Consider the following 72,089-nt stretch of genomic DNA (forward strand, 5'->3'; position numbering starts at 1 on the left):
AAGTGGGGACCTTGTCCATGTCCCCACTTTTCAAAATGGTTATAAATCATACAGGATGTTTTTTAGAAAGTAAAAATGCTGAATGTTTCCTGTGATGGGTGGGTTTAGGGGATAGGGGAAGTGTAAGGGGATGGAAAATACGGTTTGTACAGTATAAAAACCATTACACCTATGGAATGTCCCCAAATGTCACAAAAATAAACATGTGTGTGGGTATATGTGTGGGCTGGTAGTCCCTACGTTATGGGGACAAAATGTCCCCACAAAGATGGCAATATCCAAAATCTTTGTCCTTGTGGAGACATTTTTTGGTCCCCATGAGGAAAACATATCTTATAAATCACACAGAAGGAGTTTTTCTGAGAAAGTAAAAATGCAGAATGTTTCCTGTGATGGATAGATTTAGGAGCAGAGGGCAGTGTAAGGGAATAGAACATACGGTTGGTACAGTATCAAATCCAATATGCCTATGGAAAGTCCTCATAAAACATGGAAACACTACGTGTGTGTGTGTGTGTGTGTGTGTGTGTGTGTGTGTGTGTGTGTGTGTGTGTGTGTGTGTGTGTGTGTGTGTGTGTGTGTGTGTGTGTGTGTGTGTGTGTGTGTGTGTGTGTGTGTGTGTGTGTGTGTGTGTGTGTGTGTGTGTGTCTGTGCATGAGCACATGTATTCACAGAATTTGATAAAGTCTGTATTCATGTAAACCAGCTGCAGATCTTGAGGAATTGATAACTGTTTAATTCCTGAACTATATCACCATAATGCCAAATCTACACTCTAAAGCATGCTGTGTTAAAAAAATAAAAAAATAAAAAGTTAGGTTTTAAATGGACAAACCGAGCAACTGGGTTGTTTTAACCCAGATTCAAACAACCCATTCACTAGGTTAAAACAACCCAATTGCTTGTCCATTTTCAACCCAGTTTGGGTTGGTTTTAACCCAGCATTTTTAAGACTGTATCTTTTAGTTTTTACTCTTTAGATTTGGCATTATGGTAGTTTGGTCTAAAGCCAATGTAAGCTAAATTGGGGATGAAATGAGGCCAAATTAGATGATTACATTATTTACATTTTGGGTAAGCATCTTTGTAAGTTTCAATTTCAAAGCCCAGTAACAAGAAAAGTGAAATCATAACATTTCCATGTTAGTTGATAGTGTATGTTTCTACATAAATGCTCTACCCAAATTCATTAGAATTTTTGACTGAACTCCAGATGTGAGAATCTCCGCATTTGTCGAATGCACTTACCAAACACCAGGATGTACAAACACATCATTCATACTGAGACAATAAGTAGGTTTCTGTGGTCTCTTTGTGAGAGAGATGTGCATATCAGCAGGGTCTTTCTGATGTTCTTTTATTTCACCTGTTAGAGCGTCGCTCCATGAGTTACAGGATATCAAGGTTGATGTTGGTATCTATTGATTTACTAACAAACGTGACCACACTGAAAGTACCTTGCGGGCTTGGTGTGGTAGTGTCAAATGATCCCACAGCACTGACAGGAAGTAAGTGTTTCTCATAGATGACGAAGCTCTTTATGCCGCTTACTGTAGGTGCTATGAGTTGGGAGATTCTGCAGCAAATTGGACCAGTAAAGCACTCTGCATATAGGTTTAGTATCATTACGATGATTGACAGGCAAGCATTCTGAGGAAAAGAAAATGAACATAATACATCAACATAATGATCATAATGAGGTACTCTAGAAGCAACCAAGCATTTTTCTTGCTACTATAGAAACAACATTTTGTGATTGAATGATTAGAGTTAGGGTTTAAGTTAAGTTTATCCAAGTTCAACCAAGCTGTGTTCCAGTTTTAACCATTTTATGCAGTTTGCTGCTAAATATTTAAAAAAGACTGCACAGTCAAAAAATAATATATTGTTTTCTACACATTTTGAAGCAGATTTGACTTGAGAAATAATGTTCTGAATGTCAGAAGAGCAGTTACTTGTCTATAAGCATGATTGTGAGTGCTGTGATACTGATTTCAATATATAAGTAATCTTAACAGTTTATGTTACTGTATTTTATGTTAGTTCAAAACACCAGTTTAATTAATTCCAAAACAAGTATAAAGCTTTCTATGTCACCAAGCAGTTTATGGAAAAAATATTGATGGACTTCAGAGAATGAGTTAGAGAAACTCATGGATTAGCATGGTCAGGTTCATGTATTAAAATTTACAAAATCCTCAAGTGCAACTGTATGTTTCATTTTATTATGAGATTTACCTCACTTCAATGGTGCGATTTACGTTCAAACAGCACAACTCTGATACGGAGAAAAAAACAAAAGGTTACTTACATTCTCTGCAGAACAGAAGGCTCAGCAATAATTTAAACAAGCTTTTACTATGTTGCAGAATAAACTACAATATCTGCTAGGTTTTATGTGCGACACTACGTCAGATTTATAGAGCAGATTGCAGTTCTGAATGATTTTATTAGTGACAAAATTACGGGGCTTGAAAACTTGACAAAGTAATAAAAAACATTCAGAGCTTAAGCCCACCCCTAGCGTCGCCCATTGTGCCACCCCTGCACTGTGAAGCATGCAGACTATATATTTATTCGTAATTTTGCATAAGCTTAATAACCACACATGGGCTATAGCAACATTTAGATTTTTTCCTAATTTTGTTCTGTAGGCCTGTACTGGAAAATTAGCTGTGACCAAAATCGTTTGCTTAGGAGTGTAACCTTTTGTGTCCCAACCTATATAGGACTAAATGAGTTAATTTAATGTCAAAGACCAGTGTACTTAACCTTCAAACACATACATGAAACTGTTTGGGGGTTGATGCTCAGTTTAGATGAGGAGAACAGGAAGCCAGAGATAAGTCCTGGCAGACGTTCACATTGACCTTGTTTGAGCGGGCGGCTGTAATTAAGACGCTAGCTGGAAACCTGACTCCAGTGTGACGCAGCCTGAGGCTGGCTGCAGAAGTGGAGGTCGGAAAAAGAAACGAGATCCTCGTCGGCTCAGTGGCTGCACTCGATAGTGCTGCCAAGGCCGAGGTTAGCCCACTAATTCGTCCAAATGAGCGCCCTTATTCATGGTATCTTTATACATGCAGACACACTCACATAAACACACATACCAACGTTCCCACAGACCAGAGAGGAGCGGAGAGTTATGAGGGCTTCGGTTTTCCTGGGACCGAGGAGAGTTGAGTATGATTTCGGCGATGATGTCTTGTGAGTTCTTGTGGCGGAATATTAAAGGTACAGCAATGCAGTTGAATTCAGTGCAGCTGTAACATAGCATTGAACCTCTCCTCTTTTGGATTATGAGTTTTTAAGCCTGCGAGAACGCAGAAAACTATAAAACAATGGTATCTGGCACATTCCTCTTGCGTGATTTGTGGTTTGTTTACACAGGAATAGGTAATTATGTACATCTCAGGATTAGCTCATTTAAATTATGTTCGGCTGAAGCTAGACATTCCCTAATACCTCCTTAAGTAAAGCATTATTATCTTTAGCTCTTTGCGAGGAATCTATGTCAACACCCCTGCTGGATTCATTTCTCTCTCTCATTTCAAAGACAAACGTACGGAGGAATTCAGACAAGGTGCCCCTTATCCTCTCCTACAATACAAAATGGAAACATATCTGTTAAAAAAACAGAATAATTAACCATAATGTATAAAATAAAATATTTGTCATTGCTCTCTTTCCAACAGAAACCATTTGGGTATGTCTGGACTGTGATGAATACAGGAGAGATTTTGAAGTTACATTATACTGTTGGTGGAAAGAGCCAGTTATATAATGCATTTCTTTTTAATTTTTACTGAAATTGTTTTAGAATGATCACTTTTTAAATGAAGCTATGACTTACTGATAGTATTCACATTTTTATTTTACAAAATGTAACTATAATTGATTACTTGTATAAATTAATGAACTACAGTTACCAGTTTAGGTTACACTTAATTTTAAGGTGATGTAGTTGTAAATGTAAATGTAAATAAATGTAAATGCAAACATAGTTACATTTTACTCAAATAAGTACTGAGTAATATTAATTAACCACATGTACTTACTATAGAGTTATGTTCATGGTTAGTTATTTGTAATTATACATAATTTACTGTTATTACTAGAGTAAGTACATGACGTAGCGTGTAACTCACACTTAAAAATAGTGTTACCCCAGTTCCCTTTCGAAAGGGAACTCGCGCTGCGTCAGCTGACGCTATGGGGAACGCCTTCAGCGTGACAGGTGTCTGAAATCGCTATCAAATCACAATCCTACTGACCGTCGGCAGCTGGTGATGTCATCACCGTGCGACCAGGAAGTATAAAAAGGCACCGTGCCAACATGACAACATCCTTTCGTCTTCAGGGACTGTTTTGTCTGGTTCGCTAGAAAGTCTTTCTAAAGTGGAATGAAGTGCACACGCAAAGTGAAGGGAGCGTACAGGAAGTGCGCTGATCCGTGTCTCAGGTTTCTCATGCCTGGGGACACGCACACCCTTTGTGTGCTCTGCCTGGGGGAAGAGCACGCGCGGGAGGTTCTCGAGGGGGCTTCCTGCGCAAACTGCGAGCGTTTTCCGACTGAGGACGCTCCGCTCTCGCTTGGCCTTCTTCTCGAGGGAGGAAGAGCCAGCATTTGGGAGCGGTCCCGCTCATGCCGAGGCTGAGCGGCGCCGTTTGTCCTGGGGCTCCCAGATGGATCTGGCTCATCGTCTGGGGAACACAGTGCTCGCGGACGATCAGCCAGGTCGCGAGAGCAGGCGGACGGAGGAGGAGTCGGATGGAGACTCCTCCTTTTCGTCAGCCCGTGCTTTTCCAGTTGGATGCGATGGCTGAGTGGCGCACCACGGATCTCTCTCTCCGGGCGGCCAAACAACATAGCAGTCGCCATCGGACGGTCGATGGCGGCTAGGGTCGCCACGGAGAGGCATCGGTGGATAAACTTGGTGGGCATCGGGGTGAAAGAAAAGGCTTTTCTCCTCGATGCCCCGGTCTCGCCCTCTGGGCTTTTCGGCACCTCCGTCGAGGCGGTGGTGGGAAAGTTCAGAGAGGCGAGGGCGCGCTCAGCGGCGTATAGAACGTGTATTCCGCTGACGGCGCCCAGGCAGGAGGGTGTCCCTGGCCCATCAAGATCCGAGGATCATCAAAAAAAAAAAAAAAAAATTTTATATATACAAATAAATGGGCCAACGCAGTAGCGTGGCCTCTCGTGCGCCCCCTCCGTGGAGGAGTAGGACGTGGAAGAGGCGGGACACCCGCAACAGGAGGAGGGACACTTTGGGGAGAAGATCCGCTTCCAGCGCCCAAAGCGAGGTGGTGAGTCTCCGCCCCCGAGGGCGCGGAAGTGATGTTGTGTCCCCTCCTTTGTTGTTCTGTTGTTTTCTTTTTTCTCCCCGGGCGCGCTTTACACCAGGCCGCGCGGGCTGATGATGAGCGGAGGTGAGACTCTGACGAAAGCCTGCCAGGCCGGTGTGTGCTCTGCCCGCACACAGTGCATCGTCTCTGGGAAAAGCGGGATTTCGCGGCCGCCTCCGATCGGCCTTACACGTGAGAATAAAGCGCCCCCGCCCTCAGGTTAGTGCGCCGAAGCATGCATGTTACATGAAGCGATGAGGCACTGAAAACAGCGGGTGAGTCCCCTTTTTAGGGCAAACATTCTTCTTTTTTGCCGTATGTTTGGACTCAATGCTTCCCTGAGGGATATTTTGTCTACAAAAGATGAAGAAAAGTGTAACAGTTGGAGAAGTGGGCCTGTAGTTCCCCAGTAAAGGTGGCTAGAACGATGTTTGTATAAACACAGTGTGTTTATGTAGGCTTATGTTTGCTAGTGTAGCAACAGTAGTTTATAAGGCTGTTTTCTCTTCTGGATATGTGTAATATGAGCAGTTGAGGCCACCGCACATGCCGCGGGCATGCAGCGGCGATATAAACTGACGTATGTTCTCCTGGCGAACTTTTTTAGCTGTAGCCACCTCTGGGTAGCGGTGGCACCTCTGCTAGTGAAATACCTAGATGAATTTGTGAGGTTAGGCTAGCGCATGAACTGCAGTAAGGTCTGTCCCAGTCCTTTTTAGGGCCGTTGTTGTGGGATTATCAGACCGATGCTAGTGCATCAAGTTGGCCTAGGCTGTTGATGGGATGACGGTGGCGTCTCGCGGTGGCATATCGCCCTGGCAGTTGCCCCGGGCTCCTGTCGGTTTCCCCGCAGGAGCTTTGTATCCCTACCCGGCCTCCCCGCAGTAGGGTCGTCCGGCCAATGCCCACCCCCCTTCTGCATTTGGGGGTTGTTATTAATGCAAAAAGGTGTATAGCAGAATGAATCGCGACTCAGCCAGTGGTCGTGGGGACGGGGTAGGCGTCTCTTCGCGGTGCGCAGTCAGACTGGTTTTGCTAGCCCCGCCCCCCAGAGCTAGTGCGGCCGCCACTTCTGGGCGGCCCCCCGGCTTGGTTCAGGAAATGGCCGGTTGTGTGTGTTCAATATCTTTCACTTTTGCTCTGTGTCTTCTGCTTCACCTTTTAGGCTCGGGTCGAGCTGTACTTCGCAACCATCTGAAAGCATCGGTTGGTAGGATGCTCCCCTGGAGTCGAAACACTGTCACGGCTGACGCCCTTGCGCGGACGGCGGACCGCTGGACGACCAGACGGCCGCCCTGGAGGCAGGTGGCGTAAGTTGTACTCCCCTCGCTTTAGAGGGTTCAAGGCGTTTTATGCTGAGTGCACTGCTGTGGGCATTGTGTTTTAGGTCCACGCTGGTAGGCGCTGCCTGAGAGACTGTGCCGTCGCAGAAGGCTGCTATGGGCCGCTGGGGCGGACCGACTATAGAAGGCGGGCTGGCGGGAGACGCCAGCCGAGGCAGTCCGGGCAGTTAACTCTGGGTCAGGTGGTAGGCCTCAGTAGGCCTCCCTGCGGGTGAGTTCCGACATCGTGGCCCATGTGAGCGGGGAGGGTTCTCCCCAACGATGTCGGCTGCAGCAGAAACCTCGTCATAAGTAGGCCCCTAACGGCCTCCCTGGGGATGAGTCCCCAGGTAGTGACTGGATACCCAGTCCTCATCAGCCAGCAGACAGCCACTGTCAGCCCGACTTTAAGGGCTCGCTGAGTTTCAGCACGCCTCACATGGCGTCCCCTGAGGGGGTGACCTAGGGTTCCGACCATTGGTTGACAGGATCTAGGCCACTTTAGGCCTCCTGTAGGGTGAGCCCCGGTTCCCAGGTCTTGCGACAGTGTGCAGGGGTGCTAGCCAGGCGGCTAGCATAGTCTGCTATCAGGGACGGGCCGCTTCAGGCCGTCCTATGGTCGTTTCCCGGCCCTGCGGGGTTTCCGGTGGGATTTGCCATCGGATTAGCACCGTATGTCACCAATCTAATAGGGAACTGCCATTCGGCAATAGGCCTCTCCGGGCCGCCCTAAAAAGACCGGATTGTACGTAGGCATCAAACAGGCTTCCCTGGAGGCAAGCCCCGGGAACACAACAGCTCCCAACAGTTTGCACGTTGGCTGGCAGGAAGAAGGCCGCTCTAGGCCGCCTGAGGGTGAGCCCCCGAGCTGGGACGCTCGGTAGGCCAGTGTATTATGCTGTCAGGCCTCTTTTGGCCTTTTTGGGAGGGATTCCCGGACCAGGTCTCGGTGACAAGCTAGCTATTAGCATGGGTGGCTTCTGGCGCTATAGCCTCATGAGCCCCCTGAGGAACCAGTAAAGCCACCTGCCTGCGGCTTTTAACAGCTAACAGCAAACAGCTAACACTAACGGTGCTGGGTGGAGGCGCCTCATAGCCTCCCTGAAGGGGAAACGGTTCCTTGGAACGGGAACGTATAACTGGCTTTGGGCTGACAGCTAGCGGCTGCCCGCCAGTGGGTCCCGGCCTGCGCCGGTATAACTCAAGGGCGGGCTCATGCCCTAGCACAACGAGACTCTGTTTCTGCTGCGCAGTCCCTTCAGGACAGGGACTGACTAGCCTACAGCATGGGTTACCTACCAAGCTGGCTTAAGAGCTCCCCTCACTGAGGGTCGTCTGCGAGCTTACGGCCGCTTGTGTCTGGTCAGACGGGCAGGCCCCCCCTCGGGGCCTCCCGGGTAGATCAGTCCATAGGCCTTTTTTAGGCCTCCTGAGCACCCCTGTAATAAATGTGCTCAGTAGATCCTAGGATCGAGCAGAAGAGACTCCCCTCGATGGCAAGGGTAAGAAGCACTAAGCTGAGTACTGCTCTTCAGGATTCCCGTCTCCGAGTTCCGGTCTGAGGAGGACATTGCCAGTTTGCAGTCCCTCAGTCTGGATGCTCATAAGTAAGAGCGATGTCCGGAGGCTCTGTTCTGACAGACAGGGTTGGCCAAGCTGGGGTGTCCCACAGAAGTGATGCCAGGTGAGGCCTCCCTGGTGGCATTCGGTGAAGGTTTTTCCCGAATTAGTGACGGCTGGTGGCGCCCTCGGGTCCCCTAGCCACATTCCCTTAAGGGACTCCTTCCTTCGGAAGTAGTAGGTCCCAGGCCCTCGAGCAAGCCGAGAGTAGGAAACCTCAGTTAAAACTTGTTTAGGTTCTCTCTTAGGCACATAGCTTGGGCTATGACCGTAGGGAATGATGTCACTGGCAGCCTGTGTGGCTAGAGGGGGAGTGGTTCAGACTTTCCGCGAACACTCGTCCAGGCAGTTCTCACTGCCAGTAAGGGGCGTGCACTCCCCTCAGCATGGCGGCGTGGGTATATCGTTCCCCATAGCGTCAGCTGACGCAGCGCGAGTTCCCTTTCGAAAGGGAACGTCCCCGGTTACGTATGTAACCTTAGTTCCCTGAGAACAGGGAACGAGACGCTGCGTCACATGGCCATGCTTCAAGGTGTGCCTGCCCACAGTCCCTTCAGACGAAGCGGATGTTGTCATGTTGGCACGGTGCCTTTTTATACTTCCTGGTCGCACGGTGATGACATCACCAGCTGCCGACGGTCAGTAGGATTGTGATTTGATAGCGATTTCAGACACCTGTCACGCTGAAGGCGTTCCCCATAGCGTCAGCTGACGCAGCGTCTCGTTCCCTGTTCTCAGGGAACTAAGGTTACATACGTAACCGGGGACGTTTTTTTTCCCCAATATGTATATCCTGATTTATTATGCAATGCCTTTACATGTATTACAACACTCCCTGACCCTGACCATATCAGCCATAGAATGGGCAGTTGTAAAGGATTATTAGGAACACCTGTTAAATTTCTCATCACATGGCAGCAGCTTCAATGAATTTAGGGGCGTGTTCCTGTTTAAGACAATCTCCTGACCTCCAAACTGAATGTCATAATGGGAAAGAAAGGTGATATAAGCAATTTTAAGCGTGGCATGGTTGTTGGTGCCAGACAGGCCGGTCTGAGTATTTCACAATCTGCTCAGTTACTGGATTTCTCAAGGACAATCATTTCTAGGGTTAACAAAGAATGGTGTGAAAATGGAAAAAAAAAAACATCCAGTATGCAACAGTCCTGTGGGCGAAAATGCCTTGTTGATGCTAGAGGTCAGAAGAGAATGGGCAGACTGATTCAAGCTGATAGAAGAGCAACTTTGACTGAAATAACCACTTGTTACAACCGAGGTATGCAGCAAAGCTTTTGTGAAGCCACAACACACACAACCTTGAGGCGGATGAGCTACAACAGCAGAAGACCCCACCGGGTACCACTCATGTCCACTACAAATAGGAAAAAGAGGATACAATTTGCACAAGCTCACTTTTCTTAGCGCACTTTAGGCCCCTTAGTGCCCATTGGGCATCGTTTAAATGCCACGGCCTACCTGAGCATTGTTTCTGACCATGTCCATCCCTTTATGACCACCATGTACCCATTCTCTGATGGCTACTTCTAGCAGGATAATGGACCATGTCTAAAAGCTTGAATAATTTCAAATTGGTTTCTTGAAAATGACAATGAGTTCACTGTACTAAAATGGCCCTCACAATCACCAGATCTCAACCCAATAGAGCATCTTTGGGATGCGGTGGAACGGGAGCTTCGTGCCCTGGATGTGTATCCCACAAATCTCCATCAACTGCAAGATGTTATCCTATTAATATGGGCCAACATTTCTAAAGAATGCTTTCAACACCTTGTTGAATCAATGCCACGTAGAATTAAAGCAGTTCTGAAGCCAAAAGGGGGTTAAACACAGTATTAGTATGGTGTTCGTAATAATCCTTTAGGTGAGTGTGTGTATACTGAAAACCGAAAACCAGTCAGGTGTGATCACCATTTGCCTCACGCAATGCAACACAACTCCTCCACATAGAGAAAATCAGGTTGTTGATTTTGGCCTTCAAAATGTTGGTCCACTCCTCTTCAATGGCTGTATGAAGGTACTGGATATTGTTAGGAACTGGAACACACGGTTGTATACACTGATCCAAAGCATCCCAAAATGCTCAATGGGTGACATGTCTGGTGAGTATGCTGGGCATGCAAGCACTGGGATGTTTTTAGCTTCCAGGAATTGTGTACAGATCCTTGCAACATGGGGCCATGCATTATCATGCGGTGATGGTCATGGATGAATGGTCAAAAATTGGGCTGCAGGATCTAGTCACAGTATCTCTTAGCATTCAGAATGCCATCAATAAAATGCAAATGTGTTCATTGTCCATAACATAAGCCTGTCCATACCATAACCCAACCACCACCATGGCCTCTCACTACACAACGTTCACCAACAACGTTCGACATCAGTAAACCGCTCACCCACACGACATCAAACACGCTGTCTGCCATCTGCCCTGTACAGTGAAATCTGGGATTCATCCGTGAAGAGAACACCTCTCCAAAGTTCCAGACACAATCGAGTGTGAGCATTTGCCTCCTCAAGTGGGTTACGACGACGAACTGCTGTCAGGTCAAGACCCCGATGAGGACGACAAGCATTCAGATGAGCTTCCTTGTGATGGTTTCTGGCAGTTTGTGCAGAAATTCTTTGGTTATGCAAACCGATTGTTGCAACATGATAATACACGGCCCCATTTTGCAAGGATCTGTACACAATTCCTGGAAGCTTGTCGAAGAAAGTCGAATGGGAGGAAAGCTTAAACTGGAACTCCAAATAATGCACGTTTTCTCATTTATACATCAGGACATTCCATACACTGTAAACATCATTCTTCTTAAGATATCTAAAGCATGGTGGTTCAAATATATTTATTTTTTATATCTTTTTTTTTTTTATTCAAATTAACTGGTCCTAAAAAATGCATCCACATGCAGGTGTGGGCATGTTTTTGTGACATATAAAGACACAAATGTGTATAATGACATGGGTATTACAAGGAGAGGGTGAAATATGAGGACATTGGCCATGTCCCCACTTTTCAAAATACTTATATAAATCATACAGAATATTTTTTTTTAGAAAGTAAAAATGCTGAATGTTTCCTGTGATGGGTAGGTCTAGGGGTAGGGGCAGTGTAAGGGGATAGAAAATAGGGCTTGTACAGTATAAAAACCATTACACCTATGGAATGTGTGTGTGTGTGTGTGTGTGTGTGTGTGTGTGTGTGTGTGTGTGTGTGTGTGTGTGTGTGTGTGTGTGTGTGTGTGTGTGTGTGTGTGTGTGTGTGTGTGTGCGTGTGCGACCTGGTAATCCCTACATTATGGGGACAAAATGTCCCCACAAAGATGGCAATATCCGAAATCCTTGTCCTTGTGGGGACATTTTCAGGTCCCCATGAGGAAAACATCTTATAAATCACACAGAAGGAGTTTTTTTGAGAAAGTAAAAATGCAGAATGTTTCCTGTGATGGGTAGGTTTAGGGGCAGGGGCAGTGTAGGGGGATAGGATGTACAGTTTGTACAGTATGAAATCCATTACGCCTATGGAAAGTCCCCATAAAACATGGAAACACGACATGTGCGTGTGTGTGTGTAATTTTACAGCAATATAAACATGTATCATGTATCCCTATTTTTTAAATATATTCATATTTTTTGTGTAATCTTTTTCTCTATCGTTTGGTCTAAAGTGCTAAATTAAATGTAGAACTGATTGACAGTTTATGAAGCATGATCTTTAAATATATAGATAAGTGGTACAAATACATTTAGGACATGCTACATTTGCCATATTGGCACTCTCCTGACATATTAACAACACTCTGATAGCAATTGACTGTATTGTTATGTTTCATGAGGGAGTATTATTTCATTAATTAATTCAAGTATTATGTCAAGATTTTTTTCTTCTTGTTTATTGAACCATTGTATAAAAGCAATATCACACATCTAATCATGCTGTTATTCTACAGAGACATGCTGATAATGTTATCAACAGACACTCTTGATCTTGTTTATTGCTTTTACTGTATTGCTTTTTGATATTGTTTAATTATACAACAGTCCCAGTCATTAAACTCTCATAAAACTGATATACTGTAGAGTGCAACACCCGGATGTTTAACTGTATTAGCTATGAATTGTGTAGACACACTGCTTTTTTATGTACACAGGTTCACTAGTTGTGACAATTGTCTGAAGCCCATAGAGAATCACACCAATTAATTTCACAAGTGCCACCTCCAAGGCACTGCATCACCAGTATTTCAAAAGAATGTGTCAGTGCCATCAGCATGATGGCCAAGTTAGACACGTTCCTGAGTCAACATATTTTGTTGATCCTGGAACAACATTCCTGTCTGATTCCTGTACCCACATCCCTACACATAAACCTAACCCTACCCATACATTATCCCTGAAATCAGAGGGAAATTATAGGTGAATAACATTGACTTAGACGCAACTAACCATGGTTGTAAGCATGGTTAAAAGCCTAAATGTTGTTCCAAGAGCAACAGAAATTTCTTTCTGGTGGAATTTGCATATGGCAAGCTGCACCTGAGCCGGAAGCTTTCTATGCAATCTCTTTCAGATTTGACAATGATTATCTATCAACTGCCTCTTCTAAATCAGGGGTCCTATTCACAAAACATTTTATCTTACCACTAAGAGTTCTTCTAAATGGCAATAAAACTTTTTTTGTTACAAGTTTTCTTTTAAAACATATTCACAAAGCTGCTGACAGCAACTTTAACTAAGGAATAACGAGAAGTCCTAAGCTAAGAATAAGGCCTGGGTCGACCTCGTTGTTATGAATGATGCCAACACGCTTATTAACTATGCCCACAGTGATTGGCTGAGAGGGGATGGGTCTCTGTCAGTAATTTAATAATATAAATATTTTGTTGAACAAGGTTTAATGCCGTTATATTCAAATAAAATGTTTTAAAAAGGAATGTTGCCATATTCAAATAAATGTTGTAAAAAGTAGGCCAATTGTCACTAATTAAACTAGTATATGTTACAGATTTACATTGATCTGATCAGCTCTCTAAGTTTCTTTTTTTTTTTTTTTGGTGGTGGTGGTGGCTGCAAAAGGGGTGTTGCCCCCATGAAGGTTGGTGCTTGCGACATTATCTAATTAATGTGCATGAATCTATATAGTCTTCAGAAAGTTGTTACACCTGAAGGGTGTTCCCATAGTCAGCTATGGATACAGCATATTGTTCCTTACTTAGGGAACCAGAGTTACATACATAACTGAGATGTTTTGTCAGATCAGCCATTGCTCGAATTGTCCTGCTCACTATGTAAGCCTATGTGACGATATAATGTCACCCCTAAATATATTATGTACCCCTAATAATATTAACTACTCAATCACATGAAAACGTGTAAGGGTTTTATCAATGAGGTCACGCAGGAACAGTGGACAATCATAGCATTTGCATGTACAAGTAAGTTGTTTCAACAAAAAGTATTTGTCAGTTTCTAATATAGGTTACTTAAATCATTTATATCCCAGACTCTACATGGTACTATAGGGTGAATTCAGGTTGATTGGGAAACTTTTTCCAAGTAATCTCATTGCAAAATGAGTCCCAAAACACCCTGAATTCATCCTAAATTGTGGTGTGGGCATTTTCGCACCCATTAAGAAATTAAACAAATATTACAGAATAATGATAATTATTAAAAAAAGAAAAAGAAAGAAACAAAGAAAGGAAAAAGCCAAATAAAGTGGTTTATTTCCAGTCATGGTTTCAGACTCAAGGAGAGTAGCTCAGCACTTCAACATTTCCTGTTTCACAGAACTGTTTGCACCCACGTATAATCCCTTTGTCATCCATAACACCATGGCTAAACCAAAAGTGTTTTCAGCTAAAAGAGGCAAATTATTATTAACCTACACATTTCAGGAGATTTTGATGGCCCAATTTAGACATTCTACTAACTACTGTACTCACCAAGGATTATTAGGAACACCATACTTATACTGTGTTTAACCCCCTTTTGGCTTCAGAACTGCTTTAATTCAGCGTGGCATTGATTCAACAAGGTGCTGAAAGCATTCTTTAGAAATGTTGGCCCATATTGATAGGATAGCATCTTGCAGTTGATGGAGAGAGCACGAAGCTCCCATTCCACCACATCCCAAAGATGCTCTATTGGGTTGAGATCTGGTGACTGTGCAGGCCATTTTAGTACAGTTAACTCATTGTCATGTGCAAGAAACCAATTTGAAATTATTTTTCATTTATCTTTGTGACATGGTGCATTATCCTGCTGGAAGTAGCCACCAGAGGATGGGTACATGGTGGTCATAAAGGGATGGACATGGTCAGAAACAATGCTCAGGTAGGCAGTGGCATTTAAACAATGGCCAGTGGGCAATAAGGGTCCTAAAGTGTGCCAAGAAAAGTGAGGATAGTTGATTGAACAGTTTGTATAAAACAAAAGTAATTATACGTAGAGAAACGCCCACTTGCGTCAGCCTCCCCGCCCACGATTCGCTGTGGATTATGTGGTTAACAGACAAAAGCACAGAAACTCTACCTAGCATCTCCAGGGGAGGCTTCACCAAATATTAATGACAAGGCAGTCGCTTGACCATGGCACAAAATCTTTATGGACAGGCCCTACCCACACAAATATCTGTTTAGTGGGCCACTTCATCACATGGCCCAGGACAACTTGAGTCCCCGTTTCTGGGACAGCTTTCCTAGTTGTCCTGGCTTTGATTAATTGTAGGAATGTTGCGTGGGTACAAATGTACGATTCAATAATTTAGTGTATCATTTGCGCTATGGGTCGTTGTGCCTTCTCCTGTCAGGTTTCCTCTACCTACTTCCCTTGGAATGAAATCCATCCAACAGGGCTTAAGTAGCTTTCCAACAGGACACTGACCTTGAGTACCTGGCATTGATTTCCTGTGGCATCACAGAAAGCGGTCGTTACCACGCTGCCTAACGGCGGAGCGTGATTGGGAACAGATTTTTCAAATCCCGATACACAGAGCTGATGGATGGCCTTTGTCTGCAGCACATCAATTCTCACCTGCCTCAGCGGAGGTGACACCTGCGCTGAATTTATCATAATACGCCAAACTGACACATCAACCTGGGAAAGGCGAACCACAATGGAATTCCTAAATAAAAACCCTCTCAGAGGACCTAGGCCTGAGACATGGAAGCTCCAGAGGGATTTTCTGAAGACACAAATGTTCGCAAATATAGCTCAAGTGACAAAAGCAGCTGTAGATTTTGTCATTTATAATATATTCCACAATATTCAACCCTCAGATACTATTAAAACAATTTTGGGTGAGTGATTGCAATGTAAACTAATGGACTGAAAATATGGTCACGTGTGTTTAACACTTTGCTAATTTAATTAATCCTTCCCAAAAAAAGAGACGTCTGTTTTTGTTTTTTTTGTTTTCTTAATTTTTCCTGCCAGTGAAGCGAAGAATGAAACCAACTCTCAAGAAGGTCCACATTCTCTGTCTGCGCCTGGACAAGCTAAGTGCAGAATTAACAGCCTGTGAAGAGATGAAGAGAACAGAGTGTATGAACAAACAGCTTATTTCTTTCTGCCTCTCTCCCACTGCCTCTCTTCTCTCTCAGCAAGGCAACGCAGGTATTGTCTCTATGGCGACTGTAAGGGGCCCAGGCCAGACCACAGCGCCAGGCCCCAAACCACAGCCCATTTAGAATGGAGCAGACGAGTGTTTAAGCTTTACCCACTGGCCCCTCTCCTCTTCCCTCCCCTTAACAGCACAATGCCCCCTTTCAGCCTGTGAGCGGCCCTCCATGAACCACAGACAACCAGTCTTCACCCCCCTCCATTAACCCCTACCGTTAAAGAGCTTAACGCCACACACCGGTAGCCCAAATACCCTCCAAAAAGCAGATGTGCTGTGGTTTGATTAGACATGATGTTTAGTAAAATTAAATAGCGTCACAACGGTTTGAGTAAGTTCTGACATTATTAATCACTTCCAATGGCCATTCAAACCTGAGTGCTGATTTTTGTCAAACGTAAAATTTAAATTTTGAAGGATCTTTACACATTATTTTCCACACAACAACATATTATAGTATGTTAAACTCCAAAACTCAGGTTTACTATTTGACTTGTGTGCCATATTCACATATCCAAATTTTCTAAAGAAATACATTCTTTTTATGTGAAGAATAGCCTGTTAAGTCATTGTCCACTGAAAATCTTCCTCCCTGCTGAATATTCCAAATATTCAAATATCAAATATGGCAGCAACAACTGAACTTCAGCCTGTGGCTTAGGTGCCATGATTGATTTGAGAGCCACAGCAACGTGAAATATGTTTTGTGAATATGATCTCAAAGTTTGCACTATGGGAACATGATAGACATAAAATAATGACATCATTTTCACTGTTAGGTGAAATATTACTTAAAAAAATTAAAGAAAAAAATCTGATAAATAATTTTTATTTTGATTAAAGCTGCACTATGTACTTTTTCTGTCCGCTAGAGGGCGCCTATTCAAAACAAAGGCGTAGTTTGATGATGCCAAGCTTGTGCACAGCATCTTGGGACATGTGGTTTTCACTTCACAGCCGGTGGAAAAGAATCGGGATAGGACTCGGGCAGAAATCATGTTCATGGATGTGATTATTAACGTTACTCTAGAATGAAGCAAGGACCGAGTGTTGAAGGAGCTGAGCAAGGCTGCTGGAGCGATTGATACGCAAACACATGGCTCGCGAGCAACAAGACTTTTATTATGAAGGGACACAGTCGCCGGCACCATTTCGACTTTTCCAGTCATGAGTATGAGGTAACACAGCTCTGTTTATCGTATTAGATACATTTAAGTGAGTTTGAAATGATGTTATGACGTTACTCTGTGCATTTGCTCAGTGGCTGCTGTGACACTTGTTCACACTGCTAAGAGTAAAGCGTTTCTGCCAAATAAAACCGGAAACCGAGGGTAACGCAGGTATGACGCAATTGACAGATGACTGCCGCAGATGCCCCTGTTCCTTGGTTAAAAAATAGTAATTTTCTCACGATTTACAAATAGGTGGAAACATCTGGGATATTGAAAGAACTCAACTGAACAAAACATATAACACTGGCCTACTGGTTTTTTAGATATTTTACTGCAAAAATACTACATGGTGTATGTAACGATGTTCGTAGATGGGAAGGAAGGAGGCGGGAACCGGCGAACGTTCAACAAACTTTAATTCAAACAAATAAACAAAATGAAAGTAAAACCGCGGACAGCCCCTCACGGACGACTGCCCGCAAACACACAAAATAAAACGTGGGCAGCCCCTCACGGACGACTGCCCACAAACACATAAACAAAACTAAACATAAAATCCAGGCCTGGTCCTTTCTCGTCTTCCGCAGCTCTTGCTCCTCCTTATATGCTCCCGTCACATGGCCGCGAGACGAGACCGGTGTGCCACGCAGCTGGCACTCGTGAACGTTAATCACCGGCCCGCTCTCGCGGTCCCTCGCCCCGCTGCCTGCCACACCACAGTGCACCTCTAACAGAAAAAATAAAATAAAATAAAAAAATGGCAAGAACCCACACAACCTTATTAATTTAATAATTAATCAAATACTTTCTTTATTTTCAATGCGGACCAACTAAATATTCAGTTCGATGTTTTGCCCTTTTGGTGATATCATCTATTAATTGTTAAAACAAGCAGAATTTTAGTCTGGGCTGATCAACAGCGCTACGGATGTAGAGTTTCAACCAACATGCTCACTGTGGCTTTAATCACTGAATTGTGTTTTATTTGGATTGTATTTTGTGTCTGCAGTGTTTTTGAAAAAAGGGCTCCACTTTGCTTTGCCCTCCGAGACACCCTCTTCAGTCTACAGAGGGGCTTTGGAGGGTTGGAAGGTAGACTTTGGTCTGGAGACCACACACACATCCCAGAAGTGAGCCGAGGGCCATATCCTCTGTTCAGACAGTTACCATGTTATTCCACTCCAGTGTTCAGTAACAGGATGAGCAATTCCCAGTTATGATTTTCCATATTTTGAATATGGAATAAAGTTGCCTCGCATTATGTGAGCAACTTGGAAAACTATATAGTTCATTAAAAAAGTAACATTTACAACAAGACCTGAAGCTAGTGAAATGATTCGACTCATCTCCAGAGCTCCAAAAGATATCTCTAGAATTTCTCAAACTGTGTCCACATTTGCCAAGACACAAATGTCTAGAATCAATAGTCAAAACTCAAACATTTCTCAAGTTCAAATGATCAGAGCTACCTTCATTCACTGCATTAATTTTTAAAATCTTACTGTATATAAATAAATGTATTTCTTCAAAGAAGTAATAGAGTTTAAGTAGATAAACATCTGAGACAATGTTGATGAAACATAACTGTCTTCTGAGCTACGAAAAGAGCAACCTCTGTGCAATTCACATCAATTCATTGCATAATTTTTTATCTTTGTTGTGTATTCTTTGAGTGACTGACATACCAAGAGGAATATGAACTTTGCTGCCTTTGTCCAAATACATAAGTATGCAGATCATCTTCTCCAGCCTGAATGTGTCTCTTTATCCTCTTTTCTCTTTATCCTGCCTTTTCTTTTGATCCTTTCTGTCTTTCACTTCCCCTGTAATGTTTGATTGAGCGGAACATTAGACAGGGAAAATCTATCCACAGATGTTTGCCGGACCCAGTTGTGCTCTGATTAGCATGCTTTGATAAAGAACTGCTTTGAATGATTCTTTAAAGTATCGATTGCTGGAATACAACGATCAGGTAGAAGGGGAATTAGGCTAAAGGATCGAGGCAGGATTAGGAAGGATAAATTATCTTTGGTTCAGAAATACTTTGTAGAGAAATAAAGGGGAAGGTATATTTTGGTTTTGAAAATTAATTTCTAACACATTAAAGGTATAATTCACAGAAAGCTGACATTTCATTTATGGGACATACAATATTTTATTTTAGTAGTATTTATATATATATATATATATATATATATATATATATATATATATATATATATATATATATATATATATATATATATATATATATATATATATATATATATATATGTATATATATATATATATATATATATATAGGACTATTTCCTCAGTATCTGACCTGACCCATAAAAAACACTTTTGTTAATGCAAAGACGGTCTAATATACGGACTAATAAACAGCCCTATACCTGCTGTATTATCAAATTGATATAAGTTCTATATTTATTTTCACTGCATTTGTATAGGCCTATGTCCATTGCTGTTTTAACATTAAATAACATTTACTTTGACACTGCAGAAGAAGTGGCATGGGGCAGCCAGCTGCAGGGAAGTACAGCATTAGGAGCCGCTTGGAAAAAGTTACCAGACAAAATTAATTTTTAATATGTGAGCCGGGCAACACTTAAAGTCGGCACAATGTTGTGAAACTGCTGCAAATCTGGAGTAGATAAAGGGAATTCATAGATGGAGCTTACAGTAGCAAAGTTAATATTTTCATAATGTGTTTGACATAAAACAAATAAAATAGAAAATAAACTTTTTTTTTTTTTTTTACAATGTTTCATTCATGCAAATATTCTGAAACAACATTTCAGTACTAAAGCTGGTGAAATCATGAAAAGTCCCTTAATTACCATAATATTCACCTCAGTTACCCATCTGACCAAGGCATTTGTCATTATTTCCAAGACTCTGATACCTAAATATTTGTCTTCCCTCCCTTCACAAATCCCAGTTGGTGGGCCTGTGGAAATCTTGGATGTGTTCACAATCAGTGTGTTAAATTATTCAGTGTGTTAATTTGTCTCTGCACATATGAAAACGCTTGAAGTGTTTGTTTAGTGAGAGGGTAAGGATATGCCCCTGACATGTTATTTTTTTAGGAGACGCCTTTGGCTTACATGTGCTGTAATATGACCACACTTGTGCTACATGTTTTTGGTGGAATAGAAAAGGGAGGGTAGAGCGGAGTCTGCTTAGCTTGTTTGCACAGTTTAGCATTACTGCTGGTCCATCCCCATTTAGCACCTTAGGCGACACCCCGTCTCACTTTAAGATATAAAAAATAAATTCACAACAAATGCTGTACTACAACATTAAAGGAAAAGTCACTCAGAATTCTGTCATAATTTATATGTCACGGAACATATACGGAACAGACTCAAGAGAACAACGATGAAACGTTTTATTAACAAAAAGGGTGAATGAGATGATGGCAAATGTAGTAGTTAACAACCTGTTAGTGGATGAGAAATATAACAGTGCAAACAGGTAAGTTGCACTGCACAGACATTGAGGAACACTAAAGAAGATGATAATAATAATGTCTCTTAGCTTTAAAAGAGCAGAACAGACAATAATAATGGAGACAGGAATCCAGGGAAGCATGATGATTGGAGCACAGGAAGCCGGATTAGCAATTTAAGCTGTCCAAGTTAACAAGGATGAGACCAGACAATGGCTGCGTCCGAAACCTGGAAAATGCTGTCTTCGGGGAACACATTTCAAGGTAGAAGACACCAAGGCATCAAAGTACGTCCGAATCTATTGTTAGCTTTACTTCCTGTCTCCTGAGATACCTTCATCTGATCGATTTTTGAATGCAGCTTAAATGTATCCTTCGCTGCCTTTTATATCTCAATCCTGTGCGTTCCATTCACTGTCATTTAAGCTGGAGAAAAACAATTGTGTCAGGAAATTGCGTTTGATGGTCAGTTTGTTTGCAAATGCAAATTTCTGACTAACGTTTTCCACTTCTGATGTCATTTCTAGTGAAAAATTACTACTGTTAACGATTTGTTAAGTGCTCAAAGCTCTCTCTATTTTGCTGTAGATCATTTTAACTTTTGTGCTGTCTTATAAGCCTGTGTGAAATCAGTTTCATGAGGTGTCTTCATAAACGCTGCCTTAAAAGTCATTGTCTGATAAGGCTGCGAGACAACAAGTCAGCTGCCTAGGTTTTCAGACACAGCCAATCACTGGCTGCATCCGAAAACCTAGAGAGCTGACTCATTGCCTCACAAGACAATGGCTTGTAAGGCAGCATTTTGTGTATGAAGGCACCTCACAAAACTGATTTCGGACAGAATTCTTAGGCTGCGTAACAGTTTAATGATCTACAGCAAAATAGAGAGAGCTTTGGTGAGAACTAAACAAATATATAATTACTACATTAGTAATTTCTCGCTATAAATTACATCAAATTTACACACAAATGCCAGCGAACGCAACTTTTGGACGCCATCTTTTTTTTTCAATCAACTGTCACTGAATGGAAAGCACAGGCATGTGGGATATCAAAGGCAGTGAAGGATACATGTATGCTGCCTTCAAAAATGTATTAGATGAAGGTATCTCAGAAGACAGGAAGTGAAGCAAACATTAGATTTAGACATGGCTTGATGCCTTCCTGCCTTGAAATGTGTCCTCCGAAGGCAGCATTTTTGGACACAGCTTCTGTGTGTTGCTGGATTTTGAAGTGCAGTAGAGGAGGGTGATGGCAAACAGGTTTGATAATTGTGAAGCGAGAGCAGGTGATAACCAGGGAGGATTATGGGAGATGTATGACATTAAGATTGTGACATTATGTTGTTCCAGTGGGTCCGTTTACATGCACGTTCTTAAGCGGATTATGCCTAATAAGCCGACAATGAACATGGTCATGTAAACCCGGTAACCCGTTTTCTTTCATCATGTAAGGTCATAAACGGCCTTTATTATTTATACGGACATTATTATTTTTAAAGTCACTAACCCGGTTTATTATTAATAAAGTCCATGTGAAAGTCCTAATAAAGTCCGGTTTATTATTAATAAAAACCATGTGAACATGGTTTACTTGCATTGTCAGCTTACTGGTGTGCATGTAAACGCACCCATTGTATGAATCTTTTTTGTTTTGTTTTTTTGTTTTCTGTAAAAGCCAAAGAAGATATTTGTATTAGGGCTGTCAAAAATTTCGCGTTAATAACATGTTAACATAATTTAAGTTTAACGGCACTAATTTTATTAACGCGTAACACATAAAGGATGCAGCAGCAAACATTAATAGGCAAAGAAAACGGTTAACATTACCCTGAAACAAGTGCAGGTATAGTCTAGATAAGCTACCATATTTTTTGCTTAACTTTTATTAGACTCCAGTTAGAAAGAAAAGTGCATTTTGTTTTGACTGTCCACATTCTCTGCAGTCTGAGCGCGATGCACTGAAAGCTCACTCCCGCTTATGTCCGAAATCATTAACACCATCAGTACATGTGTTTTATTGCACTAAATACATTACAATCGGCTAAATCAAATACGCAGGTTACTTTTCTGAACAAGAGCACTCCCAAGTCCGTGTTTCTCACACTGTTCGGGTTATTCGCGATGAATCACAGTTAGGCACACACACACACACACACACACACACACACACACTACCGGCAGTTCAATAGGGAACGCACATCTCTTAAAGGGGCCGCACTATATTCCTCCTCGTGGAATATGGACCTCCTCCAGGTATGGTGTGGTACTGGTGCGCTCCCAGGTTAACATGACAGTTTTCACATTACCAATTTTTCATACCAACTGAGCCCTGTTCTGAACTTACCTGCCAGTTAAAAAACCTTTATTTATATTCTTAAAATGAGAGAAGTGATTGGAGTATTAAATACTTGAAACATTATAATTGAAGGTATTGAACATAATAATTTAGAACTGATAAAAATGTTTCATTAAATTTTGATTAATCACAATTGCACGAGTAATCGCGAGTTTCGCAATAATTGCGAGTTTACTCATGGCAATATGCAATTGATCACTATTAAATATTGTAATCGATTGACAGTCCTAATTTGTATACAAAATTTCCACTGTTCTTGTCCATATAATAAAACTCAGCTCCAAAACTTTGAAGATTTAAAAAAGGATATAAGGGATGACTATATTCTAAACTCAATAAAAACCTTGATTGGTATATTCCAAGTCTTCTGAAACAACACAATCACTCAATTGCTGATTACATTCAGATTCCTTCAAGGTCGCATATGTAGCCTAAATAAAGTTAAGTAAAAAGCAATATGTCGAAGATTGAGCAGATGATGTTCAAAAATGTTCTGAGGGCAGAATGGAAAATCATTGGTTTACAGATTAAACCAATGAAATTGAAGCAGAGGTTTGTTCGTGTGGAGGGAATCCTTCAGACAGAAAGTCTGTAATGCATATCCCACCCTAGTCCTGCTTCCAAGCAGAAGTACTCAATAGGATGGATTGCTATGTTATTTTAGTGTTTTACGGGCTGCTCTCAGAGCAGGAGTACTCAATAGGTTCATATCAGTGTGTTATTTTAGTGTTTTATGCACTGCTCTCGGGGCAGGAATACTTGATAGGTTCATATCACTGTTATTTTAGTGTTTTACTGGCTGCTGTCAGGTCAGGAGCATGATAGCATCATGTTACGGGACCACTTCTGTTTGAGCCGTTGTCTGAAACATGCGTAAAAACATGCCAAAAACAGGCATGGACAAAGACAGGTTCAAAAACTGGAATCCATGTCCAATCTACAAAAACCTAAAGAATTTGTGGAGTCTATGTCAATAATGCTTAAAACATCTTGACACATTTAAACCTGCGAGTTCTCAGTTTATATCTTGAGATTTGATTGAGCAAGTGGTCAAATGCTCAAATGTAGATACGTTTTTGTACCTGAATTTGTATTTAGACTTACATTTTTACATTACACAGTTTTTAAAAATATATATATATATATATATATATATATATTTGTATCCATTTTTGTGGAATCTGATCCTAGACCAGCAGTTATGGATATAGTTAACCTGGAGAAGGTATTGAAATTCCAAGGCTAAAACTCTCTATATAAGCAAATAATATAGAGAAATTTGATCACTGTAACTAACATGCAAAAATCAAAAAAAAAAAAAAATATTTTTTTGCTCATGTTGTGCTGAAAGTCAGCAGCGCCAATTGTGAACCACAAAATCCCTGCCTCTTGTTGTATCAGTGTTCTTGGTTGGCTTTGGAGATGCTGCCAATCCATTATCGGACTGCCAGGACTACATACAATTTGTTTGGTGAGAGTTGCTTACGTAATCTAGTGAGTTGACAGGCCTTGGACTTAGCAAAGCGAAACGTAAAACACAACATCTACTGTCAGAATGTTGTGTAAAGAAAAGTCTCCTTGATTAAGATGTGTAAAAACAGACATTGGACTTTTTCTTCCAATAATGTTCAAACATTTGTGCTCTTTACTCTCCAGACAGAGTGTATTGGAAAACCAGATGCTACATGGCCTTGCATAACGATCCTTTTCGTGAACAAGAAGTCATTTATCAAGATACCATTTAATGCAGCTCAAAAGGTAAAAGGTGATAGCTGGTGTTATCCAAGGTGGCTGCAAAGCTCAAATGAATCTCAATGAACTGCTCTGGGTCTGCTTCTTTCTGTCTCTTTGACAGCAGAGTAGTTTGAGTTGCAGCTCTCATGGGTGTACTTCTTTACCTTCTGCTGTACGAATAAGGAGCATATTGATTAAATGGCTGGTCCTAATTGGGCAGCGATCCTTGGCCTCCAGACGTATGACTTAGCTGACAAGAAATGGATGCTCCTTTGCCACTTGAAAACAGTCTAATTGAACAAAATATCTTTAAAATTAACTGTCACCCCTTCTATCACTATGTTTTTTTGTAGTACATATTGTATGCATTTATAAACAGATATTTTCGATAAACAGTCAAGTGAATTGGAGATCTGCAGGCTTTGTCTGTGGAATCTTCCTGCCTTGAGTTAGGTCTTAGGTACGTTTTTTTTAACCCATTCAGAACACAGATTATAGGGCACCTCATCCACTCTGTCCCATCAGGGCCCTTTGAGTGAATACTGAGTGATCTAGACGGTTCCGGCAAACAGAACAGCTGTTTGTCAGGAGGCCACAATAAAGTGTGGGCAGTTTCGAAGAAAATGATTTCCAGATGGATTATGGAAGCCATCGACTTGATTTGTCCACTATGTGTTAGGGCCAACTCCACTAGAAGTATGGCCTCCTCTTGAGCATGGTCCAAAAGAATCAAGAATCACAGATAGCTGTGAGGTGGCCAGCTGGTGCTTGACGTCAACTTTCATCAGATTTTATAACTTGGACAGCCCTGCTCGTCTAGCATGGGTGTTTTAGTCTAAGTTCTTATGTACTTTGTAGTCAGGCTATGACTGCTGTCTAAAGCATCTCAGGTGATCATGGGGCCATCAAACGAGCTCCATCAGTATGTTGGTTTGTAGAGTAGCTTCTGTTCTGCACTTGGGGCATGGTGCTGTTGGATTACCTTCCCCTTAAGCATTAGCATACTGGCACAATGCGAGTGAACCATACTGAAAGGGAAAATTTATGGTTGTCATGTATCCCTGGTTCCCATGGGAGGAAGCATTGCTTAGCTTGTCGTGCTACAACACTGCATAGAGAGTCATGCTAGCTGCGCTTCAGTTGAAATATTCTGGCAAATTTCTGAATTACTTATATATGCAGTCAACCCGGCCCCTTGCAGGAGGCTGAAATGCTATTTGTCTGTGAAAAGCACAGATGTGAACCAATCAGGTTTCAGGATTTAGAGTTCAGTTTTCACCATAAGTGTCAGCAAACTGACGCAATGCTCATTCCCATTATCTCAGGGAACCAGGGTTATGTGAATAACCATAAATGTTTCCTTTTTTTGTTCATTTCTTCAAGAACCGACCTACTTCTAAAGGCACACCCTGAGACCTGTAGACGCCTTAAGGATACTTAAAGACCCATACTGTATGACCTCCTAGCTCTCTTTCTCACTGCTCTGGACTGGTTATGCAGCCAGTGCAGAAACCTCTCTTTTATAAAACAGAATTGTATGCCTTATTTTAAAAGGCCTGATTTGTTCAGTATTTGAAGAAGCAAGTCTTCGGATTTGGGTCTCATGTTGGCAGTTTAAGTGTCTGGTGCAGTTTGACAGGGTAATGGCCGGATTTCAATGTTCCATGACCGCTACCATCTGAGAATGCTGTTAGCTGCTGGTGTCACTCTAGGCAATGCTGGAATCAGACATACACACTTTGCCATCTCCAAACCACAAAGTCTACCTGCTGTGGCGTCCTCTTTTTCCTTTTCTCAGGCACCTCATATAAAGTCAGACAGGGCCTCTGTTTACAATAACTGCATATTTATTTTATATGTTCCTTCTGCTGCTCTCATTGAAATGACGTTTTATGAAGGACACAGTTATGTTAAAAAGCTTTGACTATTTTCCACAACTGGAAACAGAAGCCTCTGCTTGCATATTTGAACTTTAAATTCACAGGTTTTCGGCATGCGCACGTCACACTTCAAGTTACATCAAACATGAAATCAACCCTCGCATGCTCACGCAGATGACTGCTGGTCGGATGCAATATAGTCTACAGTTCAAACCTTTTTTAATATTGTTATTTTTCTTAAAAACACTACATACATCTCGGATGGCATGAGGGTAAAAGACGAGTAAATGGTGAGGACATTTCTGCGCGCACTGTATTTTCAGTGTAACAGTTACAGATTACTAGCTAGAGACATGTGGGATCCTTCTTAAGATTCATTTGTGGCAAAAATAACTATTGTATAGTGTTATTACAACCCGATCACACATAAATGCGTATAAATAGTACGAGTGTGCAATGTCGTGGAATGTATACGCCAAAACTCATTTTGGCGTGCATATGATACGCTGTTTTTCGCGTGCATATGATACGCACTTTATGGCGTATATATGTATGTATAATATATATATATATATATATATATATATATATATATATATATATATATATATATATATATATATATATGTATGGCGTATATATGTATGTATTCGTATGTAAAATACGCCATAAAATGCGTCTCATATGCACGCGAAAAACCGTGTGCCATAGACACGCCAAAATGAGTTTTGGCGTATACATTCCACGACATTGCACACTCGTACTATTTATACGCATTTTTGTGAGAATACGTCTCGGTTACGTATGTAACCCTCGTTCCCTGAAGGAGGGAACGGAGACGTACGTCAGAACTGAACCGACGAATGGGATCTTACTTTAGAGACCAATCCTACTTCGAGCATCTAACAACGAGCCAATGAAATTTGGCATGCGATCACGCATTCCACGCTCCGCCCCGCAGCGCGGGTATAAATAGGAAGTGGAATGGTAGATCAGCGCTTTTCCTACTGAGGAGCCGAAAGGTGACCGGACTCCCAGCGGAAGCACAGCATCTGGCGACGGGACGTACGTCTCCGTTCCCTCCTTCAGGGAACGAGGGTTACATACGTAACCGAGACGTTCCCTTTCAGTCGGTCACGTTCGACGTACGTCAGAACTGAACCGACGAATGGGATCCCTATGGAAAACGCCAGGATGCTGGCCCTTCCAGCGTCCTGCTTGAGCGCACTGCACCGTCTAGTATGGTACGGAAGTCAGGGCTCCAAGCAGGGAGTACAGTCACTGCTGTTTCTGCAAGACCCACTCAGAATGACTATTGGATAACGCTGGGAAAGCGTGCCTACCTCGAACTTGAGAGAGAAGGTACGCTGCGGGGCCACGTCCTTCAGGGAAGGAGAGGTGGCAGAATACACATAAGGACTAACCTGGCAGGGTAGTGCAACATATGGCAGTCTCTGGGGTGGTTCCAGCCTGATTGAAGGGGGGAAAGAACACGCCCAGAGACGACAGAGCGGGCTCTGTCGAGGGAAAGACACGGGGCTAGCCCGAAGGGTAGCTGATACCGTGGAAGAATACACATATGGGGTTGCCGTGAGGGAACCGCTACATATGGAACCCAGCCTACAGCCACGTTTCACAAGCATACGGGTGCAGGCCTGGCGTCAGACGGTCCGCAACGTCTGACACCGGAGGGGTGACGGAGGAGCTCGACAGGGTTAGCCGGTTTCCCGGGGAACACAACTGGAGACAATAGACGCACGTATCCGGCCCAGAGGGCGGGAGTGGCGTTTCGCAAGCCGACACTTAGAACAGGCACTTAGCGCTCCTGGCCACTGGGGGCGAGGATGCGGGAAGATACCGGCTCTACACGTAAGCTATAGAATCTAGCAAACGTGTTAGGTGTCGCCCAGCCCGCAGCTCTACATATGTCTGTCAGCGAGGCGCCTTGAGCCAGCGCCCAGGAAGAAGCAACACTCCGAGTGGAGTGAGCTCTTACACCGAACGGGCAAGGCACGTCTTGGGACTGGTAGGCCAAGACTATAGCATCCACTATCCAGTGGGCTAACCTCTGCTTGGAGACAGCCTTTCCCTTCTGCTGGCCTCCGTAACAGACGAAGAGTTGCTCTGAGGTCCGCAGGCTTTGGGTCCGGTCTTTCAGGACTTACCTTCTACTACATCATGGTACGCTGCTATTGCTGTCTGGTTCAGCACACCAGGGACATGAATGGCCCGAAGCGACCTCAGCTGCTTCTGACTCCACAGGAGGAGGTGGCGGGCGAGTTGGAGCAGACGACGGGAGCGTAGACCACCCTGACGGTTGATGTACGCAACGGCCGTGGTGCTGTCCGTACGGACCAGTACATGCTTGCCACGCAGCGGCCCCTTGAGGCGGCGGAGTGCCAGATGTACTGCCAGTAACTCGAGGCAATTGATATGCCAATGCAATTGCGGCCCCGTCCACAGACCAGCAACTGCATGCCCGTTGTACGTGGCCCCCCAGCCTGTGGTGGAGGCATCCGTGAATAGCACAGCATGCCTGGACACTTGTTCTAGGGGCACCCCGGCCCGGAGAAACGAAGTGCTGGACCACGGGCTGAAGGTTTGGCGGCAGTAAGGAGTCACTGGGACCCGGTACTGACCGCTCTGCCACGCCCACCTCGGGACTCGGCCATTGAGCCAGCGTTGAAGCGGTCTCATATGAAGCAATCCGAGCGGCGTGACCGCGGCTGCAGATGCCATATGCCCCAGGAGCCTCTGAAAGAATTTCAGTGGGACCGCTGTCCTGCTCTTGAACATATTCAAGCAGTTCAACACCGACTGGACTCGCTCCTCGGTGAGGCGCGCCGTCCGGTTGACCGAGTCCAGCTCCATACCGAGATAAGAGATCCTCTGTGTGGGACAGAGTTTGCTCTTCTCTCGGTTGACCCGAAGGCCCAACTGGCTGAGGTGACTGAGCACCAGGTCCCTGTGTTCGCACAACTGGTCCTTCGACTGGGCTAGGATCAGCCAATCGTCGAGGTAGTTGAGAATCCGAACGCCGCGTTCTCTGAGTGGAACAATGGCTGCCTCCGCGACCTTCGTAAAGACGCGGGGCGACAGGGACAGCCCGAAGGGCAGGACCTTGTACTGATATGCTTTCCCCTCGAACGCAAAGCGTAGGAACGGTCTGTGTCGAGGGAGAATAGACACATGGAAGTACGCGTCCTTCAGGTCGATCGCTGCAAACCAATCCTGGGGACGGATGCATTGGAAAATGCGTTTCTGCGTCAACATCCTGAACGGGAGCTTGTGCAGGGCCCGATTCAGAACTCGCAGGTCCAGGATTGGCCGTAACCCACCCCCTTTCTTGGGCACAATGAAGTAGGGGCTGTAAAACCCCGTCTTCATATCGGCTGGAGGAACCGGCTCGATCGCGTCCTTCGCCAGTAGGACCTTGATCTCTGACCGCAAGACTTGAGCATCGCTGCTTCGCACGGAGGTGAAGAGGATGCCCTTGTACTTGGGTGGCCGGCGTGCGAACTGAATCGCGTAGCCGAGTCTGATGGTAAGGATGAGCCAGCGAGATGGCCTGGGGAGACCTAGCCAGGCCCCCAGAGACCGTACAAGCGGGACCAACGGCACCACAGACGTGCCCGGGGTGGGGCAGCGAAGCGGAGTACTCTGGCCCGACTCGGGAGGCCCGGAGGCGGCCCGTAGTGTTGCCTGAGCACTCCTGGTTTGGACAGAGAGTGGGTGAGAAGGCCCGGGGGCGTCCTCGTAGCCCACTCTGCTGTCCACTGCCCGGAGGCAGGGAAGTGAAGCACTCAGCCCCGACCCGGAAGGCCCGTGGGCGGCCCGGAGTGTTGACTGAGTGCTCACGAGAGAGGCAGTGTGTGGGTGAGAAGGCCCGGGGGCGTCCTCGAGGCCCACACAGCTGCCCCCTGGCGACGGGAGGGTAGGAAAGGAGTGACAAGGCCCGTGGGCGTCGCACACTGCCAACCTGACCCTCTTGGGGCCCAGAGAGAGAGGAAATTGCTCTTTTGGTGAAAATGTGGGTACCGCTGGACTCCGGAGAGCCAGCGGCAGAGATGTTGTAACCAGTGTTGCCCCCCCGGTCCTCCTCCGGGGGGGTGGGAGGGATGCGGACATCATCTCCCTCAGAGCAGCTCCTCTTCTCCCTGGGCTGCCCGTCTCAGGGCCGCTTCCCCTTACGCTTGCCGGCAGGTTTGGCGGGCCCTTGGACGGGTTGGGCGGCCCCCTTGCGTCCGGCGCCCTGCTTCGCGGGTGGAGGCTGCTGCTTGGGCTTGGCAGGGGCGGAGGCGGACGCTGGAGGACGCCCTCGGCGACGAGCAGACTGGGGGGCTGCCCCGGGCGGCTGGGTGGAGGCAGCAGCGGGCCGCCGGGGCAGGATGTTTTTGATGGCCTCCGTCTGCTTCTTGGCCACCGAGAACTGCTGGGCAAAGTCCTCGATGGCGTCGCCGAAGAGGCCGGCCTGACAGACAGGGGCGTTTAGAAACCGAACCTTGTCCGAATCCCGCATGTCTGTCAGGTTCAGCCACAGGTGGCGTTCCTGGACCACCAAGGTGGACATCGCCCGACCCAGGGAGCGGGCCGTGACTTTCGTCGCCCGGAGGGCGAGGTCCGTCGCGGCTCGCAGTTCCTGCATAACTGCCTGGTCGGAACCACCCTCGTGCAGTTCCATGAGCGCTTTGGCCTGGTGGACCTGCAGGAGCGCCATGGCGTGCAAAGCTGATGCAGCTTCTCCGCAGGCTGAGTAAGCCTTGCCCGTCAAGCCGGACGAGAACTTACACGCCCGGGAGGGGAGACGCGGGGCGTGCCTCCAGTCCGCAGCGGTCTTAGGACACAGGTGCATCGCAACCGACCGCTCGACTGGAGGGATCCCCTCGTAACCCTTAGCTGCACCACCATCGAGAGTGGTGAGGATGGAGGAGTCAGTCGATCGCTGGCGTGCGCTGTACGGCGCTACCCAGGACTTCGTGAGCTCCTGATGCACTTCCGGGAAGAAAGGCACCAGGGCGGGACGCTGAGAACCAGCGCGACCCGTCCCGAGAAACCAATCATCCAGCCGCGAAGGTTCGGGACGTGGTGGAGGGTTCCACTCAAGCCCGACACTTGCGGCGGCCCGGGCAAGCATAGCCGTAAGTTCCGGGTCAGACTCGGGCAACGTTGTCACACCCGAAGGGGGCAACGCAGCCGAGTCTTCATCCTCGGAACCCATTAGCTCATCCCCCGATGCAGCAACCGACATCTGGTCCTCCGCCGGAGCCCCAAAAGAGACGACTGGCGCTCCACGTGGGAGGTCAGCGCGCCCTTCCGGAAGCTCCACCGGTACAGTGGAGGGGGGAGGGGCCCGAGGAGCCGTGAGACCCGTCGGGTTTACCCTGACCGACACCCTCAGGTCCCCACCAAGGTCATCAGCCAAAGTAGTAGCCCTCTGCTTTGCAGCTGGAGGACCACTAGATCGGGGGATGGACGATGGTGTTCCACCTCTTCTGAGGTATTGGAGACGGGACCGCAACACTGCAATGGACATATTCCCGCAATGGGAACATGTCTCATCCACGAACGCAGCCTCAGCGTGCTGTGCGCCCAGACACGAGAGACAACGAACGTGTCCGTCAAGCGGAGACAGAAATCGACCGCACCCAGAAACACACGGCTTGAATGACATCTTGAAAAAGACGCAGGGTCAAACCGTGTTGCTCTTTTGTGAATGGAAGTTGCTCTTTTAGTGCTGAAGCACTCAGGGAGATGACCGCGGCTCCACGCAGTTCGATAGTGCAAGCCTGCGTGAGCTCTCAGTGATATGTGTGTAGCGCCCAGCGAACCAACTGTATGTAGTGTAATGCAAGGAAACGCTCAGCGAACCAACAGCTCTTTGTACACTCAGTCACTGATGTGGACGGTCTCTCGCTGACGCGCCGTATCACCCGCACTGGCAAACTCTCGTTCACAGGAATTTGACTCGTAGTCAGAAAGCTCTTCGTAGAAACAGCAAATGAAACTGTTCGGCTCCGAAGTAAAAAAGCGCTGATCTACCATTCCACTTCCTATTTATACCCGCGCTGCGGGGCGGAGCGTGGAATGCGTGATCGCATGCCAAATTTCATTGGCTCGTTGTTAGATGCTCGAAGTAGGATTGGTCTCTAAAGTAAGATCCCATTCGTCGGTTCAGTTCTGACGTACGTCGAACGTGACCGACTGAAAGGGAACCCTGGTTATTACAGTTGCAATGTCCATTAATAAATTAATAAATGTACATAGATTGACCAAGCGAATTTAAAAAAACAGACAGATTTGAGGGAAATGGCAGTATTAAATATATAAACTATCAACAAAAATCCATTGCATATTGTAATATAATGTCACTGTCAGGCAGAAACCAGTTTGTATATTTTTTTATTTCCCTTCTTTTTTATGTTCACCCTTTACGTCTGTACTGGTTGAAAAGCCTTTATATAAACACCTTAATGGATCTGTTTGAGCTTGATCCGAATTAAATTTTGATTGGATTGGAAGAAGTGATTTATTCCTTTTCTAATCTGATTGAGAGAACGTGTAAACATTTGATCATATTGAAAACCGAAACTAAAAAGGACTGCACATGTGCATTGAAGTAGAAATGGTGCAATTACTTATGACACATGAGCTGCAGTAAGATGTCATAAATGGCCCGTGCTATTTTACAATTTTCCTACCACTTATCCTCTGTGAAGTGGAGCAGAACAAAGTCCCATCAGTCCTCACTTTATACACTCATCCACATTTACTGTTTAATAAATATCAGCAAAAAATTGTTTTTTGTTTCCATTTCCTGAAAATTTACGGTTTTGGACATACTGTACAAGGTTTCTGCCCAACAGCAAAAGTATAGGAAAATATTACGCAGTTTAGACCTTATCTAGAAATAATAAAAAATACATTCCATCCAGTATTTCTGTGTTGTGTTTTGTGTTCATTAGAGTGTTCAGTTATTAGCTTAGCATCATGCTTAAGTTAAAGTTCACTAGTAATCTGCGGCAAATAATTAGCCTTGGATGGCTTAGTTGGTTATTAGTGTGAGGCACGTGTGAGTGTTCATGGAGATACTGTTTATGTCAGTCATTTAGAATCAGTCATTTATGAGTTTCCATTTTGAATAGAAGCATCTGTCTATGCCAACAGTAGAGAGTTAATACAGTCATTAGGTCTTGGAAAATAGACAATATGTAGCAATAATCCAATAAAAAATTATGTGAGTGAATATTTGTCAAAATCAAATACATCCCATTTGTAAAGCTGCTTATATAGCAAATATGTAGTCGATTGATAATATTAAGTGTCCATGTAAAAAAAGTGAGAATTTGGGCTAAGGGATGATTCTGCAGGGTAGAAGTGCACAGACTGGCAGAAGTGTCCACCCGCAGACCATCTCAGCACTCCTGTACTGAAACAAGACTCATTGACTTGATTGTCTCAAGCCTGGTCCCATTAGACTTGGTGAAGATGAATGCTGTTCACCCTTGATGTGTGTTAATGAGAAAGTGTTTAATAGGTTGGCTTGGAGAGGGTTGGGAGGAGGTGGACATAGGAAAAATCTGTCAATGAGTAGGGGAAGCTGATGGTTTTGTGACTGACAGTTGTAAATGTGTCCACTGATCACATGAGCCATCAAGTTTATGTCCAGCAGGAAACCACCATATTGACCAAAGAAATGAAATGGAAAGAACTAAAGCACTATATTATACAGGACAATGAGGCATGGATTAAACACTAGAGAACATTTGGAAAGAATTGTTGATGAATAGGAACGAGTAACATCAATTTTAGAAGAAAAAAAAAAAAACTTTTTTTTTTTTTTCATAATTTAAGGCACTGACATATGTATTTGTTTATATATGTCCTGCAAACTTCAGAGTATTCACTTCCTCAAGGGTTCTTCCCTACACTCCTATGCTCTTCCCTGTGAGACGGGCATACTGATGTTCACTTTACAATTAAATGGTTGTTCTTAACATGCTAAAATATTTGTAAAAAAAAAAATTCCCATATATAGGGATGCTTATATAGCAGATATGTAGTTCATTGACAATATCAAGTGTTCATGTAAAAGAGCACAAAGGAAGCTGAGAATGTTGGCTTGCCTGCCCCCACGACACCCATGCGGAGAAAGGGCAGCCAAAGAAGGGGCATTTAGAATCCTTTGACCCTCTTCACTGTGAGAAAAATTCTCCATTCACAATCTGGTATTTTTTCCTCATCGCCACAGTCCAGTAGCTGTATCCCTGCAGTCAGACCAGAACCGCCATCACTGCAGCTCTTTGTCCTGATGCTCCAGCATTCCAGGAATGCCCACATGCTCCAGATGCCTACCTCTTCCTTGTTTTCACAATTATGTATCTGTTTACTTTCAAAAAGGGCTTTTTTATCTCTGTGCCTTGGTCCTTGTGTCCCACGCTCTGGTGGAAACCGGGACAGAACCTGTGATGTACCTGGCGTTCGTAAGCAATGTCGACAAATCATCCCACTGGTCTTCACACATACTGTACCACAGTAGAGTAGTTAGAGTTATGTTTTGTTATGTAAAATACATGTATATTTTACTATATATATATCCTCGATCCTCCAAGTCTCCGCCGTGGACCGGAGCTTGCTTCCACCCGCCATGATGGGGAGGAGCAGGAAAAGCGGGACTCACTGCCGGCTGCCCTCAACCGGAGGATCGAGCGTCTACCATCGCATGGCACCATGAGGAAGAGGCTCTCGGCTGGCTGAGGACCAAGCTACAGTGTGTACGGGAACCCAGGGCCGGATTGAGACTCATTTTCAGCCCTGGAGTTTCATGCCTTAGACCGGCCCACTTTAGTTCACGACAGACTATATTAAAATAATGTGATTCCAACCTCAGAATATAAGTCTGTATAAGGTACACTATTCTCTACAGCCTTATAATTATTTGTATTTTTGAAAAATATAATTTTCAATACAGTGCAAAAACAGTAGCTTAAGTTTTGTTTCACAGTGAAGATTTATTAGAACAGTAAATAACAGGACAGTAGAATCTCTTTTTTTAAGAGATTAGTATTTTTTAAGAGATTAGTATAATTAATATTCCTAAATATCCAAAAATTGAAATGAAGAAAAGATTATTTTTTTCTAATTCAGAAAACAAGTCAATTTCTTATGTCATTTCACTAGTCTAGTAAATGTATCTTGAATTAAGAATATTTAGATATTTAAACTGGAAACAAGTAAGATACTAAATCAGAAGAAAAAAAATTCAGTGATAATGTTTGCTTATTCACACACTATGGTACAATAGCAGTTTACCTGTGTTTCACAGTAAGAGCTAATCTCTTCACAACTGGGTCCTCGCTCGCTTTCTGACACTAAATTAAATTTGTTACATTTATTTCTCACCACAAATACCCCCTTTTTACAAAGCTTTTAAATCAAGTCACTCAGTTTCATTAATGAACCTGAATCATCAGGTATCATTATTATCTCAGGGCATTTGTTATTGAGCAGGGCTCTTCCTATTACTTCTGAATGACAATCATACCTGCCCATTCTGGTGTGTTGGGCTCATGACTGGAGCTTGGTAACGGTACTGGGCGTTGCTCTTCACTATTAGCAGCTAAACGAACTAGAGGCGGCTGCTGCTAAAGGAAAAGTTTGATACATGAACGTGGTTTGCAGACAGCATTGTTTTGCGCGGTCGCATCTTGCACTGCTCCTAACTACCTTAACGGGATAATTACTTACCGGCCTCGTTGTCATCATTTGTTTTTTTTGAGTAACATTGTGCACAGCTTAGAACATTTGGCCGCGTCAGTTTCCAGAGCCTTCTTTTTTTTTATTCTGGCCTTTTCAGCGCCGCCTTTGCGCTTCGTATCACCCATTTTTATCTGACTATTTTATTTTGAGCAACTTTCAAGGCGCTGTATCGGGGGCGGGGCCAGGGAGTCAAAATATAATCACGTCATCATTAACCTGCAGGCTGCACTCTGTGAGAAAAAAAAGAGTGGAACTTCGGTAAAATAATAAATAAAAAGAGTTGGACCGCGGTAAAATAAAAAAGTGGGGCTGCTGTGAGTGCAGGTAGCCTGGGGACAGCATCCATAGTTCAACCAAGTGCCATGACAACAACGGCCCTCGCGGCCTCAAAAAGAGACCGGCCCACCGGGAATTTTCCCGGTGCTCCCGATTAGCCAATCCGGGCCTGCGGGAACCAGACCATATTTAAGTTTTTCCTCTCTCCATTCTCTCATACTGTTACTCTCTTCTTCTCTTGTCTTGCCTTTTCATACACCAGATGCAGAAGACTCCGAAATTGGGCCCCCCAGGGGCCAGCCTGCGAGGGGTGATGGGGGTATATGACAAGCGCGAGACGTAGGAGCGAGTGAGACCGGTGCGTGATTGAGAATGAGCGTCATCTGCGAGGCACACCAGTCTCAAGTCTTCTCATGAGGGATGAGAGAAGACCAGGCCTGGACTTTATGTTGTGTTTTGTTTACGTTTTATTATGCGTGTGTGCGGCAGTGATTCGCGAGGGGCTGCTGCCTTTACTTTCAGTTTTTTGATTAAAGTTTGTTGAATGTTCGCCAGTTCCTGCCTCTTTCTTCCCATAACAACAAACTGTGTTACAAAAAGATTCCTGAGCAAAAGAGAAAGACCAACAACTGAGCAATCTTTTTTTCAGTCATTTTCTTTGAAACAACTTTTTCTTTTTTTGGTGGGAAAATTTTACAATGCATTGTACAGAACTCTGTGATAACACTTTCAGAAGCATTAGAAGCTTTGCCCACAGTGTAACCACATCCGCGTTCAGATAATCTTGTGACACAAACAGTTATGCTGTAGAGGTCAGTGAGACTGGGTTTCGGTTTAAGTCTAGGTTGACTCCTATTTACTGCAATTGCCTTGTCCATTCAATGGCTCAAAGATCTTTATCACCGGATGGCTGTGATTAACCTAGCACCAACAACACAGAACTAACATGGACTTATGGTGACTGCTAAGTACCTTGCTCTCACACAAAGTTGCTAAGAGGACAATATAAATGTTATCAAACATTTATTATTAGGTTTTTTTGTACTGTGCTTCTAGATTTGTCCATTTACTTATTTAGCATTGGATTTTTTTCAATAGTATGTTTGAACCCTAACGAAACAAAAATATATTGTAGTATATTGCAAAATATCATGTAATACATTAGGCAATATATTCACATATATGGGATTTAATATTTATATTCTCCAATATATTACAATATATGAAAGCGGCAATCATTTGTATATTTTGCAATATATTATAGGAATATATAATATATTGTATAATACCAGTAGCGTACCTTGGGGTTTCAGTCAGGGCCTTCACTAACGATCAACACGCCCCACGCCATAACAACACACACACACACACACACACACACAATCAACAAGCCCCACGCCGTCGCCATAACAACACACACACACACACACACACACACGTTTGTTTTTGTGACATATGGGGACATTCCATAGCCGCAATGGTTTTTATACCTTACAAACCGTATTTTCTATCCCCCTACACTGCCACTGGCCCTAAACCTACCCATCACAGGAAACATGCTGCATTTTACTTTCTAAAAAAAACCTCATCCTGTATGATTTATAAGCATTTTGAAAAGTGACATGGCCAATGTCCTCATATTTCACCCTCTCCTGTGTGTCATAATACACACACACACACACACACACATGCAAAATACAATAATGCACTGTACGCAATACTACTACGAACTTTGCTTTCATAGTGTTCGTTGGGAAGGGGGCAAGCAAAAAGTACACGCCAGACAAAAAGGCAATTTGACTATTTGTTGATGATACTGCACTCACGTGTCACCGTTTAGGCAAATGGTGGAAAGAATCAAAATCAGCTGGCACAAATACTCTTAAACAAACAAAAATACGGACCAACAGAACATCCAAAGAAACAGAAAAAACACCGCTTGTTAGCTAACTTTACCGGCTTGACATCAGGATCGATCATTCGCACGCAGCCTGTCATCCGCAGCGGCCATAGTTTATTTCACACAGAATTCTCACAACCCGCGAAAAGTTCAGACGGCTGATGACATCAGCAGGGGTAGCACACCGACACGTCGCTGGGCCTCTGGGCCGTTCTATCACTACACATCAAATTTTGATTGGCTAATGACCCACATCAGTCAAAGCTATGGTCCAATGGAAAATAGCAGCTTCAATAGAAGGTAAGCTATTCTACTAGTGCTGGTCCTCGGAGCTGTGATGCGTTTAGATGATGACATATGGAAAATACTCTAAAAATAAATACATTCTTTCTGGAAATATAATCGTAACTCTATATATATATATATATATATATATATATATATATATATATATATATATATATATATATATATATATATATATATATATATATATATATATCTTTATATATCTTTATATATCTATAGTTTATGTCAATGCAGATGAGTAGGAGTTATTAGATATACTTTGGTCAGATAAATCTCAATAACTTTTATTTGCAAGGAGATATCAAGAAAATTATTTTTTCCCCTATTTAGTATCAATTATTTTCCAAAAAGCTTGGAGACCATAAATAAATAAATCAAATTATGTATTTTTTATATATATTTATCATGAAATTGTGAATAGATAAAATAGAATATATGCAATATTCCACCACTGTGTCAGAATGTAGCGTTTTTTCTGTAAAATGAGACCATTTTTATCAATTTCCTCCAATGTATGTTAGGGCGCTCTTTTACATTTTTATATATATATATATATATATATATATATATATATATATATATATATATATATATATATATATATATATATATATATATATATATATATATATATATATATATATATATATATATATATATATATAATGATTTTGACAGGGCCAGCAGAGAAGGCCCTGCTGGCCCTGACAGCCCACCACTGTATAATACCATTAATATATTATTCCATGTATTTACAATATATTATAATATATTTCAAAATAATATATTGGTTAATATATTTTCCTTTCGTAAGGGAACAATTTACATGCACAAATAGTTTCCAAATAATGAGGATAATTTACTTCACAACAGCATAAAACATATAAACAATACATTTTAAACAACACATATTTAACTAGGCAAAATTTCAAAATACATTATTCAATGTATGCACCTTGTTCATTTCAAGTTAAGTCACCAATTTTTTATATCGCTTTTATAAAAAAAAAATGTATAAGGTTCATAAATAAAGAAATGTTCAATTTAGCTACAGTATAAGCCGCTATACAAAAGAAAATAGTGGGAAAATAGTGGGATTATTCAATTTTGAGTATATTCATTTCAATAACAATGTCAATGTTGTAAAATTATATAAATTAAGAAACAAAACCAAATCAGCTATTAAGCAGCTCTTCAGAAAACAGCGGTCGTCATCGTTTAAGTTTTGTTCTCATTCAATAGTGTCAGCGAAGTCAAATCGATAATATTACTGAATATTAAGAGTGTTTTAAACCACCAAAGCAAAGGCGACAGACAGAAAGTGACATAAAAGGAGAATAAACTATAATGAGTTGAACCAATATTTTAAATTGTTCTCTGATATCTACATATAGGGTATGTGACTTATTTAAGGTTTAAAATTGTCCAGATATGGGTTTACAGATCCTTTTATAACCCCAGAAATTGTCCCTAGGATGTAATGGTCTATTTTTGCCTTATTTGGAAGGGTCGTGAATATTAATGTATGTGTTCGAATGTTAATATTCGAATCTGATTAGCTGTTTCACTGCGCTCATTTCAGTGACAGGAACACATCTACCTTATACTGTCAATCATGGAGAGATTATGTATCCAACCTTATGTTTGATCCTGTTTCTGGCGTAGATAAATGGATGCTTTTGAGTGGTAAGTTCAGTCTTTATTTTCAGTAAGACTTGCAAAACATAACGTCAGTACTATAACTTCAGCCTACATGTGAACTAGCATAACATTAACTTTACACGTTAACTGTCACATGTGTGTCTGTTGCCACCATCATCCATCATTAGTTTAGTTTAGTCCTGCTGTGTGTAATCATCATCTGTATTAGCTGTCGCCCTCATTATGTTCATCTTCTGTGTGTATTTAGTTCCTCTGTGTTCACTCTGTCTTTGTCCCTTGATGCCTGTAGACCCGTTTTCATACCCGTCCAGATACAAGTCTATGTTAACCAGTGTGTGAGTAACCTATTAAAGTGTTGTCTACTAAAGTCCTGTTCCTAGTCCTTCTTCATCTTCTTCGTGAGTAGTGATCACCACTGGTGCATGTCAGATCGATGGACCAAACAAAAAGATCCATGTTCTGTGCTTGTATAGTTTTTTCCCCCTGCGTGTACCATGGACCATCCAGCGGTCAAGCTCATGTGCCTTGAGCAGGGAGAAAGCTTCCTCGAGAGACATTTAGAATTATTCTTGGATCTCGCCCATCAGACCACCTTCCCGGACTACTGCCTGTGCTCTTTCCTGTTTGTGGGTCTCAACGCCGCCGCACGAGCATAATTGTCCGAAAAGGGTCCTCGAGGGAGGTTTAATCATATGTGGAGTGGGTGCTGGCATCCTGCAATGCACCTTTTACCTTCGTGGCTGCCGCCAGCCCCACTCCTGATCCAGGACCCAGCCCAGTACCACCTCGCAACGAGGAATGGCGTGCCCACCGCAGATGGAGAGAAGACCTCGGCAGCGCTGTCATAGCCCGCACCGAAAGGAGTGAGGGAGACAGATCTCTCACCGAAGCCTGAGGGGAATCCATTTGACCAGGTGTGCGAGCCGACTGACCCTTCCATCACCGAGGGACTCCTCATGGAGTTCGAGGGAATGGAGACGAGCCCCGCCCACCCTCCCGCCACTGAGAGTGAGTACGGTTGGAACATTATGGACAGTTTGTTTTCGTGTGGAGAGACCAATTTCCTGTGCCCCCTCATCTCATCTGAACCTTCTTCATCAGTCTTGTTAACCCCACCCATCCTCCCTCTCTCACCACCTCTCCAAACTGCCATCTACAGCCATAGTCCTGTTACCAATATCTGTTGTCTTCAGTCTCTTTTTCAGTCTTCTGCCACTCCTACAGACCAGTTACCCCTCAGATCCGCTGGGAGTCACCGATCCCTGGAAGTTTGAAGCCCGTGGCTCCGCCTCCAGCCTCTGAGTGCTCCGCTCCACCTTGACCCGTCACCCTGGCTCCTACGCCCTCACTCCTTCCTCCCTCAGCTCCAGCAAGGACCATCGGCCATTCGGCAGTGCGGGGCTCCCTCGGTACGTCAGATCCACCTGGGACAGATGTCGCCATGCCTCCACTGCGGACTTGCGACCCGTTCACTGCTCTCCGGAATTCCACCCCTTTAGCATCGGCGAAGTCCGCCTTCCCTCAGGCTTCACCTCCACTCTCGATTGCTCCCACTCCACCTCTGTCCTCCGGATCTCTGCTTCCACCTTGGGGGGTCGTCGTGGAGGCTCCGTCGCGGCTGCCGAGGTCTTCAGTCTCACTCCACCCCATCGGCCCTCGGTCTACGCGGTGGGCTTCATCATCATCATCATCATCATCATCATCGCCTCCAGTCATCCCCAAGGTGAGGTCGTACATCATTCCACCTTGGCTCCTCCCTCCTGCGACGCTGCCTTGGGGCATCTTCCTGGCTGGGACTTGGATCCTCATCGGGATGTCCCATGGCTCCTCCCATCTTCCACTCCTCCCTGGACTGTTGTTCTTTGTTTTCTTCTGTCTGTATGTGTCTGTTTTCAGGTCCTGTTTCAGCACCCTCCTCCGGAGCCCCTGCCCTCCCTCCTCAGATATTTCCGTTATAGGGTAAGGACGCGCCTTCTTGGAGGGGGCGTATTGTCACATGTCTGTCTGTTGCCACCGTCATCCTTCATTAGTTTAGTTTAGTCCTGCTGTGTGTAATCATCATCTGTATCACCTGTCCCCCTCGTTATGTTCATCTTCTGTGTGTATTTAGTTCCTCTGTGTTCACTCTGTCTGTCTTTGTCCGTCGAAGTCTGTAAACCGGTCTTCATACCCGTCCAGATACAAGTCTATATTAACCAGTGTGTGAGTAACCTATTGAAGTTTTGTCTACTAAAGTTCTGTTCCTAATCTTCCTAAGGGAAGATCTACTGTCAGTGTTCTTCAGTTTATTGGAACACATTAGAGGTTCTATTAAAATACAACATCACGACTTTCTGATACAATCGTTTCTTTTCTTTTTTTCTCTCTCTACTTTTCTCTGCTATTCATGATAGTCTTGATCCAGCCCAAAACACTCAGTTGAGCTAAATCCAAGTTCATGTAACAAGATCGGGACTTCAAGATACTGGCCTACCACAACAAATTGGCCTCGTGGAGTAAGTGATAAAAAGCAAGAGAGAAAGGGGCTGGGTTGTGTGTTGGAATAATGGTTCGAGATATCGCACTGACGTAATGTGAGAGATCTTGTGGCTGCTGTGGGTGAAGGGGCTCATCGCATGGTTTGGCTGCGACCCAAGACCTGAGCTTCAGTGACCAACATCACGTCTGTGTCAGTTAACCTTTGCTCGATATCATGCCTGCATCTCTCTCTTTTTCTCTTTCTCTGTAACTCGTTTAACCATGTATAGCTGTTTACTACAGTGTGCTTCTGTTTCTTATTGAATATGTTACTTTCATCCCTATGCATTATATTATGTCACAGTTTTTTTGATTAAGTCAGAACAATTGTAATTTCAATATCTTCTTTTGTTTTATTTGAGGGTAAAGGGGGAATACAGACTTTGAGGGTGATTTCATTTTAGATAAGCTATTGAGACATCCAAACATGTCTATAATCAAATTAGTAAAAGAACAATCTTTTGCTAACTGACCAGTCATGGGACTGACATAACCCTGACATTACTCTGAAAAAATCCCAGTGCTATTTTGACAGCGTAAAGTGTTCATCACAATGCCAGCTGGAGTAATAAACTATAACTTAGATTACTGTTTTACTTTAGAAATGGCCATTTGGTAAAACTGCTATATTCACTGTACACACATATAATTGCTGAATGAAAGTAAAGTGAACCCTAAAGTTTACACTTATGAGAGTTATAATATGCATTTGTTAAAAAAAAAAAGTGTACTGTGCTAATTGATTGAGATTTCTTACAGCTCTTACAGGTTGTTGGCCTTGTTTGTTTCGTTGCTTCTATTATTCTCCCCTTTTTTTGTAAGTCGCTTTGGATAAAAGCGTCTGCTAAATGATTAAATGTAAATGTAAATATGTTATACACTTAAAGCGATAGTTCACCCAAAAAAGAACATTTTGTTTTGTCACATTTTTTCTAATATGGAAGTCAACGGCTACCATCAGTTGTTTGATTACCAACATGCTTTAAAATATACTCTTTGTGTTTGTTACATCTTCTTTTTTCAAATACATAATTCCATCATGTATGTACATGCACACTTATCTGTGAACATCAATTTCTTTATTTTTATTTTATTTATTTTTTTGCATACAGTATTAAGTAAAGGCAAGGCTACGGAATCATTAATGGATCATTTGAGTTGAGAGGAGGGACTGGGTTGATGTTTGCAGCTCTTTAGATCAATCATTTCCTTCCACAGGAAGTTGCCAGAGAGGCCAGAGTCTCATTATGAAATGATCAGATTCTGCCGTACAGACACTGTATTTTGTCAAAGCAAAATGACACAATGTATTGCTTATTTATTGAACTGTGCAAACGCCGCAGCAAGAATGAGTTGAAAGGACTTGTAAGGTTGTAATGATGATTGGGTAGTGCATATTAGCTTAGTCTTAAAGTGGTATTATTATTTTAAAAGTTAAAAATGTTGTTTTAGAGTTCTCCTACAATAGGTTTGCATGCATCAAAGGTCAAAATAAACTTTAATTTTGTCATAACACACATTTCAGTATCACCTCTTTTCTCAGTGTCTGAAACAGTTCCATAAAGTATTAGCTCTCTTTAAATCCCTTCTACCTGAAAACCAACTCTGCTCTGATTGGTCAGATGGCCCATTCCAACACGATCTCATGGTAATGCGTATCAATAGTACAAGTGTGCAATCTCGTGGAATGTATACGCCAGAATGAGTTTTAGCGTGCACATGCTACGCAGTTTTTCACCTGCATATGATACACACTTTATGGCGAGTATATGACATGTTCTTGGGTAGGATGGGGGTTTTGGGGTGGGTGTTCGTACGTATAATACGCCATAAAATGTGTAGCATATGCAGGCGAAAAAACGCGTACCATATGCACGCCAAAACCCATTTTGGCATATACATTCCACGAGATTGCACACTCTTACTATTTATACACATTTTCAGGAGATCGGGCTCCCCATTCTGATTTAATTGGTGTACTACCACTTATTGCGCATGTCAGAAACTGATCTGAATTTCAGTCCGGATGCTTCCTCAGCACGTATATGGATACAAACAGTAAAATTGCCTGTGTTTTAGCATATAATGTTGAGCCTTATCCTTAGTCCTCATTCACTGGAAGTGCATGCAAAGTGGATTTTCTTTCTTCTATATTTTTCAGCTATATTGTACAACGTAGACATTGTTCGTAGGCAACCAATAAAGATCATAAGCTGGCATTATGCAAATGTCTTACAAACCAACATAGGTTTGTAAAAGGAATTAAGCCTGGAATTGCTGATGACTTGTTTCAGCAGTTCAGAATCGATTCTTTCTTTTAGGAGATAATAACTTTATTTTTGTGCAAAACTTAATTATATCTTTAAAACTTAGCAGACCCTTTATATTCTGGACAGCTGTATTACACATTGCATTAAAGAAAAACCATAATAGGGGCACTTTAATATAACCATGGTAACATCAATTTAATACAATTTCAAAACAGATTTGTGATTTATTTAGCTTAAACTGTAGTATTATCAAGGTCATGGGTTTGATTCCCAAGGAACGCATACATATAGTATACAACATAAGTTGCTTTACAAACACTATATTGCCAAGGTTTAGGAGTGTGTTTATGGGGATTTTTTACCATTATTCTAAAAGTGCATTTGTGAGGTCAGGCCATGACATCAGTATGGACGAGAAGGCCTGGCTCTCAGTCTCCGCTCTATTTCACCCCAAAAGGTATTCTGTCGGGTTGAGGACAGGACTCTGTGCAGGCCAGTCATGTTCCTTCACATCAAACTCATTCATCCGTCTTTATGGACCTTGCTTTGTGCACTGGTGTGCAGTCATGTTGAAACAGGAAGTCCTGTTTCAGTCCTGAAATCCTCAAACTGTTCCCACAAAGTTGGGGGCATTAAATTGTCCAAAATGTATTGGAATTCTGAACCATTAAGAGTTCCTTTCATTGGAACTAAGGGGCCAAGCCCAACCCCTGAAAAACAACCCCAACCCCATGAAGCTCTCTATGCACTGTTCCTAATCTGAAGGCCACACAAAGTTTGAAGGACTCTGCATAAAAGTTGGCGACTTCTGCACACTGTGCACCTCAGTATGCGCTGACCCTGCTCTGTGATTTTACATGGCCTACCACTTAGTGGGTTGATATTGTACCCAATTGCTTCCACTTTGTTATAATACCACTAACAGTTGACCGTAGAGTATATTTAGTAGTGAGGAAATTTCATCAATGGACTTATTGCACAGGTGTCAACCTATCACGGTACCACTTTGGAATTTAGCTGGCTGAAAGCGACCCATTCTTTCACAAATTCCACTTCATGCCTAGGTGCTTGATTTTGTACACCTTTAACCATGGAAGTGATTGGAACACCCAAAATCAATGATTTGGAAGGATGTCCCAATACTTTTGGCAATATAACACGTGTCTGCCTAATGCATACACGTAAAAATTCACATTCTTTTTGAACAAATTTAATTCGCCTACATTCATTTAATTTATTCCTCTCTCATTCTCAGTTGGTTATATTTAGCCAAAAGAACAACTTTGTCTTGGTCACAGAAAATTATCCTCTATAATGACCATCCAGACATTGTCACAGACATTTTAGTGTCCACAAAGCCCACCTCAGGGCTGTGATAGTTTGCATATAGTTTGAAGTTGAGCGTGTTTGTCATGATTTGGTCTCCTTAGTTGTTGGATTTTATGCTCACGTCTATAAAAGACTCTCCCCCGTGGAGACCCACATGCATGCAGTCAGAACATGTTTCGGGGTAATAGGAGTTGGCCGTGTATTAAAGACAACGTGTGATTCAGGCATGACCCAGCAGGCTCAGAGCCCATTAAAATGCTTTATACCCCGAAAACAAGGTCCACGGAGGAACATTGCTTTGATGGCTTTAAAATACATAGTATTCACTCTAACAAGCATATGTCCTTACAAAGACAGTTCTAATTTGTGAATTAATGTTGAATAGTGCTATATTGTTAAATAATATTAAACTGTAGCTGATTCAAATGCTCTCAAATGGCACAACAAATATTGTCAATGTCAGTAATGCATTTCATGTGTGCATGTCATTATACACAATTCACTTATTCATAAATGACTAAATAAATAAATAAATTGAATTATGTTTAATTTAATTTCAGTTAATTTACTAAATCTTATATATGGTCACATTTAACAAGATTGAACTAAAATGACCCGATTATAAGTCATTTAAGGGCCACACATTTTCTTACCTTTTAACAATGTGAGTGCAAAGACTGAGCCACCAATAGTGTTCAGTCCAGAGAACTGCCCAGTGTCAGTATCTGCCAGACCACAGTAATGCTTCAAGAAATAAAATACAAAACAGAAACGTCAAAATTCTGAATGATCGTCAAACCAACAAAAACAAGACCCTTGGGGAACTTCCAGATATGGTTTTAAAGGGTTCTCACACACAATAACTTCACATACCTTATATGGAAGTTTGCTGCAGCTGTCTTCAAGACTGTCTTGTGATGAGAGAGTTACTTTGTGGTTCAGGGATGCAGGAAGTGGGGGGTGCTGAGGGTGCTTTCACAGGATTATATGTGAAAAAAAGTATGATAAACAAATCAATACACTTTACATTTTGTGCCATTTCAGTTTAACTTGTCATTGGGCTATGTGTCTAGGCTTTATTGAATTTTCATTCTCAAAAGATTAGTTGACATTGGTTCATAAGATAAAATGTAGCTCATTCTCCTTCACAGATACCAGTTATATCACTCTCTGTGAACAGTCACTCACAGTAACCTATCTGGTTTCACTTTATTTTGATGGTCTCTTTAAAACATTATGTTGACTATTATAACGTTGCACCTTCAAACCTTATTAAAAAAAAGTTGGGACACTGTACAAATTGAGGAAAAAAATGAATGCAATAATTTACGAATCTCATAAACTTATATTTTATTCACAATAGAATACAGATAACATTTAAAATGTTGAAAGCGAGACATTTAGAAATGTCACTGCACATATTGGCTAATTTTGGATTTCATGAGAGCTACACATTCCAAAAAAAGCTGGGACAGGTAGCAATAAGAGGACGGAAAAGTTAAATGTACATATAAGGAGCAGCTGGAGGAACAATTTGCAACTTTTTAGGTCAATTGGCAACATGATTGGGTATAAAAAGAGCCTCTCAGCTTCTCTCTGTGCGTAAGGGTCAAGGCTGGAAAACCGTACTGCATGCATGTGATCTTTGGGCCCTTAGACGGCACTGCATCACATACAGGAATGCTACTGTAATGGAAATCACAACATAGGCTCAGGTATACTTCCAGAAAACATTGTCAGTTAACGCAATCCACTGTGCTAATCCACCGCTTTTGCCGGCTAAAACTCTATAGGTCAAAAAAGAAGCTATATCTAAACATGATCCAGAAGTGCAGGCGTTTTATCAAGGCCAAGGCTCATTTGGTTCTGTGATTAGACAAGTCAAAATTGGAAAAACAAATTGGAAAACTGGGATGCCATGTCACCGGGCTAAAGAGGACATGACAAGGCATGTTGTTATCAGCGCTCAGTTCAGAAGCCTGCATCTCTGATGGTATGGGGTTGCATGAGTGTGTGTGGCATGGACACATCTGGAAAGGCAACATCAATGCTGAAAGGTATATCCAAGTTTTAGAACAACATATGCTCCCATCCAGACATTGTTTCTTTCAGGGAAGACCTGATAATAACAATTAAAGTTGTTTTAATAATAAAAAAACAACTACTTTGGGCATGCCATGGATGTAACAAAACCATATTCTGGCTAGCCAATACAGTTTTGTAAAAGTTTTTCTTGTTAGATAGCATTTGTAAATTTGTTTGATATTCATTTTAGAATAACTGAACCTAATAGTTTTGGGGAAAATTAAGAATGTTAACCTGATTCAACTAAATGGCATTTAAATAACCTTACATAAAAAAATAAAAAATAAAAAAAATAGTTTACTGAAATGAACAATGTTGATTATATTCAACATAACCCAGTTATGTGGAACCAGTTGACATAAAAAAGTTAAGTAAATCCAAAGTATCTTTTTTTATTATTGCACTTTCATTCATCACTGAATTAGCTATCTTGTCATTTCCATAAAAATAAATTACTGAATGCCCAGATGTTGTGTTAAAAACGAATCACTTTGTCACTGCAGACATGATACTGAAGTGTGAATGTAATGTTTATTCACATTATCACATTATCCTTTACATTTGTATTCTTTCTAACAAATTTGACTTAACGCAAATACTTCAGATAATCGTATTTGGATGCACAGCAGCACAGACAAATGGAACTTCATGTCTCCATGCAGCAAACTGCATGTAATTATTGCGGTGCTGCCGAGCGGTAATGAGAGAATGGAAGCTTCCAGAAGTGCAGTTTGTGCTCTCCAGATGCTATAAATGATTAATACGCTGCACTGCTTTGGATAGATGCCACAGACTATATGACTTAAATTAAATGGTTAGCGCTAGTAAAATGTTTACAGCCCTTCATATGGTAAAAAGCCTTTTTTTCATTCTTTTTTTCTTCCCTATTTTCTTTTCAGTATAAATAATGTATTGCATCATGTACAGCTGGCAGTTTTTTGTGTGTTTAAGAGCCAGACACGTGGCTTGTCACAATACATTCTCATTGATAGACCAGTGTCCAACAGTGTTTGGGGTTTTCTGTTTTGTCTTGACAATGAGAAATGAAGGGAATGTTTGGGAAACCTTTGGGAAACATGCTTTCTATTCGGAGAGGACTAGTTTTCCAAACTAGATTTTATGATAACTTTATTACAGTTATCACCCAGTTTTATGTACAGATTCAGACTGAACTATGTGTTTTCTAGATGTGGGCATTACAGAAAAACTAGGGCTGCATATTGACACGTATTTCACGATTCGATTTCAACTCACAAGCTTGTGATGAGATTCTGACTCAATATTTATTAATAGTATTAATAATTCATAATAATAAAGTTGTAACTACATAATTACGTTTCTAATCCAATTATTATTATTTTTTTTAAATAGGCCTATAAACATTTAAATGGTGGCTGTCATAAACAAATATGTACTTATCCATGAAATATTAAAGAACAGTAGACTAAAAATATATAATGAATATGTAATATTGTGCATATATATATGGACTTAACTGCAGCTTTCGATACAGTTGACCATAACATCCTCCTTCACCGTTTACATTCCACCATTGGTCTCTCTGACTCGGTCCACAACTGGTTTTCTTCTTATCTCACTGGGAGAACTGAATATGTTGCGTTAGGAGAAGCTACATCCCTGTCACACAATGTCACCTGCGGTGTCCCTCAAGGCTCTGTGCTCGGACCCACCCTGTTTATACTCTACATGCTCCCCCTTGGCCGTCTCATCAACCGGCATGGGATTTCTTTTCACTGCTATGCTGATGACACTCAACTTTACTTTAGGACAAGTTCATCTCCCTCTGCTGACCTCACACCATCCACTTTGATCACTTGCCTGGATGAGATAAAGGCGTGGATGAAGCAAAACTTTCTGCAGCTAAACAGCTCCAAAACTGAAGCTATCCTAGTCGGCACTCCACTTCAGGTCCAGAAGTCCGTTATCACCAGCATTGCTTTCTCTGATCAGGTCATTCCTCTTTCCACTTCAGTCACGAATCTGGGGGTCAGAATGGAATCACAGCTTACTTTTGAAGCGCACATCAAACACCTGTGTAAGACCTCCTTCTTCCACCTCAGAAACATTGCCAAACTTCGTCCCATTCTATCGCTGGCTGATGCGGAGAAGCTTGTCCATGCCTTTATCTCCTCCAGGCTGGACTACTGCAATGCGCTCCTTATTGGCATCCCTAGCAAAAATCTCCAGAGGCTGCAGTGTATTCAGAACAGCGCTGCTAGGATCCTCATGAGGGTGCGCAAATACGACCATATCACCCCCATTCTAAAATCACTCCACTGGCTTCCTGTGTCGTTCAGGATCGAGTACAAGATCTCTCTCCTTACCCACCAGTGCATCCATGGTGATGCTCCCTCCTATCTCAAGGAACTCCTCACCACACAAACAGCCACTCGTAACCTCCGCTCTGTTTCGCTGTATCGCCTCAAAACTCCCACAGCCAATCTCCGTACTATGGGGGATCGGGCCTTCTGCTCTTCAGCCCCCAGTCTGTGGAATGCTCTCCCTGACCACCTGCGGACTCCACAGACTATAGATACTTTTAAGCGTGGTCTTAAAACCCACCTTTTTAGCAGAGCTTTTAATTGACTTTTAATTGACTTGCTACTTGTTTAATTTATTTTATTTTATTTTTCGGTTTTATTTATTTATTGTTGTTGATTGTTTTGTTTTTGTTTTTAAATTCTGTAGCACTTTGAGATTTTGTTTAATATAAAGTGCATTATAAATAAAATTTATTATTATTATTATTATTATTATTATATTTAGCAAATAATGCAAATATTATGGTCATTTTCTGAGGTAAATATAAAGTTTTAATTCATTTCTTCCTTGTCCGGTCTGAAGTTAGTTTATTGGTGTTAGATGTTCCGTTTTGTGTCAGTTTTGAATAAAAGCCCATTTTGTTTGGAAGTCTAGGATCTCTTCTTCTCTGCTGCATCCAACACCGTAACAGACATAGCCCAAAGACAAGTTACACTGAAATGGCACAAAACGTAAAGTGTATTGATTTAATTATCACACTTTTTCACATTTAGAATCCTGTGAAAGCACCCTCAACAACACCTCCACTTCCTGCATCCCTGAACCACAAAGTGTTTTTGTAATACTTAAATCATTACTAATGATTAATTATACAGTTTGCATTATTCAGATTAATCATGAACCTGTGTATATAGTAGTAGTAATCTCTGGGTGGTTTGAACAAAACATTAGTTACTGATTAACTAATTCAACAATTCACGTCAAGTCTTTCTTATAGCTCAAACAGTAAAGCATTGCGCTAGCAACGCAAAGGTTGTGGGTTCGATTCCCAGGGAGAGCAAGATGTAAAAATGTGTACCTTGAATGCAATGTAAGTCGCTATGGATAAAAGCGTTTGCCAAATGCATAAATGTAAGTCATCTGTATTTAGTGCTTTTTACAATGCTGATTGTTTCAAAGCAGCCTCACAGTGTTAACAGGAAAATAATGCAACAGAATTGAATTTGTGATGTCATCCAGCTAATTTCAATGATCATATAACCGTCAATGCGGGCAGATCTGTAATATACTGTAGTTGAAATTTAAGTGTCTTCCCCAACAGAGCAAGCCAAAAGCCAAAGGCAACAGTGGCAAGGAACCAAAACTCCTTCAGGGCCAGAATAGAGAAGAAGAAAAAAACCTTAGGAGAAACCAGGCTCAGTCAGGGCACCAGTTCTCCTCTGGCAGAAAAAACAAATAGTGTATGATTATTATTCTGGCAGCATTACAGGTCAGAAGTCATATTAGATCAATTGATTATGATTCTGGCAACATTACAGGTCAGAAGTCATATTAGGCCCCGTCCACACGGAGACGCGTTTAGCTGTATACGTATACATTTTGTACCGTATCAGCGTTTCATCCACACTGATCCGGCGTTTTAGAAGCATGCATCCGATATTTTTCGAAACCGAGTCCCAAAGCGGATAAATCTGAAACCGCTCATCTTCCGTCTTCGTGTGTACAGCGAATCCGTGTATTTTCTTAAACGGTGATGTCATCACACTACGTCCAGCACGGTGAAACAGTTAAGGGATACAACTACGGGCACTGGGCATGCGCACATCAATATCGCGTCATTTAATTAACGTATCTGCATACCTGTAAGGGTATGTTTTGGGTGGGTGTAGGTGTAGGCATTAATAAAACACATCTGTTAAGTAGCAAATGTATTTATTGTTATTTTATTGTGAGATTTTGCCTCACCTCCGACCACTGCTTTACCCCCTCTAGCCACAACACTTCTTCTCCATTTTTAGTGTATTTATGTGGCAGAATTACAGCGCCACACACTGGCCTGGCATGCAAACTACATCATTTTTAGTCCGTTTTTGTAATCTCGTGTGGACGCAGATATTTCTTGAAACGAGGAAAAAAAATATCGGATTGGGAAAGCGCTGGCTTCGTGTGGACAGGGCCTTAGATCAATTGATATTCGTAAGAACAATTATCACATCTGAGAACTATTACTTATGCGTTATTCAGATTTTATTGTTAGTTAAAAAAGTTACTATAATGTTAATAATGTATTACACATTTGTTCCTGTATTGTTATTCATTAATGACAGAACAGTAATCTTAAGTATTACCCACAAAGCTTAGTGCAATTTGTTGGATGGTAGGCACGCTATATAGTCATAGTTCATTCATCAACTAAAAAAAGGTATAGACTAAAAGATTGATTCTTGGAATTTAAAAATATTGTTTAATAAATGAGAATTAATTAAAATTCTTCTAAAAAAAGAGATCAAAAAAGATAAATCTTTTTTTTATCACTCAGCCCTTAAAAAACCTTGTGAGTTTATAGAAGTAGCTACTTAACAAACCCATAAATGATTAATTTTAACTTATTTTACTTTGTGCGTCACGTTTTTACAACACCTTATCATGCGTGACACTGCACAAAACAATGCAAACAGCACAATGATTAATCCTATAGGTTTCATGCACCAAAAAATCTACACTAATGCATAAAGGGGGTCAAAATGACCCAAATTAATGAATAGTTTTCTTTAAAAAAGGTGTCTTATAAATTAAAATAATTGATGATACACGTTTTATTATATCAAATATGTTGATTTTTCAACGTTCCTTGTATACTGTATACATTACAACATTTTTATATAAAATAAAATGTATTCTTTTCAAAATGCAGTTATTTTTTCTTAAATGGGTCATTTACTGCATTTTTATTGATTTATTATGTTTCCTGATGTTAGTGATTATTATATCAAACATTTTAATAATTTAGAAATGGCCATTTCCCTTATTTAAGCCCTCTAATTTGAACACTGTGTCTCCTGTTAAATGTCCACTGTTATGATTGGATAATGTCACAGGGTAAGCCTGCGACTAGTCATGGACTTCACACACACATACACATGCACGTAATGCGCACACACCGGCCTCATGTATTATCAGTCTGTTAGCTGACATACATTCATGTATGCATGGAACTGTGGAATATTTGATGTAACTGTGTGTTGTAAACTGTTGGTACGATGCCCTGTGTGTAGTGTTACCTGAGAAATGTGAACTAGCAATCAAGTGCAGATGATAGCATAATAAAACTGTTTTCTCATATAAAAATAAATCACCACCACAAGTATTTGCTTTACATAGTTTATTTAATACAGTGTGAGAGATACAGATGATACTTACCAGATTTGAGTAGTCGTTGGCCAAACCTGTTTAGTTTGACAGCCAATCCATTTATAGTTGTTTGTCCTCCATCTTGTGCCGTCATTGGAGAGTCAATTCTCAGGGGTTGGAGAGAAAGGCTTCTCAAGTTATGTGTTTTCTTTCAATATGTATTTTTGTAGTGTATATTTGCAGATATGATTTCTTGTTTGCATCTTTATTTGTATTAATTATTCTTGTTTTGGTTATTTTTGATTATGTATTCCTGTGATGTCTGTGCAACATGTCACCTTCCAAAATGGTAGGTTCCAAAGTAGGAGGAGTCAGGCCTATAAAATGACTCCAGAAAGTTAGTTGGGCAGTTCAGAGATAGGAGGTGTGGAGAGGTCTAGACAGACCATGGACAGTCTGAGTCTACAACTGGAGACTCTTCAGAGACTGTGAGAGAGTCTCTGGGAATGTGCTGCTTATGTAGTGCAGTTTGCACACACAGGTCAGGTTGTTTCCACTACTATATATTGTTTGGTGCAGTTTATATTTTGTTGCATCTAAGTTTTGTTTTCTTTTGTTGTTGTTTTTTCTCCCACCTGAGTGTCTGTCACCCTGTGCCACAATAAAAACCACTTAACCCTGACCAACTGTTTCCTCTGTTCCTTGAGTCTCCAACCGCTCAAGGCGTTCATAACAGATAACATCTATGCATATGAAATAAGTATTACATTGAAAAGTGTTGATTTAAGTATTAAATTAAGATCTGCTGTTGCATTTGTTAAGTGCATGAATGCAGTGATTTCATCATTGCGACTCAATTTCTGACCTCGCAAGAATCGCGCAATGTTCATTGTGCAGTGTAGACAGCATCATTGATTATAACTCACTGACGTCACTGATTGACAGCTCCAGTGATTATAAATAGAGGGTCATTTGACTGTGTTCTGTATAAAATCTCATATATTGCACTATACAATCATATATTTCAGAAAACTCTATTTGCAAAGCCTGCGCCCTGATTGCACCTGATTTATTAAGGAATCCACAGTGAAATGTACCGAACAAACAAATAAAGCTCTACTGAGACATTCACATAGTTGAAAATAATAACCATTTCCCAAGCATTATGATACTTTGGAAAGTAATGTTATTTAAATGTCCAGTGATCCTGTATTTCTCTTCTCCTCATCTCACTAATGCACTAGTGGGCGGGGCCAATGACACGACGATGTACATTTACATTTACATTTACATTTATTCATTTAGCAGACGCTTTTATCCAAAGCGACTTACAAAAAAGGGGAGAGTAATAGAAGCAACGGAACAGACAAGGCCAAAAACCTGTAAGAGCTGTAAGAAATCTCAATTAATTAGCACAATACACAACAATATTTTTTTATTTTTTTTTTAAGACAGACATCTACAACAAAAAATCACGTACGCAAAGTGCCGAACACTGGATTTTGATAGCTATGATAACAACCAATTAGGACTAAGGCTGTTGCCCCAGCTGTTGTCGTTAATGCAGATTCAGTGGCCCAATGGGTTGGTTTTGTATTCTAGCTAAACGCGCAGCAATAGCCATCTACAACAAAAACTCACGTACGCAATATACAGAACACTGGATTCTGATAGTTATGATAACTATGTAACATACCCACCTGAAGGCACAAATCCGGATGAGAGACGTAGATATGATCCAGGAGTGTGCGATTTTGGTCGTTGCTGTGGTGATCAGTAAGTGCTATTCTGTATTGGTCAAGTGCAAATGGAAAAGATGTGTCTTAAGATGTTTTTTAAGAATGGCTACAGACTCGGCAGCACGAATTGAGATCGGCAGGTCATTCCACCAGGTGGGAACGGTCCAGGAAAATGTCCGTGAGAGCAATTTCATGCCTCTTTGGGATGGAACCACGAGGCACCGCTCACTCGCAGAACGCAAGCTTCTGGAGGGTGTGTAAGTCTGAACAAGTGAATTTAGGTATATTGGTGCAGAGCCAGTGGTTGTTTTGTAGGCGATAACTAGTGCCTTGAATTTGATGCGAGCAGCCATTGGCAACCAGTACAGTTGGATGAAGAGAGGCGTAACATGCGCTCTCTTCGGCTCATTAAAGACCACTTTTGCCGCTGCATTCTGGATCAGCTGCAAGGGTTTGATAGTGCATGCTGGAAGCCCAGCCAGAAGAGCATTACAATAATCCAGTCTGGAGAGAACAAGAGCTTGAACCAGGAGTTGTGCAGCCTGTTCTGATAGGAAGGGTCTAATCTTTCTAATGTTGTATAAAGCAAATCTGCAGGGCCGGGCTGTTGCAGTAATGTGGTCAGAGAAGTTTAACTGGTCATCAATCACAACTCCAAGGTTTCTTGCTGTCCTTGATGGAGATATGGTCGATGATCCAAGCTGAATGGAGAAATTTTGATGAAGTGCTGGGTTGGTTGAGAAAACAAGTAATTCTGTCTTTGCAAGATTGAGTTTAAGATGATGCTCTTTCATCCAGTCAGAAATGTCTGGCAGACAGGCAGCGATACGAACACTGACTGTAGGATCATCTGGTTGAAATGAGAAGTAGAGTTGAGTGTCATCAGCATAGCAGTGATAGGAGAAGCCGTGTTTCTGAATGACAGAACCTAATGATGACATGTAGATGGAGAAGAGAAGTGGTCCAAGGACTGAGCCCTGTGGAACCCCAGTAGCTAGATGATGTGACTTAGACACTACACCTCTCCATGACACCCTGTAGGACCTACCAGAGAGGTAAGACCTGAACCACTGGAGAGCAGTTCCCGAGATCCCCGTCTTCTTGCAAAGTCATCAGCTGTAAGAGTTGATGAAGGAGGGGGAGGAGGTGGACAAAGGAGAGAGGAGAATGTTTTAAAGAGTTGGCGAGAGTCAGAGCAATTGTTGATTTTGTTGTGGTAGTATGTTGTTTTAGCAGTGGAGACATTTGTAGAGAAAGAAGAGAGAAGAGACTGATAAAAGGCAAGGTCAGTATTGTTTTTAGATTTCTGCCATTTCCTCTCTGCCGCCCTGAGTCCAGAGCGATGTTCACGGAGAACTTCAGACAGATGTAGAAGTATGTGTTGATATGATACTGCAGAGGTGGTCTTTCAACGCACTATTGCAACAAAAAATGAAAAGTCCTTTTCAGAGCTTTGTTTTAAGAAAATCTGTTTTTGGACTAACTGTGAAGATTTGAGTCCTGAAATGTACAGGATGTTTTTATAGTACAATGACCTCTTATATGTCAAAATATCAAGGACAATTGTATTTTTCATGACCCATTTAGACTCTTAACTAATTTAGATCTACTGTTTAGTATATTTAAATCTGCACCTTCCTAAGCGTAACTTTTTGAGAGTTTGCACCTCTTCCTTTGTCTTTGCCTATCCTTTCCTGTAGCCTTTCTCTACAATTTGAAATTGTGTTTTACATCGAAAAACAATGGAAAAGTAGAGCAGTGGAATGGATTTGGTTTTCCTTAAAGGTGCCCTAGAATTAAAAATTGAATTAATGTGTTCGATTTATATAGCGCTTTTTTCAAGGCACTCAAAGCGCTTTACATTGAAAGGGGGATCTCCTCAACCACCACCAATGTGCAGCATCCACCTGGATGTTGTGACAGCAGACAGCCAGAACACTCACCACACACCAGCTGATTGGTGGAGAGGAGACCGAGTGATTAAGCCAATCAGGATATGGCGATTATCAGGAGGCCATGATGGACAGAGGCCAATGGGCAAATTTGGCCAGGATGCCGGGGTTACACCCCTACTCTTTTTCCGAAAAACATCCTGGGATTTTTAACGACCACAGAACGTCTCATCCAAAAGACGGTGCTCTTTGTCAGTATAGTATCCCCATCACTATACTGGGGCGTTAGGACCCACACAGACCACAGGGTGAACACCCCCTGCTGGACTCACTGACACCTCTACCAGCAGCTACTTGGTTTTCCTAGTTGGTCTCCCATCCAGGTACTGACCAGGCTCAGCCCTGCTTAGCTTCAGTGGGAAACCAGTCTTGGGCTACAGGGTGATATGGCTGCCGCTGCTGAATTAACCTCGCCATAGTTAAATAATAAGAGTTCAGTATATGGACATCACATACGGTGAGTCTCAAACACCATTGCCTCCTCCTTCATATGTAAATCTCGTGCATGAAAAACGCCACGGAAAAATAGGCGGATCTCAACATAACACCAACTGTGACGCAATCGCTGGGATCATTTATATGTACATCATTTGCATATGCCAGAATATGTAGCAAAATCATCGGGAGTTCTGCAGGTAAACAAGCTTCACACGAGGATAGTGAAAATGGCAGATAATGGACACAAATGTCATGTTCCAGGCTGTGCAGGGGACGTGAGGACTTTTCTAACGTTCCCACAGATAAAAAATGTCAGCAGTCATGGTTGATGTTTATTATAATCGGAAACCGCAACAATTTAATTCAAAATCGTTTGTTTGCTCGGCCCGTTTCACCACGGAAAGTTTTTCTAACCTGGGAAAATATCAAGCAAGCTTCGCTTAGCGTCTAAAACTGAAGAGAGTGTCAATTCCAACTATATTGCTGCAAGCGTAAGTTGTGATTTATCCACTTATTTACATTTTCATTTATGCATTTAGCAGACGCTTTTATCCAAAGTGACTTACAACTCAGGAGTACAGGAAGCGATCTGTCAAGAAGAGGCAAAGAAACGCAAAAAGTGCCTCAAATACCAAGAAATAGAGGAGGAAGAGGTATTTTTTTTTTAAATGTAAGATTAAGTGCTCATGGAAGAGATGAGTTTTTACCTGTCTTTTGAATGAAGCGAGTGATTCTGTCGTGCGTATGGAGGACGGAAGATCGTTCCACCAACCATGAACAATGAAAGAAAAAGTCCTGGAGAGTCCTTATTGACTCTCTAAACAATTTGTGATTTAATTGAAAGTTCCTAAGAGAGACAGCATTGTCTAGATAATGCAAGATGCTAGTACAGTAACAATAGGAAACTCCAAGTTCCATACAAAACTAAATAGTGTGTCTAATGACAAAGGGTAATACTATTTTGTACTGTATTACAAAATAAAACCATAAATACGTATGTCATACTACGTTAGTTTAGTTGCTTACAGATCGCTCCCTCGATCCTTCTAGCTATTGTCACTTTCTCCACCATATAAGTTAAAATGATAGTCATTTGACAAGGCTTCTATTCATTTTGTAAAAAAATATATATATATATATATATATATATATATATATATATATATATATATATATATATATATATATATATAATTATTTATATTTTTGAGAACTGAAGTATAATGTGTTTGCATGCTTGTATTTCTACTGTGTAGCCTACATTGTGACTAACGTTATATAAATATGCAATATCGTTGACGAAAAAAGACGAGTCTAAAATGCCATTTAAAAAATAAAAACTTGAACAAAAAGCACTGGTTTTGTTTTGTAGGTGGAAAAAGAGGAGTGTCCGAGTGTTCGTGTTTGCTGTAATTTCAGTAATTTAAATCCCCAAATCAAAGCTTGTCTGTGAAAAGAACAAGTATACTATCCGGTGTTTTACCTAAACATGTGCAATCTGGCAACCATATCTCTCTCTCTCTCTCTCTCTCTCTCTCTCTCTCTCTCTCTCTCTCTCTCTCTCTCTCTCTCTCTCTCTCTCTCTCTCTCTCTCTCTCTCTCTCTCTCTCTCATTTCTTTCTCTCATCAACTCATTTCTTTTCAACTCATTCTAGGACACTTTTAAATAATTGTAGTATAGGCCAATTCGTTATTGTTGAATGCCACCCAAGTTAGTCAAGAACACATGAGGAGATGCATTGTGAAAATACAATATCAGAAATCACATATGCATACATGCAGGGTTAGATTTTTCAGAGGAATATTGTGTTCCAGAAGAGGAATGTAATAGAACATGGAATGAAAATGAACACCTATTTGGGGAAGAAAAAAAATACAATGGAATGAATTGCCCCTCTTCTCTTGCCCCATCAAAGTGATTTTGATTATAGGGCAGAGAGTATAACTGCAGTAACCTGTGGGGTTTAGGTGCTGGGTTAGTGCAGGGTGGGTGTTGAGCAGCAGTCTGGAACAGGTGTACTTCTAACCTGAACTTCTACACACAGAATGATCTCTTTGTCTCTCCAGCCTCCCCTCCAGGAGTGGACTCTCAGTGAGTCAGCCAAGAAGGTGTGGATTACCGGCACATCCCACCAAAACTGCTATTTTCCAGAAGAGTATAGGTGTTATAGATGCACACACACACACACACACACACACACACACACACACACACACACACACACACACACACACACACACACACACACACACACACACACACACACATATAGAATACAAGTCACCATCAGTCACTTGAGTCCCTTATTCTATCATCAGTAAAAAAAAAAAAAAAAAAAAATTGTTGTTGGGATGACAAAAAGGTTTGTCAGTAACATTTTAGTCTGGATTTCCAAAGGTCTAAAAGCGCTTGTCAATGTCAAAATGATTGAGATGGCCAATCAAATCAAAGTAGTTGGGGTTTAGGTTCTCTTTTGGCTCGTGCATACGGTCTTCACACACAGACGAGCGCGTCAATCTATCTGTTAGTGCCGTTGCTGAGAGGGTCTCTATTCTTTCAGGGGAAATCACAAAACAAAATGCACACAAACATGTCCCTGCTCTTAATGTACAATCATTGATAAACATTGATTTTAATGAAGAAGAAGAAAAAAAAATAGATGAGAGCGGATTAGAATCCGGAACCTTTGACACGGTTTAATAAAAAGCCTACCACCAGACGACTAGCGATATTAAATGTCAACAGCCAATATATGTATGTATTCACTAATGCGAGAAATCTCGGACTAATAATATATTTAATGCAAATATTTTTTGCAAATAGTTCCAAGCCTTGACTCAGAGTAAACTGTTTATTCAATATATCTGGACAATAGTTTGACTTGCAAAAAAAAAAAATCGATGTACTGTTAACAGAATGTCAGTCACTGGGTTTCAGTTACTTGACAGGATCCGAGAAATGATGCATTGCATGCTAGACATCCTGTCATCTAGCACTAAATGTCTACTTTGTAGTCTCTATGTAGATACTCTCTACCACAGACATATTCTAAGGTTCAGCTGACACACACAACTACAGTGTGCAGGATTACAAAGGATGTGCATTCTGGTTTATTTGTTAGGAATGTACAGAGGTGTTTTCTCTATGTAACTCATTTCCTCCCAGTTGCTTTGAAAGACATCTCATGGTTTCTAGTGGTTACTTTTGCTTTGGCTTAACCTCATTCATGTTCTAGAAAATGATGTACAACTGCCCTATCACCACATTAAAGGAATCCTCTTATACAAAACTCCAAAAGTCCAAGTCCACTTGATGATTTTGCACCAGTACCTATATACATTTATATTCAATCAAAGATTGTTGTTCCAAAATGACTGCGCACCAGTGCAAAAAGCAAGATCCATAAAGACATAGATGAGTGAGTTTGGTTTGGAGGAACTTGACTGGCCTGCACAGAGTTCTGTCCTCAACCCAGTAGAACATTGGGATGAATTAGAGCGAAGATTGTGAGCCAGACCTTCTCATCCAACATCAGTGCCTAACCTCACAAATATGCTTCTAGAAGAATGGTCAAAAATTCCCATAAACACACTCCCAAACCTTGTGGAGAGCCTTCCCAGAAGAGTTGAAGCTGTTAGTTGAAGCTGAATATCTGCAAAGGGGCCATCTCCATATGAAACCCTTCTGATTAAGAATGGGATGTCATTAAAGTTAATGCGACTGTAAAGGTAGGTGTCCCAAAACTTGTGGCAGTATAGTGTAGCTGCTCTGAGGAATAGCAAATATGGCTGCTCACTGAACTGCCTTTTCTTGAAAGAGACTTTGTTTAAAATGAGTCGTCATTAAGATTAGGATTTTCATTATTTTTATTATCCACATTCTCTCTGACCCTGTAAAGTAGATGAGCTGTTGAGAAATCCAACTTATTTTGATTTTTTTACATTGTAGCTGTTGTCACTGTTGTAGTGTAGTAGAGTAACCAAGATAATTCCATTGAAGGTGAGGAGTCTGAACTCATATGCAGTTTATTTGATAAATGATAAATATGATACAATAACAAACTGAACTAAAACATTGATAAATAGAATTTTACTTGATCATAAGAATTATACTTGAACAGAACTTGGCTATGACAATAAACTGACTTGACAATCTCTCCATACAGCAGGTTAGACAATAAAAAAAAGCTAGACAAATGACAATGACATAATAATGACAGATTTAGGTCATTTTTTAATTGTTATTATTATTATTATTATTATTATTATTATTATTATTTTAAAATCAATAGCCACATCTTTATCGACACTGGGTCTGAAAAAAGCTAACAGGCCACATAGTCTGTTTAACAGTCCCAATTAAATTACTCTGTCACTCATTTCAGCGTGTCTGTTTTTTATCTTCTTTCTGTGTCCTGTGCATCTCTTCCCACCCCTGATCCACGTTAAGCCCACCCATTAAGTCAATATTTACAATAAAATCATTTTGAAACACTTTCTTTGGCTCACTAATACTGAATTGTTTTACAGAATGGTTGCCAATCAGCTCATTGACTTATTGGGCCAACACAGAGATGCAGTGCCACAGCAATACTGATGTAATGAGGGCACAGGTGTGTGCTTGTAGAGGAAATTGCAACTGTTTCAAACATGGTTTAACCAATCAGAAATGAGGACTGAAACTATAAATGTTTTAAAATGTAATAGAAGTGAATACAATGTTTATTTTCAAGAAAGTGGCTAATAATGTCAGTGGGGAATCATTATTTTATGTGCTGTATGGATACGATCATAACATGGACCAACATGGATCAACAACATGGAAACAACATGGATCAACTAAGCCTAATCTGTGATCAATTATTGTAGTCAGCCATGAAAAATAATTTATGCTGTTTACACATCTGCAAAATATAGCCACGACTGAACAGTCATATGCACATTGTTCATTTTAGTTCCATCACAAATTGCTGATATTGAAATGACTTTAATTCAGTTTAGACAACTGCCATTATAATCAATGAAACTGTACACTGCATAATGAATAGCAAATGTAAATTGTGTCTACACTCTGTTAGTTATGATGAGAGCATTTGAGTCGATGCTTTGAACAACATTCTGGTATGGGTTCAACACTGGCTACTATGCTTAGTGCTGCAAAAAATAAATAAAAAAAGTGGTTAAAAGGAACCTTAGAAGTAGTTTGTACACTGTAATCCACACCTTAGTTGATCGCAGTAACTCAGTAAAGTAAACATCGCAGTAAACATTATTGCATTTCAGCAGTTCCGCATATATAAAAATCTTATATTTTTGCTTATATTTCATATGCAAATAAAAATGTATAGATGTTACCCAATCATTTCAGAGGGTGTTTATATTGACATCTTAAAGGAGACAATTCTTAAAATGGAGTGTTCAAACAAGAAATTGTGATCTGCACACACACACAAAATGATTCTTCCACAGTTCTTCAGAGGTTATTTGGGGTGGTTAAGGTGCTATATAACACCACTACTTTATAAAGAACCTGTTAAGCTCAATATGGTTCTTCAGTGGATCTTTGGGGTGGTTGAGGTGCTATATAGCACCACTGCCACACATAACTAATTAAGCCCTGTATAGTTCTTTAAAGGTTCTCTAATTCTCTCTTAGTCTCTTAGTTTAGTTGGGGAAATTAATAGATTTTTTACCTCAGAAAAGCATGAAAGTGATTCAAAACAGCTTTTCCATTATTGTAAATTCCTATTCAAAGCAAACATATGAGAGTGGAGTAACCTTAATCTAAGGAAGATAATTGGGTGGTGGTGGGATGCAATGAACCACTTTTAGGGCTACATAGCATTATATATATATATATATATATATATATATATATATATATATATATATATATATATATATATATATATATATATATATATATATATATATATATATATATATATATATATATATATATATATATATATATATATATATATATATATATATATATATATATATATATAAAATAATCTTAATTGTACCAAAAAAGTGGACATATGGGAACATTACAAAAATGTCACTAAAAAAGTTCTTGTTTAATATCAGCTGATGTGATGTGGGCCAAAAATCAGGGGGGCGTATGCTTCACAGCGGCCCTAGACCCTGCAGGGATTTCTGCAGAATTCTGCTAGCACATCTGTGTGTGCATGCTTACGGATTGCGGCTTTGCTGTCAGCTCCAATATAGTTTAGAACTGCCCCATCATAGCCTCGTTGTTAGTCTGCATTAAACTGATTCACAGAGCAATGTGAAATGTGGCACTTAAACTGCTAAAACCTGCCACTCTTTCCTAACATTCAAGATCACGAAATAGACATTTTTCACAATACTCAAATTTATTTTGTACATTTATAAACCTTTTTTGTTACTCTTGCTATTTTTATTTACCTATTTTGTTTCCTAGGATGGGTAATAAAGAAAAAAAACTTTAAAGGGATAGTTCAAAAAACTTTAAAGGGATAGTCCATCTCGGTTCAAGGACGGTTCAAAACAGGCTCATGGGGGCAGGGCTGAAGTCGTGCAAATCTAGAAAAAAGCCCTTCATCCATGAGAAGCAAAGAAGAGCCAGGCTGAGCTTTGCAAGAGAACATAAGGATTGGAATGTAGAGGACTGGAGTAAGGTCCTCTTCTCTAATGAGTGCAATTTTCAGCTTTGTCCAAAACCATCTAATGGTTAGAAGAGGCCTGGAGAGGCCTACAAGCCACAGTGTCTTGCACCCACGGTGAAATTTGGTGGAGGATGGGTGATGATCAGGAGGTGCTTCAGCAAGGCTGGAATCTGGCAAATTTGTCTTTGTGAAGGACGCATGAATCAAACCACGTACAAGGTTGTCCTGGAAGAAAACTTGCTTCCTTCTGCTCTACACTTTTCCATTTTTCTACACGGTTCAGCAGGGCAATGCTCTATGCCACACAGCCAGGTGAATCAAGATGTGGATGGAGGATTAAAACCCTGTCATGGCCAGCCAGATCTCCAGACCTGTACCCCATTAAAAACCTCTGGAATGTGATCAAGTGGAAGATGGATTATCACAAGCCATCAAACAAATCCGAGCTGTGTGCATTTTTGCACCAGGAGTGTCATAAAGTCACCCAACATCAATGTGAAAGACTGGTGGAGAGCATGCCAAGACGCATGAAAGCTGTGATTCAAAATCAGGGTTATTCCACCAAATATTGATTTCTGAACTCTTCCTTAGTTAAAACATTAGTATTGTGTTGTTTAAAAATGAATATGAACTTATTTTCTTTCCATTATTTGAGGTCTGACAACACTGAACTGATAATTTTGCAGTGGTCTCTATTTTTTTTTTTTTTTTTTCTAGAGCTTTATAATAGATTTCTATGGACTCCTTATATTTGGTTATTTGGTTTCCTTTTGGAGTCTCCAATGATCTTTGAAGTAATTCAGTTTTGTTTACTGTTTATTTTGGTTAGAGCAAATTATGCCAAAATAAATGTATGAGATTCGTCTGGATATGAGAAAAAAAAAAAAAAAAAAATACTGTTCGGTTTCTCACAGAAACCGATCTTTTCATGTCTTCAGACCTCAATGTGTCGTGACAAGCAGCAGGGGTTTTGAGCATGTTTTTTTTTTACTCTCATAGAGTTGTTACCCATTCACATGCATTATGACTGGTAGACGGCAACGGTTGGAATTAAAAAATCTTCTTTTGTGTTTTACTGAAGAAACAAACACACCTACATCTTGGATGCACTGGGGTAAGCAGATAAACATCACATTTTCATTTTTAGGTGAACTATCCCTTTAAGACTCATATTACATCCTGTCCTTGTAGTTCTTGCTTGCTGTTATTGACCACACTGGGATAATAAGACTACAGCTTTGCACAGCACCTCTACCCTCAGTAAAACCCAGTTTCTCCTCTTCCTTTAATTTGATGGCCCTTTAACAGAATTTAAAAGCAATTAGTGTGTTATTCCTTGGTCAGTAGCTGGAGAGATGACACACCTGTGGGCAACTTTTTAATTTGCTGATGTGCAGACTGTTTATCGCAGTGGGAGACTTTGATATACTGAGTTGAAGCAAATCCTGTTAATAACTCTACAATCACAGAAGACCATCCCCCATTGACCATCTCCATTTTAATCCTGTAACAACTTATTAGTGGTAACGTCTGCCTACAAGACAAAGTCCTCCTTTCCATGAAGGTGGGGGAGGGCAAAGCAATAAGAGGTGAAGAGAGGGAAAGAGATGAGAGAGACAGGATAGTTTAATTAAACATGTCTGAAACTCATTATTCGGTGGAAGACTTATGGAAGGCTACATTGCTTAGACGGCCCTGATTATTCCAAAGGCCACACATTTGGGCTCATAGTTTTGACATTTACTACGAATAGTTCACACAAAAATGTTAAGTTCTAGGACAATTTACTCATGTCATGTTGACCCAAACTTGTATTTTGAGGTTGTCAAGCTCCAAATATGGCACAAAGCACTGTAAAAGTAGATCACAATATATGGCACAGTGGTTAGTGGACATGTTCTGACATGTTGGAGCTCATACTAGACTAGACTTTGTCTCTTCTTCCCTGATAATATCCTGTCACTCTTCACTGTATCCAAGAGGAACGAGCCCAAAACGAGTTCAGTTTACAGTTCTGTTTTGTTATTGCTTTGGTAAAAGTAATAGGCTTCTATGCTCTGGGGTGTTATCTAGTAAGTCTTATGTTCAAGTTCACTATAATTAAGACATGTCCGGTGGGGTTTTCATGTACACGCTTGACTCTCTCAGTCTTGAGGGAATGAATTTTATGTGTTATCCTGTGGGTGGAGGCCTGACCCTGCACGACCTCTGACCTCTCAGTATATGTCAGCTCCAGCTTTCCTGCTGATGTCTCTGCAAGTCAAGCTGAGGAGTAGAGGAACACTTTCATGTTTCAAAAGCCCAACAGCGACAAATAGTTTGTTCTTAAATAGTATAGTTAAAATTATATAAATATACTACCTGAAAAAAAAAAAAAAAAAACGAAACATTTATTTTTCTCACATGATTCGTGTGACTCATTGGCGAGCATGACCACACAAAAATGCGTATCAATAATACGAGTGTGCAATGTCATGGAATGTTAATGTTAAACAGTTTTTTGCGTGCATATGATACGCACTTAATGGTGCATTATACACACAAACCCCCATCCTACCCGAGAGCGTGTTATATACACAACATAAAGTTCTTATGCACAGGAAAAACTGCGTATCATATACAGTCCACGACATTGCATCCTATTGACTATTGAAACACATTCTAATGTGATCGCGTTGCAACGACTCATGTGTCTCACTATGTTGCAAATAATTTTACAATTAAAGGCATTCATTTCAAATTAATCATTTGTATACTGAAAAATGGAAACACTTTATCACATTAGTTAGTTAATAAAAAATAAAAAGTGGAAAATAACACTTTACAATAAGGTTTTGTTAGTTAACATTCTACTTAAGTTAACATGTTCAGGACACGTTCAAATTAACTACTTCATGAACATGAATTGTAGAAGAAATTCATTTTCATTAGGCCTTAGTAGGCCTCACCACTAAAAGCCTTAGTTGCACCTTAGTTGCAGTAAAAGATGGCCTCAGCTGGGCACCAAGAAACCATGGTCTGCCGCTTGTAAGAAACATCAAAGCGTGAGAAACAGGAGTTGTTACATTAGTTGCAAGGGAAAATGGGTGAGAAGCGCTGGGCCACTGTCATGTACTGGGAAGGCGGGGAAGGCCCACAGACAAATATGATACATTGTTTATATATAATTGTGGAAAAAACCAGGAGGTGACTGTAAAAAGAATGGTGCCTAATGGATGAGAAAGAGAAACTAGTGGCAGTCGGCCACCATTACAAAGAAGACTAGATAAGTTTATGAATAGAGCAACTGTGGCAAAAAGTGTGGGGAGTAATGCACCTCCCATGAAACCTTGAGCTAGAACTGTATAAAAGTGTGAGCTGAGGAAGAGATGGTCAGATGTTCAGCTGGCATCTCACTTTGTTGTTCATACAATAAAGTTAATTTCTTCTGAGACCTGGAACTTCGACTCTGAGAGATTTTCTTTAAAGCACCGGAGACAATCAAGAACTTAGAATTTGCCACGACATATTTAAGAATGAACAATGCTTCTATAGAATGTATTAATCTTAGTTAATGTTAATTTCAACTAATGCATTATTACAGTCAAAAGTTAAAGGATTGCGTTTGTTAAAGAGATAGTTTAGCCCAAAAATACAGTTCTGTCATAAATTACTAACCCTCAAGTTGTTCAAAACCTGTATGAATTTCATTCTTCTGCAGAACACAAAGAAAAATATTTGGAATAATGTTCGTAACCAAGCGGATCTCGGCAGCCATTGACTACCATCATATTTCACCCCCTACTATGGTAGCCAATGGCTGCTGAGATCTGCTCGGTTACAAACATTCTTCCAAGTATCTTCCTTTGTGTTCAGCAGAACAAAGACATTTCTACCGGTTTGGAACAACTTGAGCATGACTAAATGATGACAGAATTTCAGTTTTTGGGTGAACTATCCCTTAATAACATTAGTTAATGCTATGAACTAACATGAACAACAAATGAACGACTGTATTTTTATAGTTATATATATATAACGACTGTATAACTAATTGATAACAATAAATAATTCATAAACAATAACAAATGTATTGCTCGTTGTCAGTTAATATTAGTTGATATTTTAACTATTGTTAAATAGTTTAAATTGTTCTGCATCCAATCGTCACATTCTATTTAAAGAGATGAATATAAAGTATTGTTTAGTATTTTTGCAGGACATTTTGAAATATCAATCAATCAATCAATCAATCAACTTTATTTATATAGCGCTTTTACAATCACGATTGTGTCAAAGCAGCTTCACAGTGTCAAACAGGATAATATTGCGACAAAATTAGATTTGGCTGTACAGTCGTTCTGGAGAAAACAGTGATGTTATCAGCTTATTTTAATTTATCATATAGCTAAAATGTTGGCAGATCAGTATTATAGTTTATAGAATTAAATAAAACCTAATTCATAAATTTTGTTTCTATAATTAGTTGAATAACTTTAATCATAATTTGAGTGTCCCCAACTAAGCAAGCCAAGCCAAAGGCGAAATATGCATTGATGTATAGCATCAGCAAGACAGAAGCACATTTGCTTTTAATTTTACTGGCTTAAACATAGCAACAAAAGGTTATATTACTTTAGCTCTCTGAATCTAGGCTTTGCTGTCAACATGCACACCTGAGTAAGGACACCCAAAGCTATAATCAAGTTTTTGTTTTTTTGTGAACATGGCTCACCTGTTCTGTAAAGATTTTTTTCTTCTTCTTCTTTTTCAATGAGTGAGGTGTTAAATGCAAGTGTCTGCCAACTGACCAAATACACTTTTGAAAAAATAAAATAAAAATAAAATTAATAATAATAATAATAATAATAATAATAAATGTATTACCCTGGATTGATGTGCTGTATGTAATTTTAACCAGTGTGGAATGAACATGCTACAAATGATCCTTACTGATCTCTTAAAGAAAAAGAAAAAAACAGACTTCTTCCATTAGTAGATGATTCTCTGATCCCAAAATGATGTATTTCTATGAGTTAAACAATAAATGACATTGTTACATGCCTACAGTCAAAATTCATTTTTATAGCTCATATTTTCTCTGAAATATTTTTGTATTTTGACCAAAGTTTAGATATGTATTATAAACTCCGATTTTGCCAAGTAGGACATGTAAAAATATTGTTCAAGACCACAGGCCTATGCCTAAAATCTGATTGGTTGATAGGAATGTTGTTCCACAACCAACAAGGAGGTGGCTGTATTTCACAGATTTTATTCTTTTAAAAAAAAAATTCAAACATATTTTCCATCAAACCACGTGTTTCCAGCACATAGCGTGTCAGTGGTGGTATATGGCACACTGCCGGCCTGCATTTTCAGTCTGTTAATGAGTCTAACAGCTTTCTGGAGTGAGACCAGGACACAACAGGAAAAAACCCTGGCTGTCACCACCACTGCCTTCTCTGGCAAGAGAAAAAAGGAAATAAATTTATGTAGCGATTACTTTTCATGGTCCTCAGAAGCACTGGAGCTCTCACTGTTGCCTCTTTAGGGGAAATGGCCGAGAGAATCAAAAACATCTTAGCATATTGAGTTCCTGACCTCATGTTTAAAACTTGAATTGTGTTATAGCAACAAAAATAGTGAACCAATGAGACTGAAGTGATTCAAAAAATGAAATAAAATAAATAAAAATATCTGATTATTGATAAGAACATAAAAAGCCAATATGCATTGTGCTGCAGCTTGATAGGCCAAAACGATTTAGTTTTTTAACACTTCTGGTTCCATCCTTCTGAATCCAATGGCTTCTTTTTTCCTTCTAAATGTCTGAAATAAGGTCTGTGGCTCTGAATATTTTCATGTTTTATTCTACGACATAAAATAAATCAGTTATGCCCCTTTGTGGTTTCTTTAAAGCTTTTGAAGGCAGCTGCTAACAAGTAGACTAAGCGGACTACAGAGGTCATGGACATTATTTGTCATCATGCCAAACACATAAAGTCATCTTCTTAGTTCAATTTTACAGCCTCATTGTGTTTATAATTGTGCTCTTACAAACTATTCAAACTGTCAGGGAAAACATTTTTTAAATAAAGGCTACAAGCGTTGTCGGAAATGTAATGGTAGTGATTTTGAAAATGAGGTGGTGAAGTTCATTTACAGCCTACATTAAAGAGTAAAGGCTTTTGCACACCGAGTCCGTAATTTGCATGCAAAATTTATGCACATCAAAAAATAAATTCGACCTCACGTTATGTCAATCACAGTTGCACACTGCCTCCGAAACTTTCACCTGTCAAAAAAAAATTGGAACAGGTTCGATTTTCTGCGTTTTCGCATTCGTAAAAACGCATTTTGAGAGACGTTTTGACAACTCAAAGCCACCATACAAATTATTCTAGCAAAAATACCACAAATATTATTATATCACAGCTATAATAATAGCACATCAAGTCTCTGTAAGTCTCCGTCTGTGTGTGTGTGTGTGTGTGTGTGTGTGTGTGTGTGTGTGTGTGTGTGTGTGTGCGTGCGTGCGTGCGTGCGTGCGTGTGTGTGTGTGTGTGTGTGTGATCGGATCCATAGACATACTGCCAGGTGTTCGGGATCAATTGATTCATGGAAATTAGTGGTCTTCTTTTTAATATGTGACTCCAGTATCGTTAGCAAAGCATCAAACTGAGCCACTGAAACTTTGAATCGGTCGGTCTGGATAATCCCGCTGGATAATCTTGCGATCGCAAGAGTGGATGAACAATATCTCCTCAGGACAAACAAATCATTCTCTCTAGCGTTTTTTCCCCGCAACGCATCCATTAATACGCATCGGACTCAGTGTGCAAGGTCTCTGTGCGTGACACATTTTTCAGATCATGAATACGAAAAAACGCATGAGAAAATATCGGACTCAGTGTGCAAAGGCCTTTAGTTCACCCAAAAAGGAAAATTCTGTTCATTGAAAAAGTCAATCTCACTACAGTGAAAAAAAAAAACTGTAGGTTTCATGTGGAGCACTTTTATGGACTTCAAAACAATCATTCAAAACTGAATATGCTGATTGGC

This window comes from Pseudorasbora parva, chromosome 16 (assembly GCF_024679245.1).
Source record: "Pseudorasbora parva isolate DD20220531a chromosome 16, ASM2467924v1, whole genome shotgun sequence".
In the NCBI taxonomy this organism is placed as follows: domain Eukaryota; kingdom Metazoa; phylum Chordata; class Actinopteri; order Cypriniformes; family Gobionidae; genus Pseudorasbora; species Pseudorasbora parva.